The 72,089-nt window shown below is 42.9% G+C and overlaps 2 protein-coding genes across 2 annotated transcripts; one reads left to right on the top strand and one right to left on the bottom strand.

Moving 5' to 3' along the window:
- Positions 1-3,979: 3,979 nt before the first annotated feature.
- Positions 3,980-5,422, top strand: LOC117454342 (putative nuclease HARBI1; the record flags this gene model as incomplete). Its single annotated transcript, XM_034093553.2, has 4 exons — positions 3,980-4,406; positions 4,488-4,603; positions 4,807-4,910; positions 4,973-5,422. Coding segments are annotated over 4 exons (1,038 nt in total), but the record flags the coding sequence as incomplete, so codon positions are not given.
- A 4,847-nt stretch (positions 5,423-10,269) lies between these two features.
- LOC117453780 (uncharacterized) lies at positions 10,270-37,457 on the bottom strand. Its single transcript, XM_034092754.2, has 5 exons — positions 36,374-37,457; positions 35,677-35,844; positions 24,690-24,868; positions 22,861-23,101; positions 10,270-13,189 (listed from the first exon to the last, which is right to left on the bottom strand). The coding sequence occupies exons 1-5, from the start codon at positions 37,007-37,009 to the stop codon at positions 12,701-12,703; spliced, it is 1,713 nt and encodes a 570-aa protein (XP_033948645.1). The 5' UTR covers positions 37,010-37,457; the 3' UTR covers positions 10,270-12,700.
- Between the last annotated feature and the right edge of the window lie 34,632 nt (positions 37,458-72,089).

Genomic DNA, 72,089 nt, shown 5'->3' on the forward strand with positions numbered 1-72,089 from the left:
AGACAAAAGCTGTGACTTTCTTCCTCTCAGCTGCACGGCTGCAGCCACGGGGGGATATTTACACACACACCCGCGGCTGCTGCTGGAGCCGTGCTCACAGAGGCGATAGGGGGAATATCTCCCAGGCTGCTTATTTTTAACTGCTGTGTTGGCCGCTGAAACCCCCAGAATTCGGTGATTTGTCCAATACAAATCTTTACATTGCTTTCATACAGAAGCTCCACTTTACTGATGTATTTCTTTAAGGTTACTCTGAACATAAGCTGTGCATGTTGTATGGTAATTTTGTTGTATGGTGGGTTGTCATGTCAATTCTGATCAGCCTATCTATTGATAGACCTTTTAAACTAGTTTACAGAGAGCTACTCAGCATATTGGGGGAAGGTATACGTGAACACCTGGAGACACTGAATCACTTATCTGACTCTATGGCTCTTGTGACGGAGAGTTGACCGGTCATAAAACTGATAATGTCAGCAATAGCTGAGACTTCCCATTCCTTAAGACAGATAACAGACTTAGGCTTCGTCGTAAATGTCAACAGGCCGAAAGGTCAAATATCTTAAGTAAAGACAAAATGATTCCCCAACATATTTGTTATTGGCTATGGTAGGTTATTGGTTATGTTCACATACTTATTTAATTATTCAAATGTAAACCGATCTTTTTCATATGGGTGTTTAGAGTTGTACCCCCTAGATCTAGTCTCTAGTAATTCTGCTTAAAGTGCACCAGATTGAAGCATTTTACTTTAAAATGTTCAAACATTTCTTCCCGGTATGCCTGAGAAGGCAGATATGCTTGTTTTTCTCAACAAGAACTGTTTTTAAATGGGGGGGGGGTTCTTTTAAAAGTTGGACTGTTGCACTGTTGTAGCTTCAGTGGTTCTCAGGTTACAGTTACATAGCAGTGAATATAAACAGACTGATTAATGTGAATATTACTGTAAACTAACCTGTGTAAAGGTTTCTCGAATAAATGTAATTTTTTTGGTGGAAGAAGCATGTATCATTTTTTTACCCTGCCCCTCAAAGAACCGGAATTGAGAACCGCTAAGAACTGGAATCGAAAAGTAGAATCGGAATCAGAATCGTGGAAATTCAAACGATACCCAACCCTAGGGGGCTTTGGGGGGTTCGAGGAGGGTGGAGAAGATGGAAAATAGTTTTTTGGGATTGGAATAGGAAGATTGGATCTTATCTTGAAAGAAGGTGCTTTTTGTCCGAGAGATCGAAGCAGAGAAAGAGGAGAGCCTGATAGGTTAGGAGGTCGTCATGGTGTTTGTATTTCCACCGTTTCCGCTCTGCTGCCCGACGGTTCTATTAGCACGCAGTGCGTCATTTAGCCAGGGAGCAGGAGGGGACTGACGAGCCTGCCGAGATGTGAGAGGACAGAGAGAGTCCAGAGAGGATGAGCGAGTAGAGGAGAGTTTCTGCAGCAGAGTTTGGAGGCAGGAGTTGGAACGAGTCAGAGGAAGGGAGGGCTGAGAGCACCGAGGAGGCAAAGGTAGAGGGGGAGAGGGAACGAAGGTTACGGCGGACAGGTGCAGGAAGAGAAGAGATTAGTTTGTTATGTTTGGAAAGGGGTAGAGAGAATGAAATGAAGAAGTGATCGGATGTGTGGAGCGGGTTTACAGAGAGGTTAGAAGAAGTGCAGTTCCTTGAGAATATGAGATCAAGGACATTGCCAGCTTTATGAGTTGGTGGGGACGGAGACAGTGAGGAAACAAAGGCGGTTAACAGTGATGTTAGTTTGTCTATCTTCCCTGTCTGGAGGTTGAAGTCTCCGAGAAGTACAGCGGGAGGGCCAGTTTCAGGGATGTGTGAGAGGAGATGATCTAATTCCTCCAAGAAGTCCCCCAAGGTGCCTGGTGGACGGTAGAGAACAACAATGGTTAATTGTATAGGATGGGTTACTGTGACGGCATGGAATTCAAAGGTGGAAGGAGCGAAGTTAGGTAGCTTGAAGAGGGAAAAGCTCCATTTGGGAGAGAGCAGGAGACCAGTGCTACCTCAGTGGGTCTGGGTGTATGGGAGAAGGAATATGCTGTGGAGAGAGCTGCTGGGGTGGATGTGTTGAATGGAGTAATCCACGTCTCAGTGAGAGCAAGGAAATCCAGAGACTGCAGGGAGGCGTAGCCAGAGATGAAGTCAGCCTTAGGAACAGCTGACTGGCAGTTCCACAGGGTGGTTATATCGATTAGGAGATACACGGTGCCAGTGATAATTGCGAGAAGACACAAACAGGAATGGAGAAAATACACATGATTATAGCATGAGGGGCTAAAAAACAAAATAAAACACCAGCGATACTTGGCTCAATCAAAGTAGGATTTGCCTCCTCTTTGCCAACACACTCTCACTCCCTAAGCGTCCAATAGCGACGTTTGGTCAGTGTCCGTGGCGTCCAATTGTGACGCTCCTAGGCTCCTTCAGCGTCATAAAGGGACGCAAATAGCTTTCAACTGATTGCAATGTATTCCCATCTGCGTCGGGATTTGACGCTCATGGAAGCACGGCATTCGTTTATGTCGGCTGCCCTTAAAGGTAATGTGAGCGTCCATTCCCAGGAGTAAAGGATGGCAGAAGACACTACACTACCCAGAATCCCCAGCTATCGTTTGGACTACACCATGTGCTCTTGACAAACCCCGTGATAGTCCTCAAGCTCTGTGATTGGAGAGTGTGCTCCGAGGGTTAAGCCGATTCTCGAACAGCACTTGAAATGGGATGGAACCACGGCAGACTGTCCAAAACTGGATTTGAACGGGTCCACCGCGTCCCCCCTCCCCCACCCTGTCCCCAGAACTACACATGCTGGCTATTCTGTTTCTTAACATGTTCTCTATGGCACGTCTCTACTGGGAGTTGTAGTTTTAAAAGACGTTTTCGTATTTCCAATAAGAAGTTGCCAGTATTAAACTGTGTACATCCCTGGAGGTTTAGGGGATAGGAAACACTCACATTTAAAACATATAATTAATAAATGGGTGAAAATTGCTTGTGCCCATTATGGGCAGTATTAATATATATACCCACATGCCAGCTAAGGTCAGAAGAGCTTTATTTAACAGCTGGTCTTATGTGTGTGACCCCTGTGATAACATTACATTACATTAATTGATAAGCCTGAAACATGCACTTTCAGAGGTTCAGAGGCACATTTTGCAAATATGGCAGCAGCCATCGATCAGCTTAAGATAAGATATACTTTATTGATCCCAAGTTGGAACATTTGCGTTACATCAGCATGTGTAACAGTTAAATATGCAGTTGTGTTTATTTGAAAATCATTTAGTATAATCACATAAATTCTGTGTTTTATATTCAACAATTCTGTGTTCTTTATTTATTGATTGTTCAATACCTGACAAGGCCGGAGACGAAATATCTACATACATCTTATAAGAGTATAATACATTATGTATAATATCAGTTAAAATAAGTGCTTCAACATAGTTAACATTGCTGGAGGTATGCACACATATTGATAGATGTCTTGTAATGCACTATTGAGGAACCTGCAACCCAAGTTTTTCATTCAGTGCAGAACTACACCACAGTTGTGTAGGCCTATATGATATGTCAATAAACCTTAGAACATCTTGAAATCTTGAAAGGGATGTGCAAAATAGTCATTACATACAGTCTTTAATTAACAATTAGTAGAGAATAACGAGTAATGAATATACTTTATAGGGATCGTATTAATATCTAATAATAAAAATAATGAAATTCAATAACATGCTTTAACCACCAGGGGGGTATACTGCGAAGCAGGATTTTCGCTTAGCCAGCTAAATTCAGGGGAAACTCCAGCTTTCCGGTCCTACGAAGCTGGTTCTCTTTTTAGCAGGCTAGATCTCCATGGTAATATATGCTAAGCAGCTAACCTGGTCGGGACCAGGTTAGGTTGCAGGCTAAGAGATAAGCCTATGAAAGCTCCGCCTATCGACCAATGAAATCTCTGTAAAATTGCATCACCATTTGTAGATGACACCGTGGAGCTTGGAGCTCGGATTGTGAGAGGCGCTCTCAGACGGGAGAGGATTTTTAGGGAAAGACTAAACCCTTTGGCTTTCCCTGAAGAGTATTTGTATGAAAGATACAGGTTCTCATCAGAAGGGCTGACTTATCTGTGTCAGCTCCTCGAGCCATATATTGCTAATGCCACACATCGGAGTTGTGCTCTTACAGTACCGCAGACTTTATGTATCGCGTTGCGCTACTTTGCAACCGGCAGTTTTTTGTATGCCGTGGGGGATGCAGAGAATCTCAGCAAAAATGCAGTCTGCCGTGCTATACATAAGGTCGCACATGCTCTGACAGGGCTCGTAGAGTCCTTTGTTGTGTTTCCTGGCATATGTCCCACGCAGACGATCAAAGAGAGATTTTACAGCATGGCAGGTATATGATTATATCTTTACAGTGAATGTTGTTCCTATGACGTACACCGTTGTATAATAAATGCAGCCTACTATTTCATAGGGTTTCCCAGGGTGCTTGGCTGTATCGACTGCACACACGTACCGATCTCTGCGTCCCTGGGAGAAAATGAAGGCGACTATGTCAATCGCAAATCCATCCACAGCCTCAACATTCAGGTACATCTTGCACATTCACTAGACCACACATTGAAGTCTGGGTGATTAAAGGAACTCACATTTAAATATTCACACAGTACATGTTTCACACTTGGACTATCTTTATCTACAACATGGGCTCATTGCAAATGAGCCCTGATGCTACACTGACTATGATGCTCTTTTTGTGGAAGTAGGCTTTTTAACCCCAAATGCTTTTGCAGGCCACATGTGACCACAGGGGTATAATCACCAGCCTTGTGGCAAAGTGGCCTGGGTCAGTTCATGACTCGAGGATCGTCGCAGTCACAAACTCGAGCAGGGTATGGCAACTGTACATTCTTATTGTTTTGTGCTTCTTAGACTGCCTTTTGTGTATACTTATGGAAATGTTCCTTTATCTTCAGGGCTCTTCAGTGGAGTGCTGCTCGGGGACAGGGGTTATGCCTGCCAGCCATTCCTTATGACCCCGTATCCTGACCCTGGTGAAGGGCCACAAACCAGTTTCAATGTGGCCCATGCCAAAACCAGGGTCCAGATCGAAATGACATTTGGCATACTGAAGGCCAGATTCACCTGCCTGCGGGGGCTCAGAGTGGCCCCTGAAAGAGCATGCCGCATCATTACGGCCTGTGTTGTGCTGCACAACATTGCCACAATGAGGAAGGAGAGGGCCCCTCCTGCAGACCCCCAACCTCCTGATGTGGTAGACCCCATCACCCTGGACTACCCTACTGGCAGGGCTGTCAGAGATGCCATCGCATTGACATTTGCACAATAAAAAAAATATAACACACAGAGAGAGAGGCCTTGGGTGATTTATGTTAGAGTTTTTATTTTCTCATCCATTCCTGAAGGAAAAAGAGAAAAAAACGTATTTTCTGGTTAACTTTTTCTGTAAAAAAGGAATTTCTGTTTTAGGTATCCTAACACATAAAGGTCACCTTATGCACCTTTCATTTGACTTGAAAATAAATGATCGAATGTTACACAATTACCTGTCTTTCTCGGTCCAATTTCTGCACCTCCAACTTCGTTTTTTTAATTAGCAGGGCATTCAGTTCGATAGTTTGCACAAGAGTCCTTTTATAAAGCGCCCTCACAGAGTCTACTTCAGCCTGAAACACATATATGTTGCTTTAACATTCAAGCATGGCTCACAGCAAGAAAGCTGACCATTTTATAACGTGCCTATACTTTTACATTTAGTTTAATTAATTACCTGTCGTGTGGAGGCCCTAGATGTGGAGGCTCTGGAGGTCCCAGGCTGCGGGGGAGGAAGAGTTCCTTCTTCCTACAAATTGAGCAAAGCAAATATATTTTCAATAGAGAGTAGTTATTTGTCCCATGTCCCACCACCATGTGCAAGTAATCAGAAAGAATCAATGAAAGCAACGTGTCCACCCCCTCTCTATCTGTGTTAGGGCAAATTGAAAACTTCATATCATTGGTAATAAAATACTAAAGTGTACCGGCAGAGCGCTCTCCGAGTAAACAGACACCGTCTCATCGTCATCATTCAGGCCCTCCTGAAAAAAATAAGACATGTAAATGGTCGATGTTAGCCATATTCAGTGACCATATAGGGCGACATACCAAAGGTTACGTTACCTCTGTATGAGGTAGTTGCTCATTTTGGGGGTGGGGCAGCAACACCACGTTCTCCCCATCATCTGCAGAACAATAAAATAGGCCAACATGTTACTTACTCCCACAAAAATAGATATATAACATTGTGTTTTATAGCATCCCAGCTATTTATAGATCCCTGACTCTTACCCATGAAACGGTGGTGGGAGCTGCTGGCACCAGGGTCTGTACAGACCCCCCCTTCCACTCCTACCATCAAGGGCCGACCCACATTGCTGCTGAGGGCCAGCTCCTCGGCAGGGGTGAACTCATTTGGAGGAGGGCCCCCTCCTGTCTTCCTCTGCTCTGTTTTTTTCTTGTTGGCTGCAAGAAGTGTGAAAAAATGTGACCGCTTTCCTTTACAGTTATGAAACACACACTAATTGAAGCAATACAAAACGTGTAGTTCTATTTTTAATATCTCAAAAGAGGCAAACTTACCAGATTGAATGATGTTCTTATATTTGACTTTGACCTGTTCCCATGTTCTTTTCGACCCGCCGGGGTTACATCTGAAAAACGAAAACAAAATGTCATGTAGCCTACAGCTTGAATTTAAAAAAGTTCTAGAAATTAAAAGGATGACAACAATATTAGTCTTAAAGTCCACTTGTGACCCTCGGTCGATGATATTATAATGAAAAAAAGGCTGCCACTCAATGATCAATTTGGTATTTTAATGACTATGTATCCAAGAAACTAGATTAATTAATTAATGTGGAAGGGCCGGATTTATTTTTGTACATGACTGCCGTGCATCCATTACACTTTTTAAAGCTGTGCAGCTCTGCACGCTGTTGCATATATATATAGGCCTATATAGATATATATGCGCCTACGTATTTTACTTACGCATTCACGGAGTCTGCAATATCCTGCCAACTTTGTTTACGCCGTTTGGCAGCCACAAGTTTGCTACTTTTAGCCTGAATTATAGGTTTTAAATCCTGGTAGCGGCTCATAATGATGGTCTGTTCCTCCGCAGTGAAGTACATAGCTCGAGCTTTCTCCATGTTTGTGATTGGTCGAATGCTCCAGATACCACCCCTTTTATGTGAACGCGCACCTAACTAGATAGGACACGGCTGGCTTGAGCGATTCACTTGATAACCAGCGTCGTAGGACCGTTTAGCGAGAGCGCGTATGTTTTGGATTAGTCCAACCGGCTAACTCCAACATATCCAGGTTAGGTTGAACCAGCTTCGCAGCATAGGCCCCAGGTGTCCCTTTATATCAGCTGTGCACCTTTATGGTGTAAATACAGCCTATCTACCAATTGGATCAAATATAAAAGTGAGCCGAATTAGTGTTTATACTGCAAGGAGACGTATTGTGTGAAAAGAAATGTAAGATGTTGTTTAATGGCTGATATATTTATGATCCACATCACGTTTTCAGTTCCTCATGTTTGTCTTCTCATCAGGGCTCTATAAATACAGAACTACGGCAGATATGTAATATGTAATGCAGCCGAACCGTGTATTACAATGCCGTTATGTGATGACTTTCAAAGAGAAAAGCAAGCACACTCGGAATAAGGTATTATTATTATTTTGGTCTGTTTCCGGTATTTGTTAATGACGATGTGCTCTGAGATGTGAGACTGGAATTGCACAGGGGGGAAATAACGTAGGCTATCTTTAGATGCGGATTTTGTTAAACTAATATGTTTAGGCTGTGGACCAACACTATACATTGACGGGGAAGGGGGTAGCAATAAAGATAACACCATTAAACAGTTACACAACATAACAGAAATAATATCGATAGCAGCTTCCCTAGCAACCACCTTGGTAACAATGAAAACGTCGCGATTTCCTGAAGTAATCTTCGTAATAACTAGCAAACTAAAGATCATGTACATCCACTGCACACATAATCTGAAATAACAACTCATATTTCTCACATCAAAACGCATTTTAATGGCCAAACTAACTATAAAATAGGCATTTTCTACCGAGAATAAAACGAATTTCGGCCATGTTTTCTTTTTCTGCAGGGAGAAATTTGAAGATCACGTGACAGACGCCAGCCATCGGAATGAATGGTGAAAAAAACGGGGTTTGTCAAACAGAGCACATGGTGTAGGCCAAACGATAGCTGGGGATTCTGGGTAGTGTAGTGTCTTCTGCCATCCTTTACTCAGAAAACATATTTGTTTCTCCGAATCGAAGGGGAAAAATACAAAAGCATTGCACACAATTTAAACCAATCAATGTTGTGTAATTAACAAGGATAATCTGGTGTTTTTTAGTCGATGAGTAGTGCAGATATCACTGTAAAATCAATCGACAGTAAGAGCAGTACTTACTTCCGGGTGTAAAATTCTCCGTTATCCAATGGGAATGGATGCTCACATTGCCTTTAAGGGCAGCCGGCATAAACGAATGCCGTGCTTCCATGAGCGTCAAATCCCGACGCAGATGGGAATACATTGCAATCAGTTGAAAGCTATTTGCGTCCCTTTATGACGCTGAAGGAGCCTAGGAGCGTCACAATTGGACGCCACGGACACTGACCAAACGTCGCTATTGGACGCTTAGGGAGTGAGTGTGTTGTCTTTGCCTCCCGCAGGACTCCTTTGTCTTTGTCAGTCTTTGACTCCAGCAGGACTCCTTTGTCTTTGTCAGTCTTACTCCCGCAGGACTCTAATGTCTTTGTCAGTCTTCGTCTGACGCTCCAGGAAAGTGCTACCTAAAATTGACACCTGATTGCTGAGTTCTCACAGCTGTGGGGCCACGCCCCTTTAATTAGTTAACTCTCTGCAGCTGGTGGCCCTCAAAAGGAAATCCAGATTGTCTCCCTCCTGAGTTGTTATTGTTATCTTTTCAGTGGCACAGTGGTTTTACAATTACACCCTAAGTTATAAAGTTATGAGTGTAACCCTTAATACAGTTACACCTACTCAATAAAGCTCTTAGTATTCTACAAATGTTTAAATCAAAGTTAACCCTAGCAGTCAGTTAGTTCAGTTTTAAGGTTTCAGTCAAATTAGTTGTCCCAAGTTTCTGCCTGACAGATACTGTAGCAGTTTTGACATTTAAAATCACAATTTCAATCAGATCAACGACAGAGCATTTATACAGAGTACACACACTGAAACAGAGAAGTCTAAAAACAGAATGTTACTCACACAATTCTAGAACTCACCAGTTGTTATCCTGTCAAAATCGAGTTGCAATACAATGAAAGTAGGCTACCCAAGGTACAAGTAAATCTAGATTATATATGTACTGTATACGTCAGTCTAGTATTAATATGTTTACTAAAGTAAAGGAATTGCATATTTAAAGCGATAATAGAGCAATGACAGAGAACTTACCTGCTCTGTGTATCTGGATATAAACAGCGTCAAGGAGCGCTCCGTCGTCGCTGGTTTTCATATTTTAGTCGAGAAAGATCCTCGTCGTACTCGGCTATCGTTTGTCAAACTGTTATTTCTTCGTCAACAGCAGCCCCTCAACATTGGGGCTTTATTCAATTTCAATTAATGGCTAGAACTCGTCCTGCATAAAGATGACATTTCAGAGGCTCAACAAAAATAAAATACTGCTTAATACTAAATAATTAGGTAAAATCAATTTAGATAAGATATACTTAATTGATCCCAAATTAGCATTTATTTTTTATAACGGTAATGGTAATAATTTACATTTTAACAAAAGATATATACTGTATCTATAGAGTACACAATATTAAAACATTCAGAATAAGTTTAAAAAACACTGTAGAAGACTAACCTGCTACTACTAAAAAGATACACACAGAGGATAAATACATCATTATACATATAATTATTCAACTTCAGGAGTTTTTATTGACATTTATTTTACTGCCATTTCACACACACAATACTACACTGGAAACTGACACACCTCTTATTGAATTGTAGTCTATTAGATACATATTTGGATGCTAATTAAGCAATTTTCACTAGGAAATATTTACTAAAATATTAGAAATATAATATCAATAGTAATTTAAAAAACAATAACATTATTTGTTCAATGAAAGCTGCAAATCTGTAGCAATAATTCAGTAACCAACAGAGACAAGACAAGCCTTTATCATTTTTATTGACAAACTTACAGTCCTGCATCAAACTCGCTGAACATCACACCCAGTCAGAAAACACATCCATCAGTCCTCTTCGACTCAAACATAACAAATAAATGGTTTTTAGAAGCTATAAGAAACTAAAAAACCAAACCATTTGTTTTAAATCAAACTATAAAACGGTAGCGATTTACAGAAACTTTAACTCAATCAGATTCTAACCAGGAGAGAAATGTCCAGCTGTGCTTTTTTGCTTTATGGTGGAATTATTCAGTGTACTCCACAGAAAACCTACATTTTACTTTATTGTATGGGTCCCTTAATGAGTTATGATGTCCTGGAAATAACTATGTAATAAGGTATTAATCATATGAAAATAACGCAATCATTTGAAATTCCCCAGTTTCCACTTTAACTATAACCTTATTATAGAACTTTCTTTAAAATGATGACAAAATCAAAGACCATGAAATAAAGTTTAAAAGGAAAATGTTCGTTTTTTTTATCCTGACTAACATCCAAACTTTAAGTTAAAGAAAAAAATATTTGGAGAAAATGAATATTCTTTGATTTCTTAACATGATTTCTAACTCGTTCGATGCTCATGTAATAACCGATTTGCCAACAGCATTCTGTTGAACATCAAAATAATCTAATGTGTGAGAATCAAACATATGGACACCATTTGTTAGCCAAGTCTGTTTTTATAGTAATGTAATGTTAATATTGTCAATGAACAGTATTTGTAACCCTCACATGACCGACTGTAACGTAGAGCTGCAACAAATTATTCTCTTATCGACAACAGGAAGATAATAGCCACCTTTTTTGATCAGCAATTTCATGGAGAAATGCTGTTTTTTCTCAACATTTTTGATTTATGCCATATAAAGTCAAATGTGATTTGAAATAAAAAATATATATACATTAAACGACCATGGACTAAATTTTTTATTTATCTAGAAACCACAAGCAGAATAAATGTGTAATAAAAAGTAATCTCGTTGCAGCCTTTGTAATCATACAACTATCTTTGATTGTGAGAAATAATGAACATGTGAAGCCTGAGCGTGCTTCAAACAAGAAACTGAAGCCATGATTCTGTTGGGTTTACTACCGTTTAACAAACGCATAGCTTGATCCTATACACAGAAACAGCCCACCAGTTCAGAACATTGACAGGTGACAAACAAACTTCTGCTGCGGGTCGGTAATCTGCAGCATACCGGCCAGACAGTGAAACATTCAGAGATTGGTTGGTGGCTTTCTTTCAAGGCTTGTTAGGGGTTGCTCAGCTCACCTGAAGAAACAATGTGGGGCTTATTCTTCGCATCATGGGCTCTAAATGAACCATTCTTTTCCGGTGGAGTTTCACCAAAGGTTAAATAAAAAAACTGGCATTTTGGTACTAAATATTATGGAAATACTCACGTACACCTTTTTCAAGAAAGTCAGCCTCTTATTAGTAGTGTAATATGTTGTTGAGTGTGAAGTTAAGACAATTTAAAGAACTTCTAATATCTTAAAATAATCTAAACTTTGTTCTCAAAATGTAACTATGTTTTCTTTGAGCTTTCTTTGACTTCATTATCTCCATATTGAAGTTTTTAATCAGAGCTGCAATGAATTATCGATCAACAGAAAAAAAAAGAGGCAACTTTACATGGCAGAACATGTTTTTTCAGCTTCTCAAATATGGATATCTTTCTTTATTTTATTTTAAAGTAAATATCTGTGGATTCTATGCTGACAGAACAAGAGATTGAAAGTGTATGATAATGATTGATTGAATTGTCTAGAGTAATAATTGTTAGTTGCAGCCCTATGATCGAGTTTGAATTGTGAGACTGTTTCTTCTGAAATGACTAAATCCTCTTGTAACATGCCTTTTTACAATTGTTCCCCAGTGGACCTAGTACTCCATCATATGTCCCAACGTTTAGGGCCAAATTGGGTAGCTCTGTCCAGAAACCCTTCTAAGATTTGAAAATGTACTGTTTTAGTATATTAGAAGGAGACAAAGTAGACACAATGTTAGAGAGGAAATGTGTTTGAGTTGGCTACCATCATGGAACAAATAAGAAAGTTTGTGGATTTTCAGATCCAGCTAACCCAAGACTTTAAACCGGCAGCAGGAACTCTTGTGATTAATCAGCTGTGGCTCTGTTATTGTTAGACCTATTTTCAGTGGAGCAGTTTTGTGTTTCAGGGGCTTTTCTGAGATCAAATGAACTCCTTTCTGCCTTAAATTGATTTAACGTCAAAATAACAATATAAAGTAAAGCTCTCGCTAGTTTCCATCCACAGTTTCTGCCCTCTTCCAATTCCCAGAATCCCTTTCAACACCCCCCGGAGAAGAGGGAGGGACTTTTCTGTCCTGCTCTCTGATTAGAGGTGGGGTCTATTTAGTTCTTGGGCGGAGCCTGCAGAGTCTCAGGGAGCTGATAGGTCGGATCGTCCGACCTCTGAGTGTCCCTTCAGCAGGCCGAGCCTCACCACCACCACCCGCCTCTTCTTCTGCTCCGACTCTTCATCATCCGACTCTTCCTCCGTGTCTCTGTCTTTCCCTCTTCGTTTCCCCCTCTCCTTCCTCTTCTCCTCCTTTCTCTGCTTCTTCGCCTTCTTCTTCCGCCGCTTCTTTTCCAACTCTACCTTTTCCTCCACTGCTTGCTCCTCCTCCTCTTCATCCTCTTGGAGTCCCACTTGCACTTCTTCAACTTCCACCTCCTCCACCGCCATCTCCATTTCTTCCTCCTCCTCGTCTTCTTCTTCCTCATTCTCCTCCTCTTCTTCCTCATTCTCCTCCTCTTCTTCTTCTTCCTCATTCTCCTCCTCCTCGATGTTATCTTCCTCCTCCATCATATGTTCTCCCTTCATCTGCTCTAGTTTCATCTTCATCCTCTGTCGTCCGTTCTGTGTCGGCTGACAGGACCACAGCACAAAGTTAAAAAAAGAACTCTAGTACTTCCCAACAAAAAAAGCTTAAACAAATAATCTTTATGCAACCTTTTAAGTTAAAATAGTTAAAAATTAAGTTATATTTATCAGGGTTTCCGTTAGCCGGTAATTACCGGTTTTTAGCTGGTAACATTTATTAAAAACCGGTAAATTCAAAACCTGCTGGTCAAAATGTCCGGTAATAATTAAGGATGCTCCGATCGATCGATTGATCGATCGTCGGTCATTATCAGCCGATATTCTCTCTTAATAGTTTGATCGGTGCTCTCTATAAAGGCCGGTCAGGAGAGCTGGATCTGATCGATATGGACATAAACGTGAGTGAAGTATAACCGGACGCGAGAGAGAGATCAGATCAGCTGCTGGGTCTGACGGAGACACGCAGCTCTGCATGATCACCTGCTGCTCCGCCGTTGTGACGGACCGGTGAGTAAAACACACACCTCAAGTTAGACCTAACACACTTAACTATTTTATCTACCTCTGGAACAACCTAAACTAGTTATAAATATGTTTATTCTTCACTGTCGGGTCACTCATTACTGGATCAGCGAGCTGCATGAGTCTGATACAGAAGAGGGAGAGAGGAAAAGAGAGGCTCCGTTTATTTCTCCGTTGTTAATATCCAAAGTTAATGTAAACTTTTGAATAATGTACTTTATCTACGACAAGTAGTTTTTTTGAATGTAATAATGATGTTGTTTGTTGTTTGTGGAAGCCAAGCGGCAAACTCTGGGGAACAGCCGGGACGCCAATACGGAAGTGCCACACACTGCAGTTCATACATGGGCCGCTAGGGACTGGCTGCAGAAAGGAGCAATTTCCATAGACCCCCATGTTAAATGCCCAACTTTACAGCAGAAAAAAACATGTTTCTACTAGTGGTGTAATGGTTCACAGAAGTCACGGTTCGGTTCGTACCTCGGTTTGGGGTCACGGTTCGGTACAACAAGAAAAAGCAAAAAAGAAGTCCCAAATGCATAATTCCAGGTTTGTTGTTATTTATGTTTGAACAGTAGTGCAAGTTTCAGTTTAAAAATAAGGAACTCTGACATTTTGAATAATTAACTGTATTAAACAGTTACAAACAAACCACAAACACTCAGATGGCCATATTATCTATAATGGCTGATGTCAAACAAAAAGGTTTCATCAAGCTGTAAAACTAAAAAGAATGTCTTGAAAATATTACATCATAAATAATAAGAAAGTGTTTTAAGAGCGCAAAGTCGTTGAAAAACATATGCCAAAAGCTTCCGTTATTTATTTTTGGTCTCTCGGCTCTCATGTCTCTTGGCTTCTTAAAAACAGCGGAGATCAGCTGTTGAACTTGTCTTTTGCCGGGCTCCGGTGTGAATCTTACAAATCTGGCTGATGCCTTCTGATATGATTTAGCATATTTGGCGTGTGTTTCCATTAGCATACCGCAACGCTATCGAACAACGTCGACACACCGTCCTCGTCCGATCCACCACTCGCACTCCATCGTTATTGTAGTCCACAGGGAACCCGAAATGTTCCCACACAGCTGATTTAAAAGAAACAGGTGGGTTCTAGCTCCTGTGTGTTATCTGAAATGGCCATACCAACTTTTCTTCTTCTTGTATTTTGTTCGTTTTGTTGTTGTGTTTCTTCTTGTTCTTCATTTGTTGTTTAAGAGCGGCTGGCAAACAGCTTTTAGGCGCAATACCGCCCCCTGGATTATTTTTTTTTGATTTTTGATTTTTGATATACTTTATTAATCCCCGTGGGGAAATTGTTTCTCTGCATTTGACCCATCCTAGTGTTAGGAGCAGTGGGCAGCCATTTTGAACAGCGCCCGGGGAGCAGTGTAGGGAACGGTGCCTTGCTCAGGGACACCTCGGTAGCACTTGGTCTTGCCGGGACTTGAACTGGTGACCTTCCAATTGCCAAGCCAAGTCCCTATCGACTTCGCCACCACCGCCAAAATATTATATAGTGTAGTGGATGACAGACTTTTTTCCCACTCGTAAAAAAAAGGTGTATTCGTCGTGTGACTGCGGGTGCCGAACCTTGACGTCCGAACCGTGACGAATACGGATACCGTTACACCCCTAGTTTCTACCCATGGATGCAATAAATATTATCGATATAGTTAGATTCCACCTTCATGATTATGAATCTGTGAGTGAATTGTTTTCTAACACGACCCTTTTATTTATATTAGGTCTTAAAGTTTTTGCATAAATTAGGGCGTGGTCACTTTGATGGACACGTACATGCCTCACTGTCAGCTAACAGCAACTTGTCCACTCTGCTAGGCTACAACCATAGAGGCTACAACGTTAGTTAGTCATAGCACTGTACTTGACTCCTTTAGCTTTAGCCGTGTTCGTGGTGATTGTGCCTTTTAGGGAATATTGTTACAAATACCAGACAATTAAAATGTTGTGCTGTGCACTTGAATGTACCAACAGAACTTCCAAGAAGTCTAAAATGATAATATTATACATGTTAACCCCGTTCGCAGGTGTTTGTGTGCTTGGTAGCTTAGCTTGTTACTTATTAGTCAGCTAAGGACGTAACCCTTTATGCATACATATACATTTTAGTTTATGTTTCAGCCTTGGGTAAGACTTTTAGAGTCTATGGCTATGACGCCCATAATGCTAAACAGGAGCAAATGTTAATAGGGGACCCAATTATCCCAGTGGTGGCCGCCGGAGCTAACGGAGCCGCAGGGGGCTAGCTCCAGCCGGCGTCCCGGAGCTAGCCCACTGCGGCTCCGTTAGGTCCGGGCGGTGGAGTCCGTCTTTTCTCAACGTGTGAATGCAAAGCATTAAGAATAACAAAATATAGCTAATTCTCTTGCAGATTGTCTCATTTGATTATGAATGTAACGTTTATATAGGGGAACTACACTGTTAGCAGTAACTTGGTATGCATGTATTTCATGTTCGCTTCCTAGCCTGAGCTAGCTCTGTTTACTTCCAGTTCGGAGGCAGCAGGTCCCGCCTCTTTGCCCTTATTTGGAGCAGGCGGGATTAGACTCTGACGTTGCTGTCAAGCCATTAGTGGCCGACTCCGCCTACTAAGGGCTTCTCGGCAACTCTGCAGAATCCTATGGGTGACGTCACGGACACTACGTCCATTTATATATACAGTCTATGGTGGAAGCGCATCATTTATTGAATGAATCTTAACTTTTCCATCTGTTACGATCATAAACTGAAGCAATATAAAAATGAGCCCCATTAACTGAGTTTTAAACATCAGCATATCCGCTCATAGTCCGGTAATTACCTGCTAACTAGGGGTGTAACGGTATAAGTATTCGTACCGAAATTATTTGGTATATGGGCCCTTCGGTTCGGTACACGTGTGTACCGAAGTGTACCGAATGAATATAACGTTAAACGTAAACAATTGAGAACGTGAACAACCTTTTGGAAGTAATCTCAGGTGCTGCGTCGCAGCATTCAGAGTAATTTGCTCACATTGGGTTCAACGCGTCATAGAGGGACCAAGTCCATTTCATTGGACGAGAGGCATACTATGAGGACTGGTCACAGGGATGCGTTCAAATGTAGTCAGTAATTTGAGGAACTGTCGAACGCAGATAAAGTTGAGCTTGAAAATCCTCCAGCATCATTGAAGTCTCCGGTTTGGGAACATTTTGGTTTCGCAGTTACGTACAAGGATGACGGACAAAGACAGGTGGACCGAACCAAAGCGGTTTGTCGGCATTGTTCAACTAAAATTGGTTACGCGGCTGGCAATACATCAAACTTGCACACTCATTTGAAAAGGCATCACCCGAACGTGAATATCACCGGTACCTAGGGTTGGGTATCGTTTGAATTTCCACGATTCCGATTCTACTTTTCGATTCCGGTTCTTAACGGTTCTCAATTCCGATTCTTTGAGGGGCAGGGTAAAAAAATGATACATGCTTCTTCCACCAAAAAAATTACATTTATTCGAGAAACTTTTACACAGGTTAGTTTAAAGTAATATTCACATTAATCAGTCTGTTTATATTCACTGCTATGTAACTGTAACCTGAGAACCACTGAAGTTACAACAGTGCAACAGTCCAACTTTTAAAAACAGTTCTTGTTGAGAAAAACAAGCATATCTGCCTTCTCAGGCATACCGGGAAGAAATGTTTGAACATTTTGAAGTAAAATGCTTCAATCTGGTGCACTTTAAGCAGAATTACTAGAGACTAGTACAACTCTAAAGACCCATATGAAAAAGATCGGTTTACATTTTAATAATTAAATAAGTATGTGAGCATAACCAGTAACCTACCATAGCCAATAACAAATAGCCTACATGTAACGCATTTTATTTTTGTTGTTCATTCATATCTTATTTTACTATTTTATTTATGCATATTTTTTTATCTCTCCAGTTTAAAACTATATGTCTGGTTTACTGTCCTATAGTATACATTGGAATGATTTCAAACCTGTTTTATCCCAATAATTATAAAGGAGTGCCTTGGAAATATGTGTTTACATAAATTGTGATCAAAACGTTTGAGACCCACTTTGATAACTTAGACTAAAGTGAACTATCTAAACACTCAGAGTCCTTTACCTCACTGAGCTGTAGTTATCAGCCTCTCAGTCTGACTGGAGAGGACTCTCTCTCCACATCATTGTAGAAACATATTTTTCTTCCGTTAGAGCAGCTAGCACCAGATGCTAATAACAACAGTGCCCTCCCTTTCTACCTAGCTCACTCGCACTTTGGCTGTGAGCGCCAGATAAGCCAACATCCCCCATTTTCATCACTTACAGCGCCCATCGTACAGGGCAAATGAAAAGTGTAACCGGGGTGAAAAGGGTGTTACATTTACTTAATTATGAATGTTGTTACATCAAGGCCGAAAATTAGGATGAGCACCAACGGTCAAAACATTTTTTTTCTCTCCCAGAGCTGCCAGCGCAGCGCCTCCACAGATCTGGCGCCCAAGGCGAACATCTATAACGGCCCGTCCACACAGCGGCGTGTGTTGACGCTTGCCGGCGGACATGTCTGAAACTCGACCAACAACCAATCACATTAATCTCCCGCCCCTGACACACAAGCAGCGGTTTGATTGGCTAGAGCTTGTACTGGCATATGATTCGATTGGCTGACGCTTCTGCCGAGGCGTCAAAAGTTGAACATTGCTCAACTTTTGCAGCGAGCCACGCCAGCTACGCTCCGCGTCGTTTCCCACGATGCATTTCAGCTAAAAGTGACGTCACCCCATTCAAAGTGAATGGTGAAGCGTCAACGCACGCCGCTTGCCGGCGGGCGTGTCTGAAACTCGACCAACAACCAATCACATTAATCTCCCGCCCCTGACACACAAGCAGCGGTTTGATTGGCTAGAGCTTGTACTGGCATATGATTCGATTGGCTGACGCCTCTTCCGAGACGTCAAAAATTGAACATTGCTCAACTTTTGCAGCGAGCCACGCCAGCTACGCTCCACGTCGCTTCCCACGATGCATTTCGGCTAAAAGTGACGTCACCCCATTCAAAGTGAATGGGGAAGCGTCAACGCACGCCGCTGTGTGGACGGGCCGTAACACCAGTGCGACGGGCCGGCCCTGGTCTCAGGTTACACTGTAGGAAGTGTAGATACAACGCTACATTTCCCGCCCCGCTGCAGTCATGCAGTAGGCTACGGAGAGCAGCGAGAAACATTTCCTCAGGCATCGAAAAGCGGAACCGAAATTCACATTTCTAAATGATGCCGTTGGAATCGAAATGTTGGAACCGGTTCTCGGTACCCAACCCTACCGGTACCAAAAGAAAAAAGACTGAAGTGCAAACCCAACTCCCACTAGCATTTAAGCCTCCACCACTCGCAAAAAGTTCAGACCGAGCCAAAGCTATTACAAACGCCAAATATCCTTATGTTGCCATGTTAGCAAAGCGCTACCTGGCTGTATCTGCTACCTCTGTCCCTAGTGAGAGGGTTTTCTCCACAGCAGGAGACATTGTTAGTGCCAGCAGGAGTGGAGTGCACCAGCTGGGCGTAAACTGGTCATAACTCTACGTCCGAAGTAGAACCGAAGGTTAAGACCAAACTAAAGTTATGACTAGTGCACAACTTAGACTTAAGCCCTGTATGCGTTGTGCCCAGGTGTAACTTTTACGCCTAGTATGGAGCAGGCGTAAATCGGAAAGAGAGACTAGTATCCATAGTAACGTAAAACAGGTAAGAAGGAAAATAACTATGGCAGTGCGTCTTGTTTACATGTTGTAACAACGAAAGGGCATTAAGAAGAGAAAGAGTCGTCCGTGATCGAACAAACCCACTGGACATCTATTCAGTGAGCTGATAGAGAGGTTTCGTTTGGGCAGACAAGCCCTTTTTGATTTAATCGAGGAGATCTCCCCTCAACAACAGAACGGATCAGACAGAAACGCTGCGCTCTCCAACCTTGCAGGTGCTGATTGCGCTCAGATTTTACTTTAATACTGTGGGAGACATCATTAATGTTCATCGCACAACTGCATGTCGGGCTATTAGACACGTTTCCTTGGCTCTCCAGCGCCGCCTTAGGAATTATATTCACTTACAAACACAAGAAGAAGCAGCAAAATCCTCCTGGCATCCGTGAAGATATCGGTGGACGACTTAACCGCAATCACATAATAAACAACATATAGCCCTGTATATTTGTAATATGAACGCTGTTTTTTTGCAATTGCATTTCAATAAGCTCCCATTGTAACCACATATTTTCATTAGGCCGTTTTATAGCATATTTTATTCAAAAAACACACAAGAACATAAGATAACAACATTTGGAGAACTATTAACATGAAATTGAGATAAAAACAAGTAGGCCTACAATAAATATGATTAGAGAATGGTGAATGACAAATTGCCTTCTTCAGTGATTCTTTGCTGATTCTTAAGAATTATAATTTTGAGTCTTAATTTCTCCTTCTCCAGCTCAATTTTGTCATGTTCCGCTCTCAGTTGTGCGGTCTCCACCTCCAGACGAACGATCTCTTTCTCCACCAGTTCACGCTGTAGCTCTGTAAAATCCCTCTTTCTTTTTCGGGGTGTGGGCGTCATTTTTCTCTTCTTTTGGTTTCCGTTATCCATGACTTCGTTATCCAAGTCTTAGCTTGCTCTGAATGGAGGAGTTCGAGTGTTAAATTATGTAGACGTGTGTTGCTTGGCAACAATTACTGTTTCGCGTGTATTCACATGGACGCGCATCTTAAGACCAGACGCAGCTACGACCGAGACTAGTCAGGCTTGGTGCACTTGGTGTAAATTTGAATCACTAAGTCGGACATAGCTATGCCCGACATTAGAGTTAAGACCTACTTTTTTACGCCAAGCTGGTGCACTCCACTCCAGATCTGCCCTTTCGGCAAGCAATGTGGACAAATTAATTTTTCTTAAAAAAACATGAAAATACAATGACAAGCAAGTCATAATGTCAAACTGGCTGCTTAGGTACTAGTACAGTACAGTTCAAATACAGATTATTTCAGTGCATCGAAATGCTGCACCTTAATGTTTATTTTATTATATTGTGTATTTATTCGAGTGAATACATTATTCACAGTTTAATAATTAAGTAACCCCAAAAAATATTTTATGTTTTGTGATAATTGTTTCTGCTGTACCGAAAACATACCGAACCGTGACCTAAAAACCGAGGTACGTACCGAACCGAAATGTTTGTGAACCGTTACACCCCTACTGCTAACGGAAACTCTGCTACACAATTATTATTATTATTGAAACATGACGGGTAAGTTTAGAATTTGTCCGGTAAAATTAATTATTTACGGACACTTGACCGGCAAGAAAAAAATCCTAGCGGAAACCCTGATATATATATATATATATATATATATATATATATTCTATTTTTTTTATAATTGGGGAGAATCTCGTTTTTTCCAAAGTTATCATGTATTGCTTTTCAGCCTAACAGGGATATGATTATTGGTCTGGGTCACACAGCTCTAGCTTGTACCTGAAAGTCTGCTATGATTCGTCAACTGCTTAGAGATATCCCGCCCCTTAGCCTATTAAGTACAATCGGTTGGAGCGCTCCCCCTGGAGGGAATTTTGAGTTTTATGTCTTTGCAGAACATTTACATACACAAAAACCTACATAGCACACTACAGGAAAAGGAAAACCCCAATAAGCGCAATAAGGCCCCTTTAATATTAGACAGTGTTGTTTTCTTGATCCCTTATTTATGTTTTCATTGTGCAAACATATACAGTAGGGCAAAAAAGTATTTAGTCAGCCACCAATTGTGCAAGTTCTCCCACTTAAAAAGATGAGAGGCCTGTAATTTTATCCTAGGTATACCTCAACTATGAGAGACAGAATGAGAAGGAAAAAAAAATCCAGAAAATCATTGTCTGATTTTTAAAGAATTTATTTGCAAATTATGGTGGAAAATAAGTATTTGGTCAATAACAAAAGTTCATCTCAATACTTTGTTATATACCCTTTGTTGGCAATGACAGAGGTCAAACGTTTTCTGTAAGTCTTCACAAGGTTTTCACACACGGTTGCTGGTATTCTGGCCCATTCCTCCATGCAGATCTCCTCTAGAGCAGTGATGTTTTGGGGCTGTCGCTGGGAAACACGGACTTTCAACTCCCTCCAAAGATTTTCTATGGGGTTGAGATCTGGAGACTGGCTAGGCCACTCCAGGACCTTGAAATGCTTCTTACGAAGCCACTCCTTTGTTGCCCGGGCGGTGTGTTTGGGATCATTGTCATGCTGAAAGACCCAGCCACGTTTAATCTTCAATGTCCTTGCTGATGGAAGGAGGTTGTCACTCAAAATCTCACGATACATGGCCCCATTCATTCTTTCCTTTACAAGGATCAGTCGTCCTGGTCCCTTTGCAGAAAAACAGCCCCAAAGCATGATGTTTCCACCCCCATGTTTCACAGTAGGTATGGTGTTCTTTGGATGCAACTCAGCATTCTTTCTCCTCCAAACACGTCTAGTGGAGTTTTTACCAAAAAGTTCTATTTTGGTTTCATCTGACCATATGACATTCTCCCAATCCTCTTCTGGATCATCTAAATGCTCTCTAGCAAACTTCAGACGAGCCTGGACATGTACTGGCTTAAGCAGGGGGACACGTCTGGCACGGCAGGATTTGAGTCCCTGGCGGCGTAGTGTGTTACTGATGGTAGCCTTTGTTACTTTGGTCCCAGCTCTCTGCAGGTCATTGACTAGGTCCCCCCCGTGTGGTTCTGGGATTTTTGCTCACCGTTCTTGTGATCATTTTGACCCCACGGGGTGAGATCTTGCGTGGAGCCCCAGATCGAGGGAGATTATCAGTGGTCTTGTACGTCTTCCATTTTAGTTAGAAGTTACAGGTCTGTGAGAGCCAGAAATCTTGTTTGTTTGTAGGTGACCAAATACTTATTTTACCGAGGAATTTACCAATGAATTCATTAAAAATCCTACAATGTGATTTCCTGGATTCTTTCCCCCCATTCTGTCTCTCATAGTTGAAGTGTACCTAGGATGAAAATTACAGGCCTCTCTCATCTTTTTAAGTGGGAGAACTTGCACAATTGGTGGCTGACTAAATACTTTTTTTCCCCACTGTAAATGTCTGGCTGCAAGAAGAGTTTGGGTTAAAATCGTATTAATACTCACCGACTTCTTGCCGTTTCGGAGCCTGTGCAGCAGTAACCTGACGGTGTCTTTGTTCTGACATAGTCCCATCGTGTTCAGGGCGTCAAGAGCGGAGCCGGAGCAGCCCTGCAGGCGGAGCTCGGCCCCCAGAGCGGCCTGCAGGAAGTTGTTCTTCCAGATGTTCCTGGTGAAGAGCGGGAGGGAGAGCGCCACCACGGTCCGTCGCTCCAGCAGCGTCTGGGCCTGTTCCTCTGACATCTGGCTGTCACACAAGCAAACAGAACAAGTGTTCATCAGATCGCTGACCAAACAATGAGATTTTAACAAAGACATTTTTACTGTTATGAACCAGCAGGATTCCTAAATTCTTTGGTCCATTGTGTGTGTGTTAGAGATGTTAAGATTCACCGATTCGCATTGGTGCACCGGCATAAACGTTCAAGATGCGAGTGCACCGGTTGAAAGAGTGCACATCGGCTACAGTTTTGGTTGAACCGGGTTGAACTCGCGATGCATCGATTGCGTAGCGTCTTTGCATCGGTAAAAAAACGATTCAAAATCCCCTCATCTTGTCAACGCTCAGCAGAGACGATCTTTGATATTTGCTTCGCCACTACGGAGGCCGAGAGTCTCAGTTATCAACACACACGGAAGTTGAGGTGAAAGATAGCGCACGGAAAAATACCTACAAATCAAACGTTTTGCAACACTTCGGATTGTTCAAGAAAGACGGTGTAATAGTCCTTTATGCTATATAGTTGACCGCAGGTCATGGAGAGTAATCAGGTATCCGTAGACCTTTGTATGAGGTATCTTTATTACTTAACAGGTCTACAGCCATGATACATAGATCCGTCCAGATGCGGGCTTGCATACACACAGTATCACTCCGCAGCCGCACCCCATCAGTAACGTCAGTAACGTCCTGATGGTATATGTGCACTGCACTATATACTACAGATGGTCAACTTGAAAAATCGCTCGCAAATTGTTAACGATGCCGAGCCGCTTTAAAGTACACAAGTAGTACGAGGAACTTAGCGACGCACATAAAGAGGCGACATGGGGTCTGCGGCTGAAAAGAGAAACCTGAAAGTTAGGAGTGAAATCACTCAGTGAGGTGTTCTGTCAGAGAGTGGTGTTTAGTGTACAGCGGCCTGTGACGGCCAATAACAGTTTAAATCTCTTCCTTACTGTAAGCAGTTATGAAATACCTGTTTGTGAAAGGTTATTTGTATTCTTTATTGTTCCTATAGAACCCACTGCTTTCTGCTCACTGGTGAGTTAGCCTATGAATGAGTGTTAAGCACATCAGGCTGGCAGCTGTATGGGCATTGCACTATGGTAGCTGTTATTTGCACATTGTTAATCATGAGCAATGCATCCTTACATTGTTTAACTGTGAGGTGTTATACAATTGTACTGTACTCTGGAGAGCTTTTAAAGGTACAAAAATAAACGGCATGATGGGATGTGCAGTACCAAATATGTAAAGCACTTTTTTGTTAATGTATGATTTGCTGCATATAAGGAATAAGACAAAAGTCCTCTGTCGTACCATATTGAAGTATCATTATTTTTGCATCATGTTGGATTCAACATGATGCAAAAATAATGATACTTCAATATGGTACGACAGAGGACCGAATCGCATAATGTTGAATCAAATCGTATCGAACTGTATCGCAACAGGGGTGAATCGTATCGTATCGTATCGCCTGGTGTTTCAAATGTATCGTTAATGTATCGTATCCTGGCAACGAGATGCGCATCGCATCGGCCTCAGTGATGGAGATGCACATCCCTAGTGTGTGTGTGTGTGTGTGTGTGTGTGTCCTCTCAAGACTTACTTGCTGCTCTTGGACAGGCTGTTGATGTCGGGGAACAGTGAGGACAGGCAGGCGGTGACGAGGGGAGCCTTTTCCTGGGCCCAGGTCAGACAACGCCGCCAGGGGAAGCATGACAGCGGCTTCCTGCTCGTCACTTTTTGATGGAAAGGATTATCCGTCTGCCGTGTCAGCGCCTTCATCTGCACCGCCACCAGGAAACACATCAGGACATGTGACATGACAGTTAAAGATGCACAATTTGCGAAGCCTGACCTGCTGATTACAATGTTCTATCTTTATAAGAAGTATAATTGTAAGTATGTGCAATCATTATAGTAAAGATTATTTAATGGAAAAGTTAGATTACATTTTATATTCATAATAAAACATGAATTAGCATTTTTCCCTCACTAAGTTAAAAGACCTTCTTGTTTTCAAAAACTTGTTTTGGCCATGATGTGTGTGTGTGTGTGTGTGTGTGTGTGTGTGTGTGTGTGTGTGTGTATGTGTGTGTGTGTGTGTCGCTGTGATTTAAGTCAGGGGTTCCCAACCTTTAAGGACCGGCAGATACATTAAAAAAAAAATCGCGGACCGGTTGTCCATTTTAACTGATTTGAATATTTACTCACCACCAGCAGGTAGCAACAGAGGCTAATTGTATGTAACAGCCTGAACAAATACTAGAACAATATGCATCCAAAACATATTAACAACGTTTAAAAAAGAACCAGTGTCGTTTTTTGTATTTTCGGAAAAACGGAAAAAAAACAAAAAACTGACGTTATTCAGTTTTTAAACCAAAACGGGAAAACAGATAAATCAACGTTTTGGTTTTGTTTGTATGATTTATGGATAATCCAGTGAATGCTGGGAAAACGAGGAGAAGGCGCATTATGAAGGAGATGTCCGGTCGCCAGGGTGTGTGTGTGCAGGGCCGCCCCTCCCTACAGGCCAATCACGCAGGGGGCCCCGCTCAGAGGGCCTCAGCTTCTGTGCGCAGTTCTCCGCGCACCCCCCGCGAGAGTGAGAGGTGACAAGGGGAGCACGTCTGTAACTCGACACCGTTGCAATGAATCGACATATGACCAATCACGGCTTTGATACGGCCACTAGTGCAGGTGAAGAGATGTCGGTGAAAAGACAGTTTCAGTCCGGCGCAAAAAACAAAACATGAAGACACTAGACTAGAGCATCACTCGAAGGTGGGTTATTGTATGAGTCAAATGTACAACTTGCAAATGTTGTATAAGTCAAATTGCCATATTAAAACATCAGCTGCAATTCACGACATGAAGAAGGCAGTCTCTGCATAGCATATAGGCTAATGGAGATGCAGTTATTTCCAGCATTCTTTATTTACCATTCATTCAAGTATGTGATGCCTTTTATCTGCTAATGTACAGGAGGAAGCGTGATACACTGTCTGTCTAATTGGCTTACATAACAGTTAAAGTTTACAGCCTAAAAAACATGGAGCATTTTTTTTAGGCTTTTATTCATTTTTATGTCAATTTGCACATTTCATGGTGATGCTCAGCCTCTCCCCTTAACTCCTAACAGTCATCATCATGTCAACCACAACACAGAGAAATACTGATAGAAATGTGCGTGTAGTTGTTGATACATTGCTGACAGAGGGAATTACGTTTGAATACAGATTTAAGTAATATCAGTTTTTGAGCATGTCATAAGCATGTTTTGTCTTGACTATATTACAACTATATTATAATAAAATAATATAGTATTTATATTATTGAATTGATTATGATTATGTAACAGCCCGGGGCAGATAAAGGGAAAAGTGGTAGTGAAGCAGTCACGACAGAGGCAGTGTTCAAATAAAAAAAGAGGCTTTATTGCTGTTCAACTAAAAAATACCTTTTACGATAGAAAGGCTAACGTAGCCGGGCCGCTAACCGACTTGCCAGCTTACAAACTGTTTCCTCAGTCTGGGAGTCTCCTGCTCCCTCCATGTGCCACGCACAACTGAGCAACTCGAGGTGCTTTTGTCTCCCTTGAGGGAGTGATTAGCACCAGGTGTGAGGTCTCCCCACCTGCTCCCAATACTGTTAATTGGCAGCGGGTGGAGCCACCTATTGGGAATGTAGGTGTCTCCCACTACTCTGCCTCTCAGTCCCTTACACACCCCCCCCCTTCAGTTCTGTCCGAGGAGAGGTGACCATGGTCCACAGGGCATCTCTACGGGACAGAGCATCTGCATTCCCATGCTTAGCTCCGGCTCTGTGGATGATAGAGAAGTTAAACTCTTGTAGTGAGACAAACCACCTTCCTACTTTAGCATTTGTGTCTTTTTTATTTGCCATCCAGATCAGTGGGGCATGATCAGTTACCAGAGTGAAGTGTCGTCCCAAGAGGTAATACCGGAGGCGCTCAAGCGCCCATTTTATTGCTAGGCCTTCTTTCTCCACAGTAGCATACCCTTGATCCCTTGTGTTCAGCTTCCGGCTGATGTACATGACTGGGTGTTCCTCACCGTGAACCTCCTGGGATAGTACTGCTCCTATGCCCACCTCTGACGCATCCGTCTGCACAATCATCCCCCGGCTGAAGTCTGGGGTCACCAACACCGGCCGTGCGCAGAGAGCCCTCTTAAGTCCCTCAAAGGCGTGTTCAGGCTTTCCTGTCCACTTGACCATTAGCGGCTGTGAGTCTCTGGTCAGGTCTGTAAGGGGAGAGGCTATTGTGGAGAAGTTTGAGATGAACCGGCAATAGTAGGACGTCAGACCCAAGAAGGTTTTCACCTGTTTCTTTGTTGACGGCCGTGGCCAGTCCTGGATCGCCTGAACCTTCCTTTCTTGTGGTCTAACGTTGCCCCGCCCAATGGTGAAGCCCAGATACTCGGCTTCCTCCAGTCCAAGCTTGCATTTTCTTGGATTGGCTGTCAAGCCCGCCCTTCGGAAAGATTCCAGCACTGCTGCAAGCCTTATGAGATGGCTATCCCATGAGTCACTGTGGATCACAACGTCATCCAAATAGGCAGCTGCATACTCACGATGTGGCCTCAGAACCTTGTCCATCAGTCTCTGGCACGTGGCTGGTGCTCCATGAAGCCCAAAGGGAAGCACAGTATATTGGTACAGCCCTGTGGGGGTGGCGAAGGCCGTCTTCTCTCTTGAGGCTGCTTCAAGTGGGACCTGCCAATACCCTTTCGTCAAGTCGAGAGTGCTGATATATCTGGCTTCCCCAAGCCGATCAATCAGCTCATCTATCCTGGGCATAGGATACGCATCAAACTTGGAGATTTCATTCAATTTTCTGAAATCATTACAGAACCTGTTAGTTTTGTCGGGCTTAGGAACCAGAATGACAGGGCTGGTCCACTCACTGTGAGATTCTTCAATCACCCCCATAGCCAGCATTTTCTGCACTTCTTGCTCAATGGCCGCCCGTTTTGCCTCCGGCACCCGGTAGGGCCGCATCTTTACCTTTTGGCCAGGCTCTGTGTGGATTTGATGTTCCACCATCGTTGTGCGTCCAGGTCGTAGTGAGAACACGTCCAAACTCTGCTGAACCAGTTCCTTGGTTTGTTGTAACTGAGCTTTGGACAGCCCTGGACCGTATTCCACTTCGGCCACCTCCTGGTCGGGAGAAGAAGGTGACACAACCGGGGAACCACAACACAGCAGTGCCTCTCGGGCGTACCATTTCTTTAACAGGTTAACATGGTATATTTGGGATGGTTTGCGACGGCCAGGTTGACGTACCATGTAGTTGACTGGTCCCACCTTCTCTACCACTTCATAGGGACCTTGCCACGATGCCAGGAATCTGTGTTGGGGACCAGGAGAAGCACTTTATCCCCGGGCAGGAACTCACGCGGTTGGGCACCTCTGTTATACACTTTCCTCTGGGCTTCTTGGGCTTGAGCCATGTGCTCTCTGACCATGGGCCAAACATCTTTCATATGCGTCTGCATCGTCTCTACATGCTCAATCAGGCTCCGATGGGGGCTTGGTTGCTCCTCCCAGGCTTCCTTCGCGATGTCGAGAAGTCCTCTGGGCTGTCGGCCATAGAGCAGCTCGAAGGGGGAGAAACCGGTTGAAGCCTGTGGAACTTCCCTGATTGAAAACAGGACATAGGGCAGAAGCTGGTCCCAGTTACGACGATCCTTGTCAACAACCTTCTTTAACATGGATTTCAATGTCTTGTTAAAGCGTTCTACCAATCCGTCTGTCTGAGGATGGTAGACAGATGTACGAAGCTGCTTTACCTTGAAGAGCCTGCAGAGATCCTTCATTATCTTGGACATGAAGGGAGTGCCTTGGTCTGTTAGTATCTCTTTAGGAATCCCAACTCGGCTGAATAAGTGAAGCAGCTCCCGTGCAATCACTCTCGTTGTCATGTTCCTCAAGGGAATGGCCTCCGGGTACCTGGTTGCATAGTCAAGGATCACAAGAATATACTGATGTCCCCTGGCAGACTTCACCAGCGGTCCCACTAAGTCCATGGCAATGCGAGAAAACGGTACATCGATTATCGGTAGAGGTATTAGGGGATTTTTAAAGTGTGGCTTGGGACTCATCTTTTGACATTCAACACAGGTGCGACAATAATCCTCTATAGCTCTTACCACCCCTGGCCAGTGGAACCGGCTTCCAATCCGCTGCCTTGTCTTCTCAACCCCTAGGTGGGCCCCTAGGACATGGCTGTGAGCCAGATGCAACACTGTGGACACATATTGGTTTGGGACAACCAACAAGTCTCTTCGCTGACCTTCAACCTCTTTGGCATAGTATAACAGATTATTTTTGATGAGGAAATGAGGACATGTAAGATCACCTACTCCTGGAACAGGTTTTCCCTCTATTTCCGTAACATTGCTGCGTGCATGCAGCAGATTGGGGTCTTCCATCTGGGCGGTCCCGAACTGGCCCTTCAAACTTGGAATCAATGCGACTTCACCCTCCTCCCCTGTGCTTAGGTCTCCAGGGAAAGCAACAAAAGGGTTATCATTTGCCTCATCTGCACTGGAAGATTGGTTGCCTCTCTGCTCCTCCGGCACAGCACACACAACTTTGGGGAACTGCTGAGGAGACGTACCCGGGGTGGCAATTTGTCCTTTCTCTCGCTTTCCTTTGGCACGCCTGGGATATTTGGACCTCCCCTCCTTCTGGTGCCGCAGGCGCTTGTATAGTGGGCAGTCTCGCCCCACCAAGACTGGGACTGGTAGTGAAGGAACCACCCCCACTTTCAGCTCACAGCTGCCTTTAACTGTGGTAAGGTGGATGAGGCAAGTGGGGTATAATTTAGTGTCCCCATGGACACAGGAGACGGCCACAGTCTCTTCAGATGGCAAATGGTCGAGGAGGTGGGGTTGAATGAGGGACACCACACTTCCTGAGTCCACTAGCGCCTCTGCATCTTTTCCATTTACCTTGACTGGTATCATTTGAGCCAGGGAGCTTTCCTGTACCCAGCAAGAGTCAAGAAGGTGGCAAGGCCTTGCACCAGATGAGTGGGCGGTCGGCATTAGCTCATCCTTTCCTGGGCAATCCCGGGCAATGTGGCCTATCTCCCCACACTGGTAGCAACGCGGTTGGCCCTCTGGCAGGTAGGACTGTCGTCGCCTTACCTCTTCGGGTTCCCATCGCGGTTCTCGTGCCCGTCTAGTCCGTGATGCTTCCCCACTGGCATTCCGGCCCCACTCGGTGTCTGGTCGTGTGGACTTAAGCAAGTCCGCTGTGACCATGTGGCTCTCCACTACGTCAACCAACTCATCCAGACTGGCTGGATTCTGCTGGCTTGACATTTTCTTGGTCTCATAGGGCAGAGACCGAATATATTTGTCCATCATTATCCTCTCTAAAACACTCAACTTTTCGGGGTCGCAGGTCAGCCAGGCTCTGGTTACCCGGCCTAGGTCATACATCTGGGCCCTGGCTGACAACTCTGGCTTGTATTTCCAGTCATGGAACCGCTGGGCTCTAGCTGCTAAGCTGTAGCCATACCTCGCCAGGATTTCCCTCTTCAAGACGACGTAGACCTTTGCTTGGTCAGGAGGGAGGTCGAAGTAAGCTTGCTGTGCCGGGCCCAGGAGGAATGGTCCAACCAGATCAGCCCAGGAATCCCTTGGCCAGCCCTCTCTTTCAGCAGTGCGCTCAAAGGCTGTTAAGTAGGCCTCCATCTCTATCTCATCACTCTCCGTCATTTTGGGGATGAATCGACCTGGGTTAGGCTGTACGGTTGCTTCCCTCTGGGTAGGAGAGGCTGCTGTTAGGCATTTTTTTACCTCCACATGGAGAAGCGCATTCCGTTTCTGCTGCTCCTGTATCATCTGCCGTTGCAGAGTCTGCTGCTCAGTAGAAATACGCACCAACTCCCTTAGTACATCCTCCATCTTGAAACCGAAATACACTAACTGCAACACCACCACTAGAGTCCTTAGGCCCGCATTCTCCACCAGTGTAACAGCCCGGGGCAGATAAAGGGAAAAGTGGTAGTGAAGCAGTCACGACAGAGGCAGTGTTCAAATCAAAAAAGAGGCTTTATTGCTATTCAACTAAAAAATACCTTTTACGATAGAAAGGCTAACGTAGCCGGGCCGCTAACCGACTTGCCAGCTTACAAACTGTTTCCTCAGTCTGGGAGTCTCCTGCTCCCTCCATGTGCCACACACAACTGAGCAACTCTAGGTGCTTTTGTCTCCCTTGAGGGAGTGATTAGCACCAGGTGTGAGGTCTCCCCACCTGCTCCCAATACTGTTAATTGGCAGCGGGTGGAGCCACCTATTGGGAATGTAGGTGTCTCCCACTACTCTGCCTCTCAGTCCCTTACAATTATCATTATTAGTAGAAGTAGTTTATTTGCATTAATTATATTTTAATCTTTTTGAGGCTAGTATTTGGCAGGAAATGCAGACGTATTCACCTGTAAACGCATACTGAACAACATACATGCACATTTACCATTTACCTCACTGTATAAAAAAGTAACCGTTGATAATAATAATAAACAGGAATTATATTTGCAAAGTAGCCTACTTTGTTTCCCAAAAAAATGTTTTCACTCCTGTCGGTTGGGGGGGGCCTCATCTCACAATGTCGCTTGGGGCCCCAAGTTGGCCAGGGGCGGCCCTGTGTGTGTGTGTCTGTGTGACACTGGCATTTGTTTTCAGAAGATATTATGATAGTGACGTTCGTTCCGGTGCACGTCCGACAGCATTTAGCTCTACATCGAGATTAACATTAAACTAATTTATTTTGGGAACACCCGCATATACCTATGGAGTTAGCCAGATGTGTGTAAATTACTGTTCATGGTCATTTGAAAACAAATGCCGGTGTCGGACTGACACAAACACACAGAGCTGAGCTGAGCAGAGCACATACACACACACATCATGTGCCTTGGTGACTGGACATCTCCTTCATAAAACTAATAAAAGGGGGAGTAATCAGGAAGTTCGATGTGTGTGTGGTTAACACGTAGCAGCCTGCAGTCACTCGCTGTTTTGATGAAGGTAAACACAGCGAAGGCGGTCATGAATTCATAGATCAAGGCAGACTGGTTTACTCTCCTGTTTTGTCAATCCGGTGCTTAAACAAATAGGCTAGTTCTACACCCCTGGCCGACATGTCCTTAAAATGAAGTCCGAGTTCGAAATATATCTCAAGTAATGCAGTGTTTCCCACAGATCTGAAATATACTTGGGCGGGTGGTGGCATTTTGCGCAAAGATGGCACTGTTTGTCAGAGCACTTCATCCTTCTGGGATTTCATGAAGAACAGCTCCAACGCCTGTGTGTATGGGAACACCTCTGGTGCTGGTCCATTAACTGCCAGTGTTTCCCACAGATCTGTTTCCCACATATCTGAAATATACTTGGGGGGGGGTGGGTGAGGTGACGTGCAACAACATTAACCTTTCTGTTGGTCGCTTGTTAGCAGACCCTTCACGCGATGGCAGAGCGAACAGGTAGAGGCAGGGCCCATAATGATAGCCCTATTGTTTAAATCTACTACCCACACATGAACATATGGAAATTGATTACTATTTAAAAAAATAAATGTATTTATAAATGTATTTAGGAACCTATCCATGTGATTTTTAGTGGGGGTCGACCTCAAATCCTCTAGGGCAGTGCTTCTTAAAGTGTGGTCCGCGGACCACTGGTGGTCCGTGAGCACCCCCTAGTGGTCCGTGAGTATATTGGTAACATTTCACATTTGAAATAAATAAATACATTTCAGTTTTCCGCACTCTCGCGGGAATATCTCCGCAATGGAGCTAGGTTAAGTTTCACTTTCGATTGCATGATATAGCCCAGCGCAACGCCTTCATCACACTTGTTTGTAGCATTTTCAGGCGATTTGTAATATGTTCTAGAAAAACGATGTGTTTTTTGATATTTGCGGAGTTAGGTGGTCCGCGAGTGTTTTTTTATTGGTTAAGTGGTCCTTGGAATGAAAAAGTTTGAGAAACACTGCTCTAGGGGGTCCAGGGGCATGCCCCCGGTAAGATTTTATTTTTTATTTTAGAGTTAAATTCATCAATCTGGTGCATTTTGAGGGGGAAATAAAGAGACTAGATCTATGGAAACACCTATATTAAACAGAACTGTATACATTTCAATAATCATAAAATCATGGCCATAACCAATAACATCCCATTTCCAATATGAAAAAAACACTGAAACTTGTTTATTAATTTATTTTTGGTTCATTTATAGTTGTGAGTGTGCCTGTGCTCCTGAATCAGCCTCTCCTGTCTCCCTCCTCTCCCCCCTGCTCCTCTTTGAGGCAGCAGCAAAGACTAGTTTTCTCTCAACAAGTTTTAAAAGTGTATCTTACCTTTTTTCACCCAGTTAACGGTTTATTTATTTATTCATGGCTATATTACTAATCACATTACATTTCATTTAGCTGACGCTTTTATCCAAAGCGACTTATAATGACTGATTACAGGGACATTCTCCCTAGAGTAACTGAGGGCTAAGTGCCTTACTCAAGGGCACACTAGTGGTGGTGTTCCTGGCGGGATTTGAACCCACAGCCTTCCGATCTTCAGCCCACCTCACTATCCATTAGACCAATCACTACCCTCTCAAATGGAAATATGTGTTTACATAAATGGTGACCCCACCGTTTGAGACCCACTGAGAACTTAGACTAAGTTAACTATCTAAACACTCAGAGAGTCCTTTACCTCACCTGAGCTGAGGTTATCCCGAGCTTGAATGACACACAGAGACCAATCAAGGGTTTTGATTTATGATCTGTATGACAGTGGCCATGTCGGCAGGCCACATCATGTGGACAGCCAGTCACCCTGTGTGAGGCAGGCCACTTAACAGGCCAGAAGGAGGCGAGATCAGTGCAAGGGAGCGAGGGATCATTGTCCACAAGTTAATCGATCGCAGATGGCGTCGTGGTCACGGACGAATAAAAACAAAACCTAAATGGGTCGCGAAATATACTTGGGCGGCCGTTAATATACCTGGGCGGCCCGCCCAAGTATAGTCTATGTGTGGGAAACCCTGTAATGTATGCACTGCCATTTCCCCACATAAACATAACAGTCTGCAATTAAAGGGTTGTCTCCTGCTCCTCTTCCTACTTGGCGCACCGGTAACTTTCTCGTGCGCACATGAGGCTGAGACGCCGAATCCCTCGGAACATCATAAAAGCCATTTTCAACGGTTTTCTGGTGAAAGTTTAACTAGGCTACTGGATGAAATAATATGACTGGTAGGCTATAGGTGCAAAAAAACACTTAAAAAAATTATGATAACATATTTTTATATATTTATAATTCTGCAAATATTACGATAAACTCACAGCTATTTCGCGGCCCGGCAGTAACACCGGGGGTTGGGAACCCCTGATTTAAGTGCATGTGCTGCTGTGTGCAGCAATGCCATCATGTGAAGCGTGTATAAATTGAAGCAAATTGACAAATCCAAAGAATGACTAGGGTCTGTATCTGCGCCTCCCTTATAACAAACATTGGTGAAATGTTTCTTTTGGAGACCTAAAGCAGAATGTGTCTGTTATAGGGGTGTAACGGTATCCGTATTCGCCCCGTACCGTCACGGTTCGGACGTCACGGTACGCCTTTTTTTTTTACGAGTGGGAAAAAAGTCATTCAGGGCAGTATCCACTACACTATATATAATCCAGGGGGCGGTATTGCGCCTAAAAGCTGTTTGCCAGCCGCCCTTAAACAACAAATGAAGAACAAGAAGAAACACAACAACAAAACGAACAAAATACAAGAAGAAGAAAAGTTAGTATGGTGAGTTCAGATAACACACAGGAGCTAGAACCTACCTGCTTCTTTTAAATCAGCTGTGTGGGAACATTTCGGGTTCCCTGTGGACTACAATAACGATGAGGTGTGCGAGTGGTGGATCGGACGAGGACGGTGTGTCGGCGTTGTTCTACAGCGGTGCGGTATGCTAATGGAAACACACGCCAAACATGCTACATCATATCAGAAGGCATCACCCAGATTTGCCAATCACCGGAGCCCGGCAAAAGACAACAGCTGTTCAACAGCTGATCCCCGCTGTTTTTAAGAAGCCAATAGACATGAGAGCCGTGAAACCAAAATAAATAACGGAAGCTTTTGGCATATGTTTTTCAACGACTTTGCGCTCTTGAAACACTTTCTTATTATTTATGATGTAATATTTTCAAGACATTCTTTTTAGTTTTACAGCTGGATGAAACCTTTTTGTTTGACATCAGCCATTATAGATAATATGGCCATCTGAGTGTACTGTAGTGTGTATGGTTTGTTTTTAACTGTTTAATACAGTTAATTATTCAAAATGTCAGAGTTCTTTATTTTTTAACTGAAACTTGCACTACTGTTCAAACATAAATAACAACAAACCTGGAATTATGCATTTGGGACTTTTTTTTGCTTTTTCTTGTTGTACCGAACCGTGACCTCCAAACCGAGGTACGAACCGAACCGTGACTTCTGTGAACCGTTACACCCCTAGTTTGTTATAATAGACGGTTTTAGTAGCTGCTCTCCTCACCTCCTCTTTCAGCTGTTTGCTCCAGAAATCCATCATTGGCTTTCGGGCACCTTTGGCTGACCAGAGCATTTTGAAGGCAGCCTTGTAGCAGGACTTGCTCACCAGCAGCGCCGCTTTGCTCTTCTTCCCCATCCTGCGGCCTTTCTTCTTCTTGTCCCTGACCTCTGACTGCAGTCACCATCACCAAGGAAAAACAAAGAAAACATCAAAGATTCATACAGCATCTCTCAATTGTGTGGAACACGACCACATCCATGGTTAACATATCGTAGCCCACAGACCAAGGGTCACAATGAGTCCTGCTTGTTTTACAGCTCATAGAGCGACTGGGAGTTGCAGGATGAAACACGCCAGGTACAACAAATACATTACATTTCTGAATGTTGCGAACTAGATAGCAAGTTATCTAGCTATTTTTTGTGAGTGCAATACAAAATTAGAAGGTCAGCCGTTTCACCCACACTAAGGGGTCCAACGACGAACTGCAACTTTCTTTACTTGCAAATTTATCTTTTAAATGTTAAACTTCAAATGTGTTATTAATGGCATAACTCGCACAATAACATTATGTGTCTATTAATGTTGACTGCCGTACACATTTTAAGGGGGGGGACATCCGAAGTGAGAGGGGCTTCGCATAAATACATTACAGAATGTATGATGAGAGATACCGCTCTTATCCGTATGTATCCCACACCTGTTTTGTCTGAGGCGGCTTCACCCACAGAGTCCGCTTCCCACTCTGTCTGCGTTTACAGCTGCTCCTGATGACCTGGGCGCAGGTCTCACACACGAAGGACTTTTCGTGCACAGAGGCGCCCGGGAATGCCCACTGCACCGTCTCCGGGGTGGAGAAGGTGTACACCGCCCTCCGGTTGAAGCTGCGGCCCTGCCGCTCGAACTCAGAGTGGCAGGCGGAGCAGTTGTTGTCCTCGGGCCGCCTGGGTCTACGGCGACCGACTCGCAGAGCGGGCGAGGCCGTAGCAGCCAGTAGACATGGGTCTGTCTTATGGGATACCTCTTCGGTGTTCGCTGGAGGAAACGCCTCCACATCGTTTCCACCAGGGCAGTCCACCTCCGCACCAACAGCAGGTTCGGGAAGCTCCACCGGCTGAGTATGCTGCCCCAAGGAGCTGGGCTCAGGTTCGGCCGCTGTCGTGAAGCTCTCTGCACTGACAGCCTCGTTAGCAGCTGGTGCACCTGAGGAGGACGCTTCCGTGGAAGTTAGGTTACCGTCCGCGGAGTCGTGGGCATAGTCATGCTCGTTTGTCTCGGATGAGGGAACATTCTCATCTCCGTTCACTGCGTTGGTTTCGCTGTTTTCACTCGCCATGATGAAAAGACACCCTCTGGTTTGAGTCAATACGCAGGAAGAGAAACTCTATCTGCAGTCATCGCTGTTCGCAGCAGGCCAACGGTTACTTGCTAACCCTGGAGCCCGCCAGAACAACCACCAGGACGTGCAGGCAGATCTTTCAGAGTAAAGTCTCTTGAACCGTCAGGTCGACATGTACAGCAAAATGAGGTTTATTCTACCAAGCTTTGCGGACAAAATATAGACCGTTTTAAACTATGAACAGCTGCAGATCAGTTGGAAAACAGAAGCTGTAACCAACAGGATGTAGCCGTTGATAAACATTGAACTAGTTTCCGTGTTTCTGTTGACCGTCACGACGATGGCGACCTCGTGTGGTGGGAGGCCTGTACTACAAGTGATAGAATCATAGATGGACCGACTGGAACTTTGTAAATCTTTCAATATAGGCCTATGCACTGACCAAAAGAAACAATACACATCAAATACAAATGTGTAAGTAAAATCATTGCATGCACACTTTAACTAATTAAATAACACAAATATTGATATAAATATATACAAAGTAAATAAAGGATAATTTCTCAGTGTACAAAATATTTTGAAAAAAACAGTAGTATAGAATAAAGTATCAATGGGCCTATTATATATATATTTGTATCGATAAACAAGATAGATAACCTTTTATTTAATCAGGGGCACGTATCTAGATTTAAGCTTTCTTTCACCATGGTGCCTTGAAGATAGCCAAACTCAATGATGCGTTATACAATAAAAAAAGAGTGATAGGGCTACATTAATATACGACACAAGCACAGGAAGAGAAATAAAAACATATAACAACTGAAGCATACGAATTAAGGAAAACACGAGTACTGATTATATTGAACACCGTTTAACTGGAGTTCTGGGCTTTAATTTGTTTTCATTATTCTTATTTAATGCAGTTCTGTAGCTTATTCCACCTGTAAATCCATTTTCCCCTTGCAGAATTCATAGACAAGGTGTCTAATTGTAGTACTTTCAGGGGCGGTTCTAGGGGAGGCAGGGGGCCAGTGCCCCCCTAACACTGACTTTGGACCACCCTGTGGCCCCCCTGAAAATGAAAAAAAAAGAAGTTTATGATTTAACGATTTCTTGGCTGACGGAATAGGCGTAACTAACGTTATTTGTCTTTCTAGTCAGACCAATTAGAGCAGGGGTCTCCAACACGTCGATCGCGAGCTACCGGTAGCTCGCAAGCCCTCAATAAGTAGCTCGCCAAGCAAATCCAAAATGTAAAAAATACACACAGAAAACGAAATGTAATTAAAAGAATCACATTCTTGCAACAGTTTAAAAGGGGAGTTATTCATAAAATATGCATAAATAAAAAGAAAGAATGCTAACTATAGGTAACATAAGATAAGAATAAACAAGTTTAAATGATTTGTTATTGGTTGTGCTCATATTCTAAAGATGTTTGGATTATTGAAAAATATATCCATAAATTCATTTTGTGCTCAAAGTGCACCAGATTGATGCATTTAACTTCAACATTTAAAAATGTTGCATGCCCCTGGACCCCCCCTAGAAGATGTAGGTTAAAATAATTAAATTGCATACATTTTCTTTTAGTAAACACTGAAAACGGGTCCCACAGACCCAAACAGCACACAAAGGTTAAAGGAGCATATAATAATGTTAAAATGTGCAAAATATATACAAAAAAAAGAGAAGTAAAAGTAGCTCACTACTTGTTTTATTTTTTGAAAGTTGCTCTCATCCTAAAAAAGGTTGGAGACCCCTGCATTAGAGTGTAAAAACTGTAACTATAAGTATCTGAATTAAATATGTGTACTGAACGTTCCCGTTAGACTATGACCGGTAAAATATGCTGAAGACCGGCAAATCTAAATCTCTGGTCAAAGTGTCCGGTCAAAATAATTTCCCCATAGCTCAATACCGCATCAGTTGCGCAACTTGCGCCACTTATGTGACAGACAAAAGAGTATGTGACAGACAAGAATAGTCAATTCTAATGTCCAACACTTAATGTGGAGAAAGAGATGCCCTGTATGGGTTGATTGTGCGTTGATCTGTTGGTAATGCCTCGGGGTTCCGGTGGGCATGTAAACAAATGCATAATGCTGCGCTATACTTTGCGGCCTCATACAGTTGCATAGCGACGCTTATTGTTTAGGTGTCTTTTAATAAGCAGGTAGTCCTATCATTAGCTAGAACTAGCTAATCTGATCGATATGGACATAAACGCGAGTGAAGTCTAATCTGACGGGAGAGAGAGATCAGCTGCTGCTGACGAGTCGACACGCAGCTCTGCATGATCACATGCAGCGGTGAGCGGAGCAACACACACTTCAGGTTAGAATATCACACGTAGCTATTTTAATTACCTCTCAAACTACCTAAACTAGTTATAGATGTGTTTAGTTTTACTGTCGGGTCACTCATTACTGGATCCTCGAGCTGCATGATACTGACGGGCTGTCAGGAGAGGGAGAGAGCGCTCCGTTTATTATTCCCGTGTTATTGTAAGTTACTGAACCCTTTTGAATAATGTAGTTAATCTACTATATTAGTTTGTTTAATATCGAATCATATCAATTTGTTTTAAAGTTCAATAAATAAGAAGACCTTTGACCAGCACTTTTCAAATTTTCTAACGGGAACTCTGGTACTGAAACAAATACCAATAACGGTATTGCATTGTTTTCTTATGCACAATTACTTCATACTGTCTTTGTCTTTTTCGTCCCGCATTTATTGTGCCCCCCTCAGAAAATGACTGGCCCCAGCCTGGCCCCCCCAGTGAAATTGGTCTAGAACCGCCACTGTGCTGCGGACCTGAGAGGAGGAGAGGACCGGAACCAGAACCCCGACCAAGACCAGGAGGAGGACCAGGAGGAGAGACCCAGACCTGAGAGGAGGAGAGACCCGGAGGAGGACCAGGACCCGGAGGAGAAGCTCCGCTGCAGGAGCGGGAGGATCCGGCAGAGAGGAGGCACAGAGACCCGCAGAGGGGCCTCCGGAGCAGCAGCAGCCGGGACATGAGACCCGGTACCGCAGTCTGTACCGGACTGAGACTTGTCCTAAAGAGACATTCTGACCCTGCAGGCTGTGTGGCGCATGCGCAGTTCCTCCTCGTCTTCTTCACACAGCTTCATGGCAGCTGGCAGCACTACCCCCACCTGTTGGACACAGGGGGGACCAACACATTGCAGTAGAAATTAAAATAACATTTTAAAATGTCTTTATAAACTACGGAGCCCCTAAAGGGACATTACACATTTTTAAATATTAAAGGCAACAAAATAAATAAAAGGCGGGATGACGGGTTAGTATTTCCTGTCCCTAGGGGTTCCGTGATAAACTGTGTGTGTGTGTGTGTGTGTGTGTGTGTGTGTGTGTGTGTATGTGCGTGTGTGTGCGTGTGCGTGTGTGTGTGTGTGTGTGTGTGTGTGTGTGTGTGTGTCTGTGAGAGAGCTGCTCACAAGTTAGTTTTATTATTTTTTGGATTAGATAGACCAGTGGTTCTCAAATGGGGATATGCGGACCCCTAGGGGTACGTGAGGTTTATTTTATGTTAATGAAAGGGAAAAAAAACGTAATTAATGCATTTAAACAAACTACTAATAGTAGATTAATTACTTTATTCAAAAGTTTAGAGTAATTCTGGATAATAAAATGGGAAAAATAAATTAGGGTGCTCTCTTTTCCTCTCCCTCTCCTAGTCGGTCTTGTGAACCTGTAATAAGTGACCCGACAGTAAAGAATACATTTATGTATAACTAGTTTAGCTTGTTCAAGAGTAGATAAACTAGTTAAGTGTGTTAGGTCTATCTCTTAAGTGTATTTTGCTGATGCCAGTAGCTATGGCCTGGGGGGGGGGTCCTCCTCCAGCTCCATGAAGAGGAGTGGAAGCCATTAGCCTACTGTTCGAGGCGTCTCACGGAAGCGGAGACACGCTACACCCAGATAGAAAAAGAAGTGCTTGGCTAGCATATGGGCCTGTGAGAAGTTCGACAAGTATCTATGTGGCTTGGATCAGTTCAGGCTGGAGACCGACCACACACCATTGGTGCCACTGATCAACAAACAAAGCCTACAGTACGTCCCCTTGAGATGTCAGCGTCTACTAATGAGGCTCATGAGTCATGAGGTACAAACCTTTAGCAGAGCATGTGCCTGGGAAGACCCTTGTTGTCGCCGACACACTGTCCCGAAGCCCACAGACACATACAAAGGAAGAGACTGACACTCAAGAAGATGTGGCATGCTATGTAGCCACAGTGATACAGGGCATCCCAGCATATTCAACGAGAATGGAGAATATCAGAAAAGAGACCGCAGCCGACAGTGAGCTTCAGGCTGTCAACAAGCTGATTAGGGCAGGATGGCCTGAATACAGTAATAATGTTCCACTGAACATCAGGGACTACACCAAAGTGAAAAATGAGCTATCGGAAGCTGATGGCTTAGTCATACGAGGAAACAGGATTGTGGTTCCGGCAGACCCGGCGGGAGACATACGTCTCTGGGCGGGCATTTGATTTACCACCCCGAACCTTACATTTCCCGGGAAATCTCGAGATTTGTCAAGGGGGGGGTTTAGGTTGCCATATGGCTGTTGACGGTCTTATTATAGGCTACATCCATTGGTTGGTTTTGTGGGACATTTGTAACGCTGTGCCAACTTGGGCAAGCACGCAGGCAAACTTCAGCGCACACAGGGTGGAGAGGTGGAGTGAGATTGAGCGAGGCAGAGAGCATGTGCAGCGGTCTGCTTGCACACAGAGCAGGAGTTTGTGAGAGAGCCGGCTTGAGAGTCAATTTCTCTTCAAAATATAATTGATTGCCAGCCTCCCTTGTCCCTGGCTGGCTTGCTAGCTCGTTGGTAACGTAACTGATGTCTTCTAATGTGCCTGCATCTGGCGCTGAGTTGCCATATTCCTTTCAAGTGTATACGTGTGAACCACTTCCTGATATCCATTGTTGCAGATAAATATAAATGATAATAGCCAAACTAACCTAGCAAGAGTAAACTGACAGGCTGCTGTGCCGCATCTCACTCAAAAACCCACACGACTCAACCCAGCGAAAAACCAGTCTCGCGCGCAGCCTTTCATTCAGAAACGCCAGACAGTGAAACGCCACGCGTGAGGTTTAGATTATTTCCCTGTCTCAATCCAAATTGAACTGTATGAAATAAAAAGGCACATTTGTCTTGTAGTAAATAAAAAGGGCGACCTGGAGCCAATCCTGCAATTTCTCCACAGGTGAAAGAGTTGACATGCTGAAAACCCAACCCCTGCAGGGGGGTCTGGGGAGATTCTCCCGCAGGAGATTTTTTGAAATACTAACATAAAATACACATTCTTACAGAAGAGGATTAGGGCCACATACATTTTTTTTTTGTGAGGATTTGAAAAAAAAATGTAATTTTTTTGTTCTGAGAAAAAAGTCAGAATTCTGACTTTAATCTCAGAATTCTTACTTTAATCTCAGAATTAAATCAGAATTCTGAGATTAAAGTCAGAATTCTGACTTTAATCTCAGAATTCTTACTTTAATCTCAGAATTAAATCAGAATTCTGAGATTAAAGTCAGAATTCTGACTTTTTTCTCAGAACAAAAAAAAACCTTTTCTTTTTTTAAATCCTCCCAAAAAAAAAAATCATGTGGCCCTAATGCTCTTCCGTACATTCTGGTACTCTCTTGAGAAGAAAAATAAATAAATCTATTACTACACGACATATTTAAAAAAATGAATGCCATTTTAGTTTTTTGTTACTTTGTTCTGAAAGCTGAACCTGCTGCTCCTCACAGAGAGAAGAGGGAAGAGGCTGTGTGAATTACTTTACATTGTGGATAAGGGTGGATAGGCCCCATTGTTCTGTGTGTCAACATGAAAGACAGCCCACACACCTATCAATCATCAAACCATGGGGTCTTATTTAATTATGTGTTGATTTCTTTCAAAACGTAATGTTGTATTGATGTAGCCTGTATAGAGATTTACTACAGCAAAAGTATTCTCCGTCGGGAGTCGGGACTTCCTGCAACAACACCACCTCGTTATCGTGATTCTGATTGGCCAGAAGACATTATCAAAGATGTTCTATTGAGAAGATGATCACTATGTGACAAAAGTTTTCAAACCGTTTCTAGTCTTCGGTATTTACTGCTGTCTGTGCAATTTACTCCGCGCGAGTCGGCGGTCCTTATTTAGCTTACTTTAAAATCATTTTTCATGGTGGGGCTAAGCCATTTCTTGGTATGGCTGTAGCCTACCCCAGTATACCCTGGCGACGCCACAACATAATAATAAAACAATTACAATGTTGTATTCATCCCTGATTAAATCCAAATCCTGGATGGGCGGGCCCGGCCCCATGGGGCCCGCCCATGACGCCGGGTCTGCATAGGCGTCTTCTCTGCATACGGAAGTTTAAACTGTATTTCCTTCATCCTATAATATGACTTGATAGATTTAAACTCCGCACACTGAGTTCTGATTGGTCAGCAGGCGGTGCTTTCACTGAGTTGATCTCTTTACGTCAGGTAAAAAAAAGTTATTTAGCCTTCCCAAACTTGAGCCTCACGCGCCGCCTATGCCCTCTATCCCTGGGTTCAAAATTGGTCGAGAGAAGGATTTTGCCCTCATGATAATGGCCCTCGACAACATCCTTGACGATCATCCCCTTCTTAAAGAGCAGTATAAATATAAAATACTCTTGGAACATGTTCAGCACCCAGGAGCTAGCAAATTAGCCAGATCCAGCATGCATGACGCAAAACCATATTCCACTGCCCTCTTAGCACTCAAAGAAAAGTATGGTTAGAGTATGGAGTTCAGAGAGAAATAGGTGAAATACTAAATGCCCCCATTGTTCGCATTAATTACGTAGAAGCCTTTGATAATCTTTCCCTCTCTATCCATGCTCTGGTTGAAATAATGCTGTCCCTAGAAGGTCTTGATGGGGGCGAATTAAGATGTGGTTCCCATGTGGACAGACTCCTCAGTAAACTCTGTGCAGTACAGAGATGGATTTGTTGAGCACTGCATTAATCGTGGCATTCTAACTGCACAAGCAACCAAAACCTATACCCCCCTTGACCTATCAAAATGGCTAGTTGAAATCCAGAGCTAAACGCATCGCAGAGAGAGCTGTTGAGCTCCACAGACAGGAGAAACCATGGACTGGAAAGGAACGCCAGCCCCCCGACAAGTCTCCTCTATCTACCTCTCAACAGCATCTGAAATGGATGGCACACCAAAATACTACACCAAAGAAAGGATGAATGTTGAAAGGCCTAAGCCCTACTGCCCCTACTGTATCGTTAGAGACCATTTCCTTGGTTCATGCACAGAATCCAAAGGATTCTCCAAAATGAACATTTCAAAATGGATCAAAGAGAAAGGCAGATGCATTAAATGCGGAAGAATCAATACAATTGACAAATGCACTTTAAAGAGTCCATGTAATTTATGCAAGGACATTCACTTGACTATTCTCCATGACTTTAATTCAAACAAATCAGCTACAGTGATGTACACATCCCCCTCCTCAGAGCTTCTCTACATGGACAAACCTAACCGCTCCCATAAAGTCATGTTGAAAATTGTCAATGTAATTCTCCACAACGGGGACAGGACCCTCACAACTCATGCAGTCCTTGATGATGGTGCTGATTGATCCATCCTGCTCCCCTTTGCTGTCCAGTGTTTGGGTCTCTCAACACAGCCTGAAACAATCTCACTACGCGCAGTGCGGCAGGATATAGTGCAAGTAATTGGAGCAACTGTTTCCTTTGGAATCTCCCCTATTGACCAGCCAACTGAAAGGCATGTCATCAACGGAACATTCACTGCTGAGAATCTTGGCCTTTTAGAGCACACTTACAAGAACAGTTTCACCATCTCAGAGACATTTCATTACAGCCAACGCATTCCCTCTTGTCCTCATTGGCTCACACTGTAAAACAAAACTCGTAAAAAAACGGTCAAAGTACTGGCAGCAGCGGCTGCCATACAAAAACCCTTAAATTAAAGTAAAATACTTTAACTGAAATAAAGTGAATAAGCCATTAATTTACGGAAATTGTCCTTAAAGATTTTACAGGAAAACACTGTAATTTTACAGATTTATCTGCTCTTTTTACAGTCAATAACCTTTAAGAAAAGTACAGCACTGACGGCCCGTCTACACTACAGGCATCGAAAAATGCTTTCAACGCTTCGCCCATTCATTTGAATGGGGTGACGTAGAAGATTTTTAAACTTCGCCGAACTGCATTGTGGGGAGCATGGCATGGCTTTGCAAGCATCACGAGCATCTATCGGCATCAAAAGTTGAACAATGTTCAACTTTTGAACAATGTTCAACTTTTGAGGCTCGATGCTTGGCATCAGCCAATCAAATCCCGCGTATGCAAATCTGACAGTACAAGCGCTAGCCAATCAAACCGCGTGTATGCTGGGAGAGACTACGCAGGTCATTTCCTCATACTCAAAAAAATGGAGCGGTAGTGAATCACCCGGTGCTGTATGATCAGTCTCTGTTGTGTTAATCTACCGGGATACAAACCGGAGGAGCCAGGCATGGAGGGAGGTGGCAGAGACAGTGGATGAAACTGGTAGGTTTTCGCCTGTTTGGGGATTTTATATCCAGTTTACTTCGTTTTAACATTGCTATTGCTTTGTATGCCGGGGGCGGGCGGGAGATGCCTGATTGGTTGTTGGTCACCTTGGGCGCGAGAAATCGCCAAGCCTCAGACACGCCCAGCTTCAAGATTTTTTGATGCCTGTTGTGTAGACGGGCCGTAATACTTCTACGGGAAATTACTCTAATTTTACAGATTTAGCCTCTCTTTTTACAGTCTATAACCTTTAATAAAAGTACAGCACTAAAACTTCTATGGGCAAAAAACCTGTAAAAAAAACGGTCAAATGGCTGCCAAACAAAAACCATTAAAGTAAAAATACTTTAACTGAAATAAAGTGCAAAAGCCATTGTCTTAAAATGTTACATTAAAATACACAAAGTTCTCATGAGAAAAACTGTTTTTACATTTTTTTTTATTAGATTTGTATGATCAAACACTAAAATAAATACAAAACCTAAAGTTCTACAGCTAGAATACTGTTATTTTACAGCTTTTTTCTAACATTTCCCAGTCAAACAGGTTCAACAAAATGACATCACAAAATCTTCTGTAGGAAAGAATTACTCTGAAAACTTAAAATATAAAAAAATATTTGTAGAATTATATAATTATAACTAATGAATACAGCATTTGATACTTAAACATCATACTTATAAACAGTAGAAACAAAAAGTAAGTTGAATTTTTAAAGATTACTTTGAAACATTCTCAACTGAAAATAACAGAAATTGCAAAATGGCGACATCTGTTCACATTGTCAATTTGAAGGAGCAGTGTGCAAGATTTAGTACGTCTAACAATGGTAGGTTCCAACCAATGGATAACTTGTTCACTCACCCTCCTATCCCAAGTTTGTAGGAGAATGTATATTGGCTGCAAAAAACTTAAGGCCCAATCATGTTTCCTCTGTCCATTCTGCGCTACTGTAGACGTGGCAGTGCAACCCAGAGGACAAACAGATCAGAATCAGAAACAGGTTTATTGCCAGGTAGGTTCACACGTACGAGGAATTCTCATATTCTCAAGGAACTGCTTTACTTCTAACCTCTCTGTAAACCCGCTCCACACCTCCGATCACTTCTTCATTTCATTCTCTCTACCCCTTTCCAAACATAACAAACTAATCTCTTCTCATCCTGCACCTGTCCGCCGTAACCTTCGTTCTCTCTCCCCCTCTACCCTTGCCTCATCGGTTATCTCAGCCCTCCCTTCCTCTGACTCGTTCCAACTCCTGCCTCCAAACTCTGCTGCAGAAACTCTCCTCTCTACTCTCTCATCCTCTCTGGACTCTCTCTGTCCTCTCACATCTCGGCAGGCTCGTCAGTCCCCTCCTGCTCCCTGGCTAAATGACGCACTGCGTGCTAATAGAACCATCCTTAGGGCAGCAGAGCGGAAATGGTGGAAATACAAACACCATGACGATCTCCTAACCCAGGCATCCTCAAAGTAAGGACTCCGGTCCGGATCCGGACCGAACCACAACTGTCTCTGGACTCTGAGCAAATTATACTTTTCATATGTATTATCTGCATTATCTGTGTTATCTGCGAGACATCGCCACAACGCAACGAGTCAAAATGATCCGCTATGTCCATAGACTGCAAACAGCGCTCTGCATGTCCTGTTCCACTGTCTGTGTGTGTCTGTCAACGCATTGGTCCAATCACATTCAGCATCCCGTCAGCATTTTTTCCCCCCCAAACAATCTGCGAATCAGAGGCACAGGTCTTCGCGGAATGCGGGTGGGAAAAATGTGTGTCTCGTCTCTTTCAACCAGTCGGAGTCAGAGCGAGAGTTTAAAAAAAAAAAAACTTCAGAGCGAGAGTTAAAGGTGGGGTAGGTAAGTTTCAGAAACCGGCTCGAGATACACTTTTTGTTATATTCCATGGAATGCTCTTAACATCCCGATAGCAATGAATATCTTAAGTGCTTTGACAAAAAATCCATAAAAAAATGTCATCTGTAGAAGCCGTAATGTAAAAAGTACAACCAATCCGTTTAGCCGGGCTGGCTAAACGGATTGGATGGCCTACCTGCCTGTCAGCCTTCCATCGGGGCACAAACTTATCTCGTGCCCTCATTGGTCATGTGCGCGTTCGTGTGTGTTGGGGGAGGGGCTCTATAAGGAAGTGGCAGATATTCTCCGGTTGTGTATTTTCAAATTCTAGCGATCTCGAGCCGGTTTCTCAAACTTACCTACCCCACCTTTAACAGCTCATCTAGTTCCATCTGTACTGTAGCTAGTAGCCTAGTTTCACCTACCGGGGTGGCAACTGACACCCTAAAAATAGGCCTTGCCACCCCAGTTGGCAGCTTTGTTTTGAAAGAAAAGTTGTGGCTCATCGGACATTATGAGAGAAAGTCTCTAATGTCCGAGTGCAAGGGAATGCAGCACAAGATGCATGTCATGTAACCCCTCCCCCGGTCCTGGCGCGAGTGTGGACATATGATTGGCGGCGATTTCATTTGAACGGGACGGCGCAAAACAAAAAGCATTCGGACCCAAGCACTGAAGGAATGAGGTATTTGCGGTCTACACTGACAGAGAATAGACTGTCAGTTTGGCTGTACTCAGCATTGAATGAAAATGCACTAAAGCTGTTGATCTTAATACGTTTGTGAGGCGTTTTGCTGAACAAAATGGTAATCGCCGCATTCAGCTGTAATAGTCAACTTGATGCTCTGCTCACGGATGAGCATACAAAACTATGAAGATGATGACCTTACAGTACGTGTATAAATATATTTTTTTCTTTGAGGGGGTCTGCCCCCAAAAAACTGTTTTAAGTCCTGAGAAAGTCAAATAAGACGGTGTGTAAAACTACACTGCCCAGCCAAAAAAAAGTAACCACTTTGATTGAACTAGGCCAGTAGGTAAGGACTTTCCACTGGATAATAACTGCAGTATAAAAGAATGCATGACTGACGTGATGGAGACCAGGTTGAAGGCAAACAAAAAGAGGAAATAACAGGTCAAATCAAGCAAATCCCCCTCTCAGATTCCACAGCAACCAGAAGAACATAAATACTGGCTGGTGATTTGATCAGCTTTGTGATGGAATAAAAAATGCATTTCAATAGCTGTGGATGAGTCCACTGACACCACTGACATTGCTCAGTTGCTGGTGTTTGTGAGTTTTTATGATGAGGCAAAGGGGGAGTTTGTTGAAGATGTGTTGGGCCTGACAAACCTCAGTGGACACACAAGGGGGAAAGACATTTATAAAGCAATAATGGGAATGCTGAATGAAAAAGAATGCAGCTGCCTTTATTCATAACTGTGCAGCTCTGCGACTCTGAGGGATCAAGCACAGACACAATAACAATGAAAACTGCTGCATACAGATTATTTTTGTTTTTGCAACCTCGTGTTAAGAATCTTGTTGCAATTGTTTAAAAGTTTGAATGACCGTAATAAACGGACCTTTGTCTTATTGAAACATTTATTTTGGACCTTTAAGATTTGTATTTGAGTACCCCTGTCCTAACCTATCAGGCTCTCCTCTCCTCTTTCTCTGCTTCAATCTCTCAGGCAAAAAGCACTTTCTTTCTAGATAAGATCCAATCTTCCTATTCCAATCCCAAAAAACTATTTTCCATCTTCTTCACCCTCTTGGACCCTCCCAAAGCCCCTTCCCCCTCCTCCCTTCTGTCAAGCGACTTTGTTAACCACTTTGAAAAAAAGGTTGATGATATTCGCTCTTCTTTTTCTGACTCACCTTTACTCACCGCTGGGTCACCAGACCCTCCTTTCACCCACACACTGACCTCCTTTTCCCCTCTCTCTCCAAGTGAGGTTCTTACCCTCATGACCTCTGCCCGCCCTACCACCTGTCCTCTAGACCCTATCCCCTCAAACCTCCTTCAGACTATCGCTCCTGATATTCTACCATTTCTCACCCATTTCATCAACACTTCTCTAGCTTCTGGTCACTTTCCAAACAGTCTCAAGGAGGCAAGAGTAAACCCTCTCCTAAAGAAACCCACTCTCAACCCGTCTGATGTTATAAACTACAGGCCTGTCTCTCTACTCCCGTTCCTGTCTAAAACACTTGAACGCGCTATCTTTAAACAACTCTCCTGTTATCTCCATCAGAACAACCTTCTGGATCCGCACAAGTCTGGTTTCAAGGCAGGTCACTCCACATAAACTGCCCTCCTTGCTGTCACTGAGGAACTGCACACGGCTAAAGCAGCCTCCCTCTCCTCTGTCATCATCCTTTTGGACCTGTCTGCTGCATTCGACACGGTGAACCATCAGATCCTCCTTCGCACTCTCCAAGAACTTGGAGTTCTATTTCGTCCCTACTGACCGCCAGAGGCGGTGCTTTAAGCACTGGATATGTCCATCGCGCGCATGCGCAGCTCGAGTACCAATAACAACAAAGTCACCTGTGACCCACGTGACACCGGCTATATCAGCCGGTGTCGTCAGAGGATCTGTTCCTTTCATCTTCTCGCTGCGCGAAGGTACCGTGGCTAAATTGTTGTAGCCTACAGTGTTCAGGTTTGAACGTTTGATCTGAGGGATTTCTCTGCAAGCAGCTGGCCACGTGCAGCTTCGCGACTGACAGTCGGAGCTACGGGTCGTTAACGCGTCCTCCAGGAGCTGTGGCCGGCTGTGCGCTGTGCAGAGCCTCGACAGACAGGTTTGTGCAACCCGGTATCACAGCAAGACGTGAACATGTGACGATTTACCATGCTGGGAGACGTGAAGATGTCATGATTTCAAACGTGACAGTTACACGGTATTGTTAACCCATGTTAACCAGTGGAGAAATAACCGGAAATACCAACCAAATGCTACTCCGACGTAATGATTTATTTTGTAATAGTCACACTCGATTACGCCGATTTTCTTGTTGCCCCATCTGGTCGACACCTCTTTTAGCAGAAACAAAGGCTACATTAATGTATTAAATCGATGTTAATCCGTGTGTGTGAATGTGGAATTAACGGACGTGACGTTGTGTGATTGAGTTGCCAGGCAACAGCTTCGGTTCATGTTAATTTACAAACTCTTCAACTACAACCGTAGTTATATTTAAAAACATGTTAGAAGGCCTCACCAAATACTTTAATGCAAATTAAAATGTAAATGGGAAGGAATGTGTATATAACAAAATACATCGGTCATAAACGAAACCGGAAACAGACGTAGGCAAGATCCTCAGCTCGATGATTGGATGGTTTCGCCGCAATGCATGCTGGGATTTGGTGTTTATGTGATGTGAAATCTGAAAACGTTTTTTAAAAATACAATAATACTTTATTCCGAGTGTGCTTGCTTTTCTCTTTGAAAGTCATCACATAACGGCATTGTAATACACGGTTCGGCTGCATTAAATATTACATATCTGCCGTAATTCTCTATTTATAGAGCCCTGCTGAGAAGACTTCTAGACAAACAGGAGAACTGCCAAAACTGAAGATGTGACGTGGATCATAAATATATAAGCAATTAAACAACATCTAACATTTCTTTTCACACAATACGTCTCCTTGCAGTATCAACACTAATTCGGCTGACTTTTATATTTGATCCAATTGGTAGATAGGCTGTATTTACACCATAACGGTGCACAGCTGATAGAAAGGGACACTTGGTGGTTAAAGCACGTTATTGAATTGTCTTATTTTATTATTAGATATTAATAGGAGGATGTGCAAAACAGACAAACTAATAAGGCTTAATTTAAACATTAAAGAGTACTTTAGGTTAAGGTCTTCTTTTGAATAAGAAAAAAGCTTTAAGAAGAATATGGAGGGATGAAACCCTCTTGAAACCGCAGGTCCTTCCTTCCTGCAGCGGTCAGACTTTACAACCAGCACTGCCCCTAGTAGACCCTCCTACACACGCCACAACACAGACTATAACACCCCTTGCTGCTAAATACAAACCAACTTTGTGCAATATGGGCTATATGTGCAATATATATATGCCATTAATAACTGTGTCATTTATACCTGGCCACTAAATCAATATATATATATGCCGTTTTGTTTTTTATCTGTATTTTTGAAAATGATGTAACTTTTTATCTTTTTTTTAGCATATTGTTTATTATATTATAACTTAGTACTTTTTTAACGCATGTAAGATATGCAACACTAAGCTGTCTGTGGCTCTTTCCTGCTGTAACGCTGCACATTTCCCCTCTGTGGAACTAATAAAGGTATTCTGATTCTTTAATGGTCACACATGCAGAGCACACAGTACACACAGTGACATTTGTATCTACAGATTAATATTAAACCTGACAAAGTACTTAACGTCTAATATATTGCTTTCCTGCAATGTTAACTATGTTTCAGCACTTATTTGTTTATTATTTGTTTATTATTAAACTGATATTATACATATGTATTATACTCTTATAAGATGTATGTAGAAAGTATAAGAAATGTGCAGAATGACAGTTTAATGGTGGAGTACACACACATATTGATAGATGTCTTGTAATGCACTGTTGAGGAACCTGTGACCCAAGTTCTTCATTCATTGCATACAGTAGTTGTGTATAATATGATATGTCAATAAACCTTAGCTTAGAAAATCTTGAAAGGGATGTGTAAACTAGTCATTATATACAGTCTTTAATGAACTATTAGTAGAGAATAATGAATATACTTTATAGGGATCCTATTAATATCTAATAATAAAATAATAACATGCTTTAACCACTAGGTGTCCCTTTATATCAGCTGTGCACCGTTATGGTGTAAATACAGCCTATCTACCAATTGGATCACATATAAAAGTCAGCCGAATTAGTGTTGATACTGCAAGGAGACGTATTGTGTGAAAAGAAATGTAAGATGTTGTTTAATTGCTTATATATTTATGATCCACGTCACATCTTCAGTTTTGGCGGCAGTTCTCCTGTTTGTCTAGAAGTCTTCTCAGCAGGGCTCTATAAATAGAGAATTACCGCAGATATGTAATATTTAATGCAGCCGAACCGTGTATTACAATGCCGTTATGTGATGACTTTCAAAGAGAAAAGCAAGCACACTCGGAATAAAGTATTATTGTATTTTTAAAAAACGTTTTCAGATTTCACATCACATAAACACCAAATCCCAGCATGCATTGCGGCTAAACCATCCAATCATCGAGCTGAGGATCTTGCCTACGTCTGTTTCCGGTTTAGTTCATGACCGATGTATTTTGTTATACACACATTCCTTCCCATTTACATTTTAATTTGCATTAAAGTATTTGGTGAGGCCTTCTAACATGTTTTTAAATATAACTACGGTTGTAGTTGAAGAGTTTGTAAATTAACATGAACCGAAGCTGTTGCCTGTCAAATCAATCGCACAACGTCACGTCCGTTAATTCCACATTCACACACACGGATTAACATCGATTTAATACATTAATGTAGCCTTTGTTTCTGCTAAAAGAGGTGTCGACCAGCTGGGGCAACAAGAACATCTGCGTAATCGAGTGTGACTATTACAAAATAAATCATTACGTCGGAGTAGCATTTGGTTGGTATTTCCGGTTATTTCTCCACTGGTTAACATGGGTTAACAATACCGTGTAACTGTCACGTTTGAAATCGTGACATCTTCACGTCTCCCAGCATGGTAAATCGTCACATGTTCACGTCTTGCCGTGATACCGGGTTGGGTTTGTGTCAGCTTGTTGCTGGTGATGGCTGTGTCCCCGCAACCTCTCTCAGCCAAGTTGTCCTGATTGCCGTCTTATTTTTTGTTGGCTTAGACTTTCTGGTGATGACAGTGTTCCCGCTTCCTCTCCCATACAGTTGCCCTTATGCTATTTTTGAAAGTTCTGCTTGTGTCGTTGTGCCCGAGCTATTATTAGCATTTGAGTCCCAGCTTTGGCTGTGTCCCTCATTCAATTTACTATGGAAAGCCCAGAGTGTCATACTTTAAACCGGTTTTTCGTTTCGATGCAGAGAGTAAGGTAAGTACTTTATATTTCTTAGAAGCTATTATCTGGTCTTAACATTTGTGTTCTGACTTGGTCGCTTGATTGTTAGCAGCAGCCGCTTGGCTAACATCTTGCTGTTGAGCTTAACTATTAACTCAGCCGGTGAGGGCAGTGCTCCCGCTCCCGGTAACATAGGGTTTGATTGCAGTAGCACTAGATCGTTGTATTACTGCTCCTAGTACTAGACTCCTAGCACTAGGATTATATGCAGAGAACATCTTCACTGCGGGTGCTGTGTGCTCTGCATGTGCGGTTACTACTGTAACCATGGCCTATGGTTCTATGCGGGCTGTTCTCTTTCTTATAAGCTAATTATCTGGTCTTAACATTGTGTTCTGACTTGGTTGCTTGATTGTTAGCAGCAGTCGCTTGGCTAACACCTTGCATGTACTGTTAAGCTTCATTATTTAACTCAGCCGGTGAGGGCAGTGCTCTTGCTCCCGCTCCCGGTAAACGCATGGTATGGTTGCAGTAGCGCTATATCGTTGTATTTACTGCTCCTAGTACTAGACTCCTAGCACTAGGACGATATGCAAAGAACAATCTTCACTGTGTGCTGTGTGCTCTGCATGTGTGGCCATTAAGGAGGATTTCATCCTCCCAATATTATATTATCTAGTGGGCAGCCGTTTGGCTGACACTTTTAGGCACCGGCCACAGTTACTACTGTAACTAAGGTTCTAAGCCGTAAGTACTGGCCATAATTACTATTGTAACTACGGTTCCAAGCCGTGTAAGTACTGGCCATAGTCAATACCGTAACAACGGCTCTATGCTGTGTAAGTACTGGCCATAGTTACTACTGTAACTACGGTTTTAAGCCGTAAGTACTGGCCATAGTTACTACTGTAACTACGGTTCCAAGCCGTGCAAGTACTGGCCATAGTCAATACCGTAACTACGGCTCTATGCTGTGTAAGTACTGGCCATAGTTACTACTGTAACTACGGTTCTAAGCCGTAAGTACTGGCCATAGTTACTACTGTAACTACGGTTCCAAGCCGTGCAAGTACTGGCCATAGTCAATACCGTAACTACGGCTCAATGCTGTGTAAGTACTGGCCATAGTTACTACTGTAACTACAGTGTTAAGCCATGTAAGTCCGCACATAGTTACTACTTGTATAAGCAGGGGTGGCTAAAAGTTTGTAAGCAGGAGAGCTAGATGCTAACAGATGCCAGATGCTAAAAGGTAGTGCGAGCCTGTGGAAATTGCGACTGCCTCCAATAACATGTGTGTTATTTGACTTGATCTCGCTTGATCGTTAGCAGCAGCCGCTCGGCTAACGTCTTGCGTATACTGTTAAGCTTCTTTATTTTACCCAGCTAGGTGAAGGCAGTGCTCTCGCTCCCGCTCCCTCTACCGGTAATGCGGATGTAGCTACATCCCTTTTTCTGTTCGGCGAGTAGTAGCACCGCTCTACTCTTCCCGTTCAGCAGGTAGCCGGTGAAGGCTGTGTTCCCGCACACGCTCCTGGTTACGCTGCATCTGGCATTCGTCTCTAACTCAACCAGTGAAGGCAGTGTTCTCGCCCCCGCTCCTGGTAGACACTGAACTGCCTCGTTTTTCCGTTAAGCAGGTAGCCGGTGAAGGCTGTGTTCCCGCACCCGCTCCCGGTTACGCTGCATCTGGCATTCGTCTCTAACTCAACCAGTGAAGGCAGTGTTTTTGCCCCGGCTCCTGGTAGACGCTGAACTGCCTTGTTTTTCTGTTAAGCAGGTAGCTGGTGAAGGCTGTGTTCCCGCACCCGCTCCCGGTTATGCTGCATCTGGCATTTGTCTCTAACTCAACCAGTGAAGGCAGTGTTTTCGCCCCCGCTCCAGGTAGACGCGGAACTGCCTTGTTTCTCCGTTAAGCAGGTAGCTGGTGAAGGATGTGTTCCCGCACCCGCTCCCGATGACGCTGCATCTGGCATTTGTCTCTAACTCAACCAGTGAAGGCAGTGTTCTCGCCCCCGCTCCTGGTAGGCGCTGAACTGCCTTGTCTTTCCGTTAAGCAGGTAGCTGGTGAAGACTGTGTTCCCGCACCCGCTCCCGGTTACGCTGCATCTGGCATTCGTCTCTAACTCAACCAGTGAAGGTAGTGTTCTCGCCCCCGCTCCTGGTAGACGCGGAACTGCCCTGTTTTTCCGTTAAGCAGGTAGCTGGTGAAGGCTGTGTTCCCGCACCCGCTCCCGGTTATGCTGCATCTGGCATTCGTCTCTAACTCAGCCGGCAGTGTTCTCGCCCCCGCTCCTGGTAGACGCTGAACTGCCATGTTTATTAATCCAGCCAGGTGACGGCAGTGCTCTCGCTCCCGCTCCCTCTGCCGGTAACGTGGGTGTAATTACATCCCTCTTTCTGTTCGGCGAGTAGCAGCAACGCTCTACTCTTTCCATTAAGCAGGTAGCTGGTGAAGGCTGTGTTCCCGCACCTGCTCCCGGCTACGCTGCATCTGGCTACCTACATAATGGTTCATTCATGTAGCGCCTGTATGGCTTCTCTTGAGCCCGAGGACGGCTGATATAGCCGGTGTCACGTGGGTCACAGGTGACTTTGTTGTTATTGGTACTCGAGCTGCGCATGCGCGCGATGGACATATCCAGTGCTTAAAGCACCGCCTCTGGCGGTCATCCGGGACTCATAGAACCGTAGTTACAGCCGTAACTATCGTTTCAGGCTCTGCACTTTCCCTCATCACCACCTCATACCTCAAAGACCGCACCTACAGGGTTACTTGGAGAGGGTCGGAGTCCGACCCTTGTCAATTAACTACAGGGGTCCTTCAGGGCTCTGTTCTTGGTCCCCTCCTCTTCTCCTTGTACACAAACTTGCTCGGATCAGTCATTAGCCCGCATGGTTTTTCATACCACTGCTACGCTGACGACACCCAATTAATTCTGTCCTTTCCCCACTCAGAGACCCAGGTCGTCACACGCATCTCTGCTTGTCTAGCTGACATCTCTCAGTGGATGTCTGCTCACCACCTCAAGCTCAACCTTGACAAGACTGAACTGCTTTTCCTTCCGGGAAAAGATTGTCCCACTCTTGACCTGACAATCAACATCTATTGTTTCCCCGACTCAGACTGCAAGGAATCTGGGTGTGATCCTAGATAACAACCTGTCCTTCACTGCAAACATCGCTGCTACAACCCGCTGCTGCAGATACACGCTTTACAACATCAGGAGGATACGTCCCCAGCTGACCCAGAAAGCGACGCAGGTTCTGGTCCAGGCTCTCGTCATCTCACGCCTAGACTACTGCAACTCCCTCCTGGCTGGTCTACCTGCATGTGCCATCCGACCTCTGCAGCTCCTCCAGAATGCAGCTGCTCGTCTGGTCTTCAACCTTCCTAAATTCTCCCACACCACGCCGCTCCTCCGCTCCCTTCACTGGCTTCCGGTAACTGCTAGAATCCACTTCAAGACAATGGTACTTGCGTACCATGCTGCGAATGGATCTGGCCCTTCCTACATCCAGGACATGGTTAAACCGTACACCCCAGCACATGCACTCCACTCTGCATCAGCCAAACAGCTCGCTGCACCCTCACTGCGAGGGGGACCCAAGTTCCCATCAGCAAAAACACGTGGGTTTGCTATCCTGGCTCCAAACTGGTGGAATGAGCTCCCCATTGACATCAGGACAGCAGAAAGCGTACACACCTTCCGGCGCAGACTGAAAACTCATCTCTTTCGACTCTACTTCAAGCGATAGAACTATTGACAAAGCACTTATATACTAATAAAGGACTGGCTTATCTAAAGCCAGTTGAGTAGCACTTGAAATGATTTTGCTCTATGAAACCTGATACTACTTATATGATTCTGTTTTCTTCAAGTTTGTATTTTGTTGGTCGCTTTGGATAAAAGCGTCAGCTAAATGCAATGTAATGTAATTAGCTAGTCATGTTAGCTTGTAATATATAGAGCAGAGCTAACTAGCAAGTTAGCCGAACATTAGCGGTTAGCTGTTTATGCTATGCTAGCTGTTGGCTACTGAACATTAACAAACTAGATTCCGCTATAAGAAAGCTGTGAAACTTTACATTAAACTTGGCGACAACACTGTGACACCCCGCTGCATGTTTATGTGTAATTCTCCCGTGTTGGAGACGAGATTGTGGGGGCAGCACTGCAATAAGCTGTAAGCTAATGTTAGCAGCCACATGTTAAGCCGGGTTTCCCGGGCGCACCAACATCTTGCAAGAAACAGCATCTCAGGGCTTCTTAACATTTAACAACCTATTAATGATGCATACAGTACCAACTTAACGGGAAGAAACTCAGCTAACTAGAAGAATAAACGTAACCTTAAATAAAAAATAAAACATTCACAAACTAAGCAGTGGCGAACCGTCAGGGCCTTCAAGGTATTCAGAGAATACCCTGGATTTTATTATATAAATAAAATGTATATAAAATGAATAAATGAGAACCGTATCTGTGTTGTTGATCTGTAATATTACAGTGTTACGTTGATTTGTTTGTCCTTCTCGGACCATGCACTACGCATTTCAGTGGTTTTGTGTTAGAAAAGAAAGCAACCAATCAGATCTTGTTCTGGGTCTCTGGGTAGAATATCCTTCAACCAAGGTATTCTACATCCTTGATAGAATGCCCTGGCTGTTGCACTGAATGAGAGCGTACGTTTGGACTGACAGTTTGATCAACCAATCATATATTGATTTGTAGCCAATGAACGTATTCTTTCAGAGTTTCCCTCGGTTCCAGGGTACTGTAGAAGGCCCGCTAGTTAACTGTCTCGAGACAGAGGACCTAGATGAATGTGACGAAGCAATTCATGCCGTTTTATTGTTTTTAACGTTGAAATGACAAGTGCAACAGGTGAAGATGAAGTTGTTGCGGAACTGTTGTGAGTACTCTTTTCAAGATGATAATTCAGTGAAAAGACAGACATTATAATGTAGCTCCAGCAGGAGGAAACACGCTCAAACTGACGTGGATGTTTCAAATGTGAACAACAGGTGCGGACAGTTCTCATTGGCAGGTTTCTTCGATTACGTTTATATTAACCAATCAGGAGTGTTGTGGACTCATTCCAAACATGCCTGACTTGTCTGCCGTGTTTTGGCTGAATTCTATTTCAAGTGACGTAGCTCTGGCTGTCGGCCAGAATCCGAAGAGCATACATTATACTATAAAACTAAGGCTTATTACATAAATAAAACAAGGATAACTGTGACTTATTGTTGAGTAAATAACAGTGTGTGTTTTAAACCTTGGTCCTCCCTGCAGAGATATCTCCACTTTCTATGATTTTTTTTTTTTTTTATGATATTGTCAACTGTAGATGTTTACAATATAGTAAGTTAGGAATTTAATGAAAACATATTTATTTACTTTTGTTTCAACATTGGATATTTTGTGTTTGTGGTGGATTCAATCGAATATTGAGAAAATGATTTATGTAAAAATGTTTTGCTTACATTTTAAAAGTGGGGTAGGTAATTTTGGAGAAACCAGCTCGAGTGCGCTAGAATTTGAAAATACACAACCGGAAAAAAATCTGCCACTTCCTTACAGAGCCCCTCCTCCAACACACACGTACCCGCACATGACCAATGAGGGCACGAGATAAGTTTGTGCACAGATGGAAGGCTGACAGGCAGGTAGGCCATCCAGTTATTTTAGCTGGGCCGGCTCAGATGATTGGTCGTGCTTTTTACAGCACTACGGCTTCCACAGATGACATTTTTTTATGGATTTTTTGTCAAAACACTTAAGATATTCATTGCTATCGGGATGTTAAGAGCATTCCATGGAATATAACAAAAAGTGTATCTCGAGCCGGTTTCTCAAACTTACCTACCCCACCTTTAAGTTTTTTTTATTTGACGCTTTTCTTTACAGTTTTATGTTTACCTTAAAATTATAAAGAAATATCTTAAAGTCTTATAATAGTAATACACTTTTATATTACGAGTTACATATTTAATTACACATCTGCATGTATTTTCTGAAAGTGCAAAAATACTGTAAATATTATATAGTAAATTTACTGTAAAAAAAAGGAAATAAACGTTATTTGTTTTTATTGTAAAATACTTAAAATAATGTTTTGGGTTGGTAATTTATCATTAATATCTGTCATTTTACAGGATTTTGCAAGTTATTTAAAAAAAACATGATAATTACTATAAACATTTACAGTTATTTCCTGTAAAATTATGATCTTTTTTTACAGTGCAGACTATGCCCATCTCATCACAGCCACAGAGCCAATTCGCATTGGGCCCCCTGGTGGCCCACTGGCAGTACACACAAGGCTAGGATGGGCCTTCCAAGTTCCAGCCAGCTTAATCGAAACCCAACATACCCTTCCCTTCACACTGACCTGCCTTAAAAGTGAATTACTCAGGAACATGGAAAGACTCTGGCAGATGGACACCTTGCCCTATGTTAATGAAAAGACAGCCACAAGGTCGAAACAGGACAAGATGGCTCTCGCTCTTCTTCATTCCAAGACAGAAAGAGTAGAAATAGATGGTGTAATGCGCTATGCCACTCCCCTGCTGAGAATTCCCAATATGCCTGCCTTTCAAGCCCCCAAGGAAGGCGTTCTGCCTCGTCTCTGTGCCACAGAAAGACGCTTGTCCAAAGACATCTTTCTGAGAAATACCAGGAGGAACTGAATAAACTCACAGAGCTTGGCTATGTTAAAAGGATCCCCAACGAGCAGGCTGAGCAACCACAGGAAACCTGGTATTTTCCACATCACATAGTTGAACACAACAACAAACACAGGATTGTATTTGAATGCTCTTTTGAATACATGGGACAAACCCTAAACAAATGTCTTCTGCCTGGCCCAGCACTTGGTCCCTCACTCATTGGAGTACTCCTCAGATTCCGCCAAAATGCCATTGCCATCTGCGGAGACATAACGGCTATGTTCCATCAGGTACACCTTTTGAATGAGGACAAACCCCTGCTGCGCTTCATTTGGAGAGGGATGCAGCTCGAACAGGATCCCAGTGTGTATGAATGGCAAGTTCTTCCATTTGGAACAACCTGCAGCCCATGTTGTGCCACCTTCGCAGTTCAAAAACATGTCAAAGATCATTGTGATGGAAACGAGGAGGTCCATGAATCCGTCCAAAATTGTTTTTATGTCGATAACTGCCTCCAAAGCTTTCACTTCCCCCAAGAAGCAAAGTCCTTCCTCGACAAAATGAAAGCTCTGTTCTTAAATGGTGGTTTCGACATAAGACAGTGGGCTAGCAATGATCCATCCATTATAAAACATCTCCCTACAGAGTCCAAATCCAAGACTAATGAGTTGTGACTCTCAGAGGGTGGAGACCCTAAAGAGCCTGTATACATTGGGCCTTCAATGGAACTGCCTCAAAGACACGCTGGGCTATAAAAACAGAACAATCACTTACCACCAACCAACAATGAGGTACAAGGTCTTGGCATCTCAATATGACCCCTCAGGCTATCTGATCCCTTTCACTACCTGTGCAAAGATACTGGTGCAGGATCTATGGAAGCAGGATAGAGGATGGGATAATGTCATTAAGACAGAGAGCCTATTGAGGAAATGGCAATCATGGGAGTTGGAACTGCAAAATCTCCCTGACATCAACTTCCCTCGCTGCTATCTCCCCATCTTCACCAACACAACCACCGACCACCATGTGCATGTATTCTACGACGCCTCTGAGTGTGTGTATGGAGCTGTTGCGTACCTTCAGACTCAGGATGAACATGATCAAACTCATGTCAGTTTCATAATGGCCAGATCTTGTGTTGCCCCTAAGCGTCAGCTATCTATCCCACGCCTTGAACTCTATGCAGCCCAACTGGTGCCCAACTGGCCAACCTCCTTAGTACCAAACTCACTATTCCTCTACAGTCGGTGACCTTCTGGACAGATTCAACCACTGTCCTATCCAACCCGATATCACGGCAAGACGTGAACATGTGACGATTTACCATGCTGGGAGACGTGAAGATGTCACGATTTCGTCCCTTCAAACGTGACAGTTACACGGTATTGTTAACCCATGTTAACCATTGGAGAAATAACCGGAAATGCCAAGCAAATGCTACCCCGACGGTAGGTTGTTATTGTCAATATTAATATAATAATGATTTATTTTTTAATAGTCACACTCGATTACGCCAATGTTCTTGTTGCCCCAGCTGGTCGACACCTCTTTTAGCAGAAACAAAGGCTACATTCATGTATTAAATCGATGTTAATCCATGCGTGTGGATGTGGAATTAACGGACGTGACGTTGTGCGATTGAGTTGCCAGGCAACAGCTTCGGTTCATGTTAATTTACAAACTCTTCAACTACAACCGTAGTTATATTTAAAAACATGTTAGAAGGCCTCACGAAATACTTTAATGCAAATTAAAATGTAAATGTGAAGGAATGTGTGTATAACAAAATACATCGGTGATACATTTAATTTAATTTAATTTCAAACCTTTATTTATACAGATAAAATCCCATTGAGATCATTGATCTCTTTTCCAAGGGAGACCTGTTCAAGTAGTTCCACATGAAACATAAAAGCATAAACAGAACAACAAAAGGACATCATCCAGCATCATTTACATAATTATCCACATAAACAGGTACCAATAGCTTCTGATTGACTAGCATTCAACCGAGCTTTAAAAACATTTAGTGGCACCAGATTGTTCAGTTTCCATTTAATTTGCAGACTATTCCAAGACAGAGGAGCTGCGCATCTAAAAGCTGTCTTCCCTAAGACAGTCCCAGCAGTTGGAACATTTAATAAAACCACAGCATTCGATCTCAGGCAGTAGCCACTTAACCATGTATTACAATGCTGTTATGTGATGACTTTCAAAGAGAAAAGCAAGCACACTCGGAATAACGTTTTATTTTGTTTTTATAAAACGTTTTCAGATTTCACATCACATAAACCCCAAATCCCAGCATGCATTGCGGCTAAACCATCCAATCATCGAGCTGAGAATCTTGCCTACGTCAGTTTCCGGTTTCATTATTACCGATGTATTTAGTTATACACACATTCCTTCACATTTACATTTTAATTTGCATTAAAGTATTCCATGAGGCCTTCCAACATGTTTTTAAATATAACTACGGTTGTAGTTGAAGAGTTTGTAAATTAACATGAACCGAAGCTGTTCATCAAATCGCAAAACGTCACGTCCGTTAATTCCACATCCGCACACACGGATTAACATCGATTTAATACATTAATGTAGCCTTTGTTTCTGCTAAAAGAGGTGTCGACCAGCTGGGGTAACAAGAAAATTGGCGTAATCGAGTGTGACTATTAAAAAATAAATCATTATTATATTAATATTGACAATAACAACCGACCGTCGGGGTAGCATTTGCTTGGCATTTCCGGTTATTTCTCCACTGGTTAACATGGGTTAACAATACTGTTAATTTCGTCAGCTATTTTTTAATTTAGTTTTAGTCTTAGTCCTGTGTTAAATTTCCTTTTTAGTTTTAGTCATATTTAGTCACCTTCATCCTGTTTTTATTTAGTCAAGTTTTAGTCGACTAAAAGTCTGAGCATTTTAGTCTTATTTTAGTCGACTAAAACAGTAAACATTTTAGTCAAGATTTAGTCGACTAAAAGTCTGAGCATTTTAGTCTTATTTTAGTCAAAGAAAACTAATTATTTTAGTCTACTTTTTGTCAATGAAAACTGTTGAGTCTTTTTTAGTCATCAGATTATATAGAACATTTCAGTCAAACTAGTCTAGCCAAAACCAATAATTTGTCATTTTAGTATAAATAAATAAGATTATCTTGTCCTTATTTGATGGAAAACACAGGTTGAATGATTAAAATCAGCTTTGCAGAGAGTATCTGGTCAGGTTTGTGGTGTTTTTACCAGCTGTGTTATGGCCACATTGCTTCCCTTCTGATAAAACAATGCATTCGCTTTTTTTCTCCGCCTCATTGCAGCGAAAATGGGCCCACATATCACACCGTTTCTTTCTCCCAAGCAGTGGTGGCTTTAGACTTTTTCGTTGTCAGTCATTTTGACGGACAGGATTGTAACATTTCCGTCATAATCCATTATTATCCGTCGAGTGCACAATGTATCACTCACTCGCGCTGACGGGGGGTATTCGGTTAACGCGACCACTGCTCCTAAGCCCTGTTGTTGCCATTTTATTTTCTGTTAAATAAGGTTAGTTAGACTATGAGTTAGACCCGAGTCTTCCTGACAGTTCATATTAGCCGCGTTCACACTGCGGTACTTTTCCCACAAAGGTTCATGCGAACTTAGTTCATGATCGCGTTCACACCAAAAAGAGCCGGTACTAAAAGTAGTTCATGCGAACCTTTTTACCCCCTCGAAAGTCCCTGCTAGAGAGCAGGGACTTTCGAGCGGCTCTTTTTTGAGAAAAGAGCTATATTCCTGATTGTCTGGGCGAATTGCAAACCACGCCCCGTAAAACTCCCAAAAAGTTTTGTGAAGCCGCCATTTTATTATCCTCGCATTAGCATTATTAGCATTAGCATTAGCCCAGCGCAGAAACGCAGAGAGACTAACTTATGGCAACACAAAATAAAACATGGGAGCGGTGGAGATGAGGAGGTGTCGGCGTTCTGGCGATTTACTCGGAAGGCTTCAGTAGAAGCTGCTGGGACTCCCAGCAGCTTCTACTGAAGCCTTCCCCAACTCCGGGGACTTCCGGCCGGGGACTTTGGGCGGCAGTATACGCCGTGAAGTGGTTTGCGGCCTGCCAGTAAACCCAAAGCAGAAGAAGAAGAAGTGACGTCAGCGGCTTCATTTGCCTAATCCACCCCCAGGGACTTTTTCTCATCTTGAATCTGGTGACTGAGGTATTTCACTGACCCTTCTGGTCGGTTGATTAGCTCTTTCAAAACAGGGTCGTAGCGAGCCAATAATTCTATTATTGACAAAAAGTTGCCAGCTTTTCCCTGACCTAGAACCTCTCGATGGCCCCTGAATGCCAAGTTGCTTGAAGCTAGAGTGAGAGTTACATTAACAATGCGCTCCATGACCTGTCTCCAAAATTGGGCAGCATTACGCACATTCCTCTCCATGTCAGCATCTATTGTGCCGTTGGTTTTCCACTGCTCATATACTATGCATGCACCAAGGTGTATTTGAGTGGATTCATGCCTCTCAATTTTAGTAGAAAGATGTTTCCAGTCTTTTATTCCGTTTACCCATGCATTGTTGTAGAACGGTGCGTTTCGGTTGGCAAAAAGCCAGCAAGGCTCACAGTAGCAGCAGTCCAATTTTGGGGAATAGCACATCCAGCTGCGTGGAAATTTCATCCCAACTTTAGTGGTGGAGGTGTAATAGCTTTCTGAAAAGCAACGGTTCGTCTTCTTTCGTATAACGTTAGATGTCCAACTCGGTGTCGTGTAGCCATGCCCGCATCTCTGGTCCTAGGTCGAAGAGGCTGGCTTCCAAGGGTGGTCTATATAAGGGGCAGATGGTGATTATATGGACAGCGGTCTGCTCAGGGTCACCGCACTCGCATGCCGCACTGCAACGGTTATCCTTGTCTTTGGGAAATGGACCTTTGGGTTTGCATGGGCCCATTTTAAGGATATATCTTTTGATATTGGCGTCCTCAATGTTTTCAAAATAGTTTGCCCGATCAGTCGGAAAACGCTCCAGAGGATAATTGCAGGACACATCATGATCCGTGGTCTGAGTTTTAACCGTTAGGCGTAGCGTGAGGAGGAGACCTGTTGCTGCTTTCATTCCCAGTGTCCAGTACTTCTTCACCTTGCGGCGCAGCAGGTAAGGAGCCGGAGGGGGAGGGGTGCGGCTGGTCAAACGTCAGGCCTGGCTCTCTAGACGAGCAGCTAGCAGCTGCTTTGACGTCCCTATTATCACTACAGCCGAGAGACAGAAAAGGAAATAAGCTAGGCGGCCGAGCTACACGAAGCAAGTAACAACAACCATATGATATCAACATTTACCACAAACTCACACTTTCTTGTTGACAGTGTGTCCCCGTGATTGTAGCCTACCTGTACATCTGGCTAACCCCCGCTAACGTTGTTAGCGGGGGTTAGCTGGGGCTCGGGGATGAAAACACCACTGGCAGTGGCAACAACTTCAGGTTCATCTCCCGCAGGAGGAGGAGTAGGGCGAAAAAAGTATCCATCTAGCTTGGACAATTTGGCCTTTTGGTCCTCCTTTTTATCTTTTTCTTTGCGTTTTGTAGCTCCACTTTTGTGTTTATAGCTGCTCATGCTTAGGCAGTGCTCTGTTGAATGAGAAGTGATTGATGATGACGTTGACGTTCATTTACGTATGATGTTGATGGACGGCTGTTGATGACGATTTACCCAAAAATACAATTGGAGACAATAGAAGGGATTCACTTGCAATTTTTCATGTTTTAATGTTAAATGTGAGTGTGAAAATAGCAGCACAAGTTTAACTCATATTACAGGCTACAATGCTTTATACCTAATATGACCACGAACGTCAGTGCACTCAGTGGCGCGAGGCCCGGGAGCCCTGCCCCTACAGCCCCCCCTGAAGCTCCGCCCCTGAGTGGGAGCCTCTAAAAATTGCGACTGTTCTAAAAGATCAATAAAACAGGCCCTTCATGTTGCATTAGGGAACCAACCAACCGCAGAAACAGTCCTTCACACCGTCCTGATTGAAGTGGAAGGTATTCTGAATTCAAAACCCCTTGGATATATCTCTTCTGACCTTGCTGATCCAGACCCGGTTACACCAAATATGTTGTTGATGGGGCGGCCCGACTGATGGTGGTTGACCCCCAATATCCTCGAGCATCATGGCCTATTGGAAGGATAAGTGAAACCTACCCTGGAAAAGATGGAAACGTCCGCAGTGCGAAGGTAATTATTCAAGGTCGGGAATATGTTCAAGGTTCAAGGTTCTTTATTGTCAAACTAACATAGCTACAGAGTAATTATGTCGTTGAAAATCTTAGGTCACAGGCTTCTCCAACAATGCAACACAATAATACAGATAAGGAGACAATATTAACCAATATTAAAATATACTATATTAAAAGTAATACAAAAAGAAAAATGTTTTTTCTTTAAAAAAAAGTGAGAGCAAAAATAAGTGGAATAGTGCAATACGAGTCTATATACAAGTTATTGGAATGATATATTAGATAATAGATAAATAATTACTAAGTAGCAGATGAATGTTATGAAATTGTTTCAGCAGTTCCAACCCAGTCTCATAAAAAAACGTGTAATAACTACGTTGGTCCACAACGTAGGACGTAGTATTTCTACAAAAACGCCTCTGTAAGATCCCTACGTTTTTTTTCACCATTCATTCCAATGGCTGGCGTCTATGTCACGTGATCTTCACATTTCTCCCTGCAGAAAAAAAAAACATGGCCAAACTTCGTTTTATTCTTGGTGTAAAATGCCTATTTTAAAGTTAGTTTGGCCATTAAAATGCGTTTTGATGTCATTTGATGCGAGAAATATGAGTTGTTATTTCAGATTATGTGTGCAGTTGATGCACATGATCTTTAGTTTGCTAGTTATTACGAAGATTACTTCAGGAAATTGTGTCGATACGTTTTCATTGTTACCAAGGTGGTTGCTAGGTATGCTGCTATCGATATTATTTCTGTTATGTTGTGTAACAGTTTAATGGTGTAATCTTTATTGCTACCCCCTTCCCCGTCAATGTATAGTGTTGGTCCACAGCGCAAACGTATTAGTTTAACAAAATCCGCATCTAAAATTGTAGCATAGATAGCCTACGTTATTTTCCCCTGTGCAATTCCAGTCCCACATCTCACATCACATCGTCATAAACAAATACCGGAAACAGACCGAAAACACTTTATTCCGAGTGTGCTTGCTTTTCTCTTTGAAAGTCATCACATAAACGTGACATGGATCATACATATATCAGCCATTAAACAACATCTTACATTTCTTTTCACACAATACGTCTCCTTGCAGTATCAACACTAATTCGGCTGACTTTTATATTTGATCCAATTGGTAGATAGGCTGTATTTACACCATAAAGGTGCACAGCTGATATAAAGGGACACCTAGTGGTTAAAGCATGTTATTGAATTTCATTATTTTCATTATTAGATATTAATAGGATCCCTATAAAGTATAATTCATTACTCGTTATTCTCTACTAATAGTTAATTAAAGACTATTTTGCACATCTCTTTCAAGATTTCAAGATTTTCTAAGGTTTATTGACATATCATATACACAAACGGTGTAGTTATGCAATGAATGAAAGACTTTGTGTATACCTCCAGCAATGTTAACTATGTTGAAGCACTTATTTTAACTGATATTATACATATGTATTATACTCTTATATAAGATGTATGTAGATAGTATAAGAAATGTGCAGAATACGACAGTTTAATGGTGGAGGTACACACATATTGATAGATGTCTTGTAATGCACTGTTGAGGAACCTGCGACCAAAGTTTTTCATCTTGTCAGGTATTGAACAATCAATAAATAAAGAACACAGAATTATTAAATATAAAACACAGAATTTGTGTGATTATACTAAATGATTTACAAATAAACACCACTGAATATTTACAACTGTTACACATGCTGATGTAACGCAAATGTTTCCAACTTGGGATCAATAAAGTATATCTTTATTTACGGTGGACCCGTTCAAATCCAGTTTTGGACAGTCTGGCGTGGTTCCATCCCATTTCAAGTGCTGTTCGACGCTCGGCACACTCTCCAATCACAGAGCTTGAGGACTATCACGGGGTTTGTCAAGCGAAGCGGAGAGAATACTTACTTCCGGGTGTAATATTCTGTAAAGCAAATTAGCTGCTCCGAACCTCGGTCCTGACGGACTCCAACTTGTGTTTATTAATCAAATAAATAAATAAACACAAGGATAATTAATTTATGTGTTATTGTTGAGTAAATGGAGAATTGCACAGGGGAAAATAACGTATATGCCACAATTTTAGATGCGGATTTTGTTAAACTAATACGTTTGCGCTGTGGACCAACACTATACATTGACGGGGAAGGGGGTAGCAATAAAGATAACACCATTAAACAGTTACACAACATAACAGAAATAATATCGATAGCAGCATACCTAGCAACCACCTTGGTGACAATGAAAACATTGTATAGACACAATTTCCTGAAGTAATCTTCGTAATAACTAGCAAACTAAAGATCATGTGCATCAACTGCACACATAATCTGAAATAACAACTCATATTTCTTGCATCAAATGACATCAAAACGCATTTTAATGGCCAAACTAACTTTAAAATAGGCATTTTACACCGAGAATAAAACGAAGTTCGGCCATGTTTTGTAAAACCCTCCTGTCCTCACAGGCTATAAATAGAGTGGCGAAGTCCCTCCCCTTCCGGGGGAGCTCCATGGGACCTTATTTTGGAAAAAGTATGTATTGAAGTCAATGGAGAGAGGAAGATTATCTTTCGATCCCGTTTGAATTGTGCCACGAATTACACATATGATGTTTGTCAATTTAAAAGATAATTTTGCAAGTCAAAAAAAAAAAATGTGTACCCTCACTATCAACACAATGAAACACGTCCAGAAGAATGTCATGCAAAGCTGCCTGCCTGCCTGCCTGCCTTCCCTTGATTCTCTCTGAACTGCCTGATCTTTTTAATGTTTAATGTCAACCATTTGTGCAGATAGCATGAAGTAGAACAGATCGCCGATGCTAATGCAGCGTTAGCGTTAGCATTTCTCCCCCGGGCTTCAATGGTGTATTATAGAATGATCACACCGGTGTGACAGTACCCTTCAAAGGGTTCACGAAATATGACTACTACTCTTACTGTTTAACATTTTGGGTTACTTGATCTTACTTCATGTTAAGGCTAATACAAATGACAAGGCTAAGACTGTAATGCTAACTAACGTGCTTGCTACTAGCTAGGTAGCTAACTTGATCCAGCCAGCCACTCCTGGTCCTTTCATCAGACGGGAAGCGAAAGAACGAGCAAGACCCATTTCTGGTATGATAAAAACCTGGTACTAAGCACACAGGCATCTTGTTAAAGTTATCTTATATAGAGAACCGCAGTGACGCGTCCTAAAACCCGGAAGTAAGTTAGCATTTTTACCACGTCCGGTTCCTTCGCTAAAAAGCAATGCAATTTCTCCATAGGATTTTAGAAAATAGCTCCAAATAAGGTCTGTGTTTGCCACAAATTGAAGAGACAGATCACGTTTTGTTCTACGACATTAAATACATCAGCAGTGACCCCGCTGGTGATTTTTGAAGAGTTTACGTGTCTGAAAAACGATGGTTGTTAACATATGGCTGAATAGGACTACAGAAGTTAAAAGCTAAAACATTGAGCTGTCTGAGTGGAAAAGTACTGTGTTAAAGTCCAACTACTGAGAAGCCTCAGTAGAAATATACTGTGTGAATACTGTGTGCAACAAAAACGCGGGGTCAACCAGATTAAGAACAGAGGCACCCTGTTATGTCCAAACTGATAAGCCACAAGGTTGCAGAACTCATTATTCTCACACTAAATCACCCACCAAGCAGGCGCAACAGTTCACAAGGGCAGTCTTGTGAGTGAAAGCAAATAAGGAAGTAACAAAAGCGCGCCGAAAGGCTAACCTAAGGGTTGCTGGACAGCAAAGGCAGATTACAGCAAGAGAGAGCACCAAAGGTGGGGGCTTCACAGCAAATACTATAAAGAACAGAATGTTTCTAGAACTCGGGGCTCTCTTCAACTGGGATCTTACACTGACGAGCTTGTCACGGTGAGAACTCAAGAAGGAGTCCAAGGCGCTTTGTGGTATAGTATCAGATTGATATATCTTTGTTGAACTGTGTAATAAAGTGCTTATTTGAAGAAACAATCCATTGGAGTGCAACGTCTAGTTTTGTACAGCTAACAGAGAATAGTGTCTAGGACACAATTCCTTTTCCCTCAGAACTAAGAACGGTCATCGGCGGATCCGGACAGCGACCCCGCTCTGGCCATATCCAAACGATCTGCGCGGAGGACGGACCTGGTCCGGTAGACTCCAACAGCTGCCTCCTGCAAACTGTTCAAACAAACACTTCAACTTGTACCATTTACAATCTGTATGTTTGAATATGGATCTTACGTTGGCGTGACGTTGAAGCAGCGACCCTGCTGTAGTTCCTTTATAGCATAACGTTAGCATTTTGCTTCTTGCGACTAGATTTATGCTTCGAAAATTATAAAAGTAGGATAGACATGTGGATATTATCCGGCTGAACAAAATGTGATCCGTCTCTTAAATGTGTGTCAACCACAGACCTTATTTCCAGCTATTTTCCAAAATCCTATGGAGAAAATGCATTGCGTTTTTAACGAGTTTACATCCGGGTTTTAGGACGCGTCACTGCGGTTCCCTATTAGCTATCTCTTGTATTTAGCGGAGGAAAACAATTGTGACATCAGTTATGACATCACCTCTGGGATTTGTAGTCTTTCTAGTTGCGTATTTTTCATAGTCTTATATTTCAACAGTTTTACGACAAACTGTGACTTTTTTGACATGGAAATTATTTTTTAAGATTGACAAACATCATATGTGTAATTCCTGGCACAATTCGAGACGGGATCGAAAGATAAGTTTTCCCTCCATTGACTTCAATACATAATTTTTACGAAATAAGGTCCCATGGACCAGAAGTAGATGGGTGTGACTTCGCCACTCTATAGAGAACCGCAGTGACACGTCGTAAAACCCGGAAGTAAACATCTTCCGGTTCCTTCGTGAAAAACCAATGCAAATTCTCCATAGGATTTTGGAAAATAGCTCGAAATAAGGTCTGTGGTTGACACACATTTAAGAGAGGGATCACGTTTTGTTCAGCCGGATAATCTCCACATGTCTCCCCTACTTTTATAATTTTTGAATCATAAATCTAGTCGCCAAAAGCGAAATGCTAACGTTATGCTATAAACAAACTACAAGCCAGTACAGCAGCAGGGTCGCACGACTTCAACGTCACGCCAACTTAAGATCGTTTCAACTGACTTGCACTGAAACTGCACTTTGAACACTTTAAATATATTAACATTTTAAACTTTATACCCCGTTTATCTAGGCCCTTTTTGTTTTGTTTTATGTATACATGTCACACTGTGGGAAACGATATTTCGATATTTCTGGATGTATAACACATGTAGAATTGTTTACAATAAAGCTGACTTTGACTTCCGCGTGCTTGCATATTTTAACAAAGCTTTTCATTTTAGCCACACTGAATTTAACTAGAACTCATGGCTGTGTCAATTACCAGTCTGATATCGTTTTACAAAGATGACAAGAAGAGTGTAGATAGAGGAGAGAACCAATACAAGTCAGGACACGTAAAACAGTGCAGCCTAGATGAAGGTGTGCTTACCGGTGTTGTCAGGGCTAGCATGAGGGACAAGGTTTATAGTGTCGGTGAGTAGTGATAGCAAGAGTACCGTTAACCTAGAGTTAATTTATTCA

The sequence above is a fragment of the Pseudochaenichthys georgianus genome, chromosome 10, assembly GCF_902827115.2.
Source record: "Pseudochaenichthys georgianus chromosome 10, fPseGeo1.2, whole genome shotgun sequence".
NCBI lineage: Eukaryota > Metazoa > Chordata > Actinopteri > Perciformes > Channichthyidae > Pseudochaenichthys > Pseudochaenichthys georgianus.

Coding starts and splice junctions, on each gene's coding strand:
- LOC117453780 (XM_034092754.2), bottom strand. CDS start 37,009: ATGGCGAGTGAAAACAGCGAAACCAACGCAGTGAACGGAGATGAGAAT. Junction 24,869..35,676: donor GCAAACAGCTGAAAGAGGAG/GTGAGGAGAGCA, acceptor GTGGCGGTGCAG/ATGAAGGCGCTGACACGGCA. Junction 13,190..22,860: donor TCCGAAACGGCAAGAAGTCG/GTGAGTATTAAT, acceptor TGGTCCTGTCAG/CCGACACAGAACGGACGACA.